The sequence below is a fragment of the Capsicum annuum genome, chromosome 9, assembly GCF_002878395.1.
Source record: "Capsicum annuum cultivar UCD-10X-F1 chromosome 9, UCD10Xv1.1, whole genome shotgun sequence".
Lineage (NCBI taxonomy): Eukaryota > Viridiplantae > Streptophyta > Magnoliopsida > Solanales > Solanaceae > Capsicum > Capsicum annuum.
Window position 1 is genome coordinate 179,560,228 of NC_061119.1, and position 72,089 is coordinate 179,632,316.

Genomic DNA, 72,089 nt, shown 5'->3' on the forward strand with positions numbered 1-72,089 from the left:
AGCTTAAAAGTGGAGAAAATTGCTCAAAACCACGAAACTCTAAACTCCAATTCTCAAAAATGGTAAAAATAGAGAAACATGGGTATTTATATACCCAGGCATTGCAATTACGGACTAGGTGTCGGATCGTGGTACCTAGCTAAAGCAGTTATCAAAATTGCGAACTAGGTGTCGCGATCGTGGCTCTTGTCCTGCATGCCCCATTGCGATTGAAGCACAATCCTTACGATCGTGAGTGAACCAGCTGATTAATGCACTAGCTGGGGACTTGGTGAAATTCCAAGTCTCTGCGGGCCTCTTAGGATTTATCAAGAATCCCATGAATACAAACAATCTATGCTACCCTATCAAATTCAATGCTCCGAACTCAATAGTGATATCAGATTTTTAAGAAAATGTCATTTTCACAAAGTTGACCCCCAAAAACCAAAATAACAACTTTTTGAACTAGGGTCAAAATGAGATTTAAAAGACATAAAACCACAAACTCGCTTAAAACACCCCAAAATGCATCGAGAATTTTTCTCATCATCCCCACACCCCAGAAACACTACAACACAACCACAAATAGGATTAAAATGGTCACATTGAAACACACATTTCACATAATTCATCAAAAAATTTAACTCATTACATCATCCACCACTAAAAATCTAGTTCGTCCTAGAACTAAAGCCAAGAGAAATACTTGAATCAGCAAAAAGCTGGGGATAAGAACTACGCATATCATACTTGACCTCCCAAGTAGCCTCATCTATATGCCTCCACTAGACCTTAACCGCAAGAATAACTCTTGAGTGCAACTGTCTAACATCCCTAGACAATATGAAGATCGGATCCTCAACAAAAGACAACCTCTCATCTAAATAAATTGACTCCAAATGAATGATATGAGACTCATCCATAACGTAATGGCAAAGCATGGAAACATGAAAATGTTGATGAATAGCTGATAAGTTTGGGGGCATAGCTAACTCGTAAGCCACATCACCAACAGTCTGAAGAATCTCTAAGCAAAAACGTCTACCATACAATGCCTTAAAATGAGCCATAGAAATACTAGAATAGTAACTATTATTATACGTAAACTCCAACAAGGTTAAATGTTCCTCCCACTATCCACCAAAACCCATCACTCAAGCATGGATAATATCCTCCAAAATATGGATAGTTCACTCTGATAGATCGTTAGTCTGGGGTGGAAATATGGTGCTAAGATCAACCTGAGTAACCAACTCAACTTGAAAAGTCTTCCAAACGTGAGATATGAACACAGAATCCTAATATGGTATGATAGACACAAGCACACCATGAGGATGCATGATTACATGAATGTAGGAATAGGCCATCCTCTCAGTGCTGAAATGGGCTTAAACTAAAATAAAATAAGCAAGCTTGGTCAATTGATCCACGATGTCCCAAACACTATCAGAACCATGAAAAGTGTGAGACAATTTGGTCACAAAGTCTATAGTGAGTCGTTTCCATTTTCATTTGGAAATGGGTACCTCTGAAGCAATCCACCATGTCTCAAATTCTCGAAATTCACCTACTACCAACATAACCAATGAGCTATAAATTCTGATAGATCCTTTCTTGTACCACCCCACCAGTAATGTTATCTCAAGTCATGATACATCTTAGTCACTCCAGGATGAATGGAATACCTAAAAAAATGACCCTCCTAAAAAATTAATCTAATTTAGTAACCCACTCGCGGTAGACAAACTCAGCCTCTAATCCTTAAAACCTCAGTTAAATCAAGTAAGGCTTCCTTAATATCACCACTCAACACCTTATCCTGAATCACCCTTAATCAAATATCATCAAACTGGTGAGCTTGAATCTTCTCTATCAAAGAAGACCTAGCCTCCACAAATTCCAAAATACACCTAGGTGTTGAAATATGAAGTTTAACTATTTGGTTAGGTAAATATTTAAAATCTAAGGACAAAGGGCTCTACTAGGTCAAAAGATGTACCAAGCTACCCATGCTAGTCACTTTTGACTCAAGGAATATGTAACCACATTAGCTTTGCTCAGATGACAAAGTATAGTTAATTCAGAATCCTTGAGAAACTCAAGCCAATGGTCTTGCCTTACATTAAGATCTCGCTGGGTGAAGAAGTAACGAAAGGTATGATTATTGATGTGGTATGGATTTATAGCACTTTAAATACTTACAATGATAAAAATATGCATGTTTTTCAGTTTGTTCCGTCAAATATAATGTGTTTTCGGTATGTTTTGTAGGAAATTCAGTTTATGATGCTAACTGGAAGAAATAGATGGAAATTAAAGTTTTCAGTTACTTAGTCAAGAATTTTAGATGTAATTGCCACTTACCGAGCATAGATGACCAAAGTAGGTGTTAAAATTTAAAGTCTAGAGGGTCAAAAGTATAAAAAAAGAAGACTCTATCACTTACTAAGGGAACCTATAGTCCATATATAGTACATATGGTACGTAGGTGACCAAAGTAAGTGATAGTGGTCCAAGTCCAGAGAGTTGCAAGAGCTATGTAGGAGGTCTGGTATTTACTTAGGACCACATATGGTTCTTATGTAGCACATACGGTCTGTAGGTGTCCTTAATAAGTGTCCACCTATCTTAATTTTCCTTTTTTGTTCAGCTTTTGATTTTTTGGATTTCCTTGCATCCTATAAATACCCTTTTGACATTTTGTAGTTTGTTTATGTCCTCTTAACACTTAGAATTTATATTTGATTCCAAGATTTGAATTTGATCTTGGGATTACTTTGTTCTAATTTAGTTTTTACTTTAGATTTTACTTGCTGATCATTATGATATTGCTTAATGAATTTCATTAGGAATTTTGTTAATCTTTTCACAAGCATGAGAAGCTAAACCCTTAGCTAGGGTTGTGGCAACCCTGGTATTTTGATGAAGTAAGAGAAGTGCTCAGTTGTTCTAAACTAGTGTTGTTTCATTTATTTTATTATATTAGTTTATAGATGTTTTAGTAGTTGCAAGTGGTAAGATCCTACCTATAATATCACTACTTACTCCAAAGAGGAGTAGTAACTAAGAAAAGATAATTACAATAGTAATTTAAAGATTTATTGTTGATCTAGTCTAATCGGTATCATTCTTGTATAACGATTATCTATCATATATAAATTGACACTCAAAAGGTAATGGTTAACTAGAATCTAGGATAAGGGTTAGTAATGCGACATCCTAAGACTCAAACGGTAAAGAATGAAATTTGTTATGTATCCACAAGATAATTGATGGCACATAACTTATCAGATTCTACATGCAAGGTATTAGGTTGTTTCAATAAGGCACGATAAGCCTATTGAGTGTAGAAGCCAGTGGGAACACAATCCTTGTGTTCGTCTCTAAATTATTAAAACCAAAGTTAAGTTCTGCTACTTGTTTGATATTGTTACTATAAACCTCATATTTTCTTTCTGTTCAACCCGTTGAGTTCATCAAGCTAGAGATATAAATTTCCATCTTCTCCATGGGTTCAACCCTGACCTAGTGGGTTTACTTTACTTGATAGTGGCCTCTTTATCCTTCAATCAAAGGTGTAGTTTAGGGGTTGATCAAAAATTTTAGTGTCATTATCGGGGAAGATGGTGTTACTGTTTATTAAAGTTTGTTGGAGTTTTTGGGTCTTTATTGTTCTGTCTTAGTTGGGTATACACTGGTGTATGACTAACACTAGGAGTCAAGAAAATCCAATTAATTCTAATGAATCTTAACCTTGAGATATTGTTACATCCTAATTGTATAATAAAGAAACCAGTACGTATGGGCAATTTAGAAGGGGTTTGAGATGATCCTAATGTTGTACCTCCCCCTACTTTAGGTGACCTACAAAACATCATCGATTGGTAGATTGAGCAGATTTTAGTAGATGCATCTTAATAGAGAACAAAGGCTGAAGAGTCCTGATTATCTCAACAAGCAGGGCTATCTAGGCCAAGACCGGTATCTGATCATTGAGCAGCATTCGATGATAATCAAGATAGATTTTGAGGTGCTCAGGCTCAAGTGATCCCAACATTCTAGTAATTTCAGTCATATGGTGATAAAGGGTATATGGGATATGTTAAGCCAACAAAAATAAGAGGTATCATTCCTCCTGCACTGCCTCCTAATATCAAATTTGATATAACCAGTGCCATGATACAACTTTTAAATTTGAAAGGTGTATTTTTGGGCTCGGCTACAGACGAAAAAATATGTATCCTGCTCATTTTGTTGGGATCTACACTTCTTATACTATTTTGTGAGTTGACCATGAGGAACTCAGATTGAGGTAGTTTCCCTTCTCATTGAATAGAGAAGCTCTTTGTGGTTAGAGGAACATCTGAGAGGATCTATTACCACTTGGAATAAGCTGTGCAAGCAATTCTTAAACCAATTCTTTCCTTTAGCCAGGATGTTGTAGCTCAAAAATGAGATATACAATTTTAGACAGCTCTATTAAGATTCAATATATGAGGCTTGGTTCTGGTTTAACAAGAAGTTGAGCATGGTACTCAATCATCATATTTAAGGGACGAGCTTACTAGAGATATTCTATAAAGACTTGAGCATCAGTTCTTGAGCCATGGCAGACTCAATCACTGGAGGAGAATTCATGAGATTACGCTAGCAAGCAGCATCTAAGGTTCTAGTCTAGATCTCTCTCACTAAATGAGGGTGTCATACTTGAGAGGATTAGAGCGATATTTCCACTTATGCCATTGGATCTTTCGACGACCATAGAGCAGTGGATGATTTGTGGCACAAGTGAATGATTTTGTGGCACAAGTATTGTGCAATTAATGACTGATATCTGGTTGCTTTCCAAATAGTTTAAAATAGTGAATTTTGAGAAGGTAAACATAGTAGGTGCATAAGGTTTAGCCTCCACAATATATGAGTTTGGTTTGGAGGATTCTATGTATCTTGATTTAGAATTGTCAGGTTTTTAAGCCAAAGGGCAAGGAAACCAAGGTCAGAACTATTATAGACATAGATAAAGAGATCACAATAAGGAGCGTGACGGTGAATAGAGATGAAAATACGACTAGAAAGAGAAGGGAGATAGGTATATTTCATTAGGCAGTTGGATATTGAATCAAAAATAGAGGCATTGTTTTCTAAACTTGTGAAGGGTCAAAAAAATCAGGAGAGTCGCCTTAAGGAAATTAAGGATAACATCTCAGGTATAAGGCAGAAGGTTGAATCATGCGAGTGTGATCAATAAATTAGCGATACAATTTTAACATATGTCTGCTACTTTAAATTAAAGGCAGTCGAGTACCCTTCCGAGAAACACAGTCTAGAATCCAAAGAATGATGGTCATTGTCTCGCTATTACTAGTTAAAGTAGTAAGTCTACAGTTGATCCATATTGCCTAATATGAATGTGATAAAGAATGTTAGTATTTTGGTTGAAGAGACACCTGTAATGGAGTTAGACAAGGCAAAAACTGTTGATATTAGTGTTGGTGAGGATAAAGGTATGGGTAGGGTCGATGATCCCATAGTGAATCAAATTCCATGACTGCCCCTACCTTTTCCTCAATGACTAAACCAGAAGAAAGAGGAAGGAATGTTTAAAAGATTTATTAAGATGCTAAAAGATATGAGTTTGAACACCCCTCTTATTGAGGAATTGGAGCAAATTCCTGGATAGGCAAGGTTCATGAAAGAATTAGTGACAAAAAAGCGAGCAGCTAGTTTTGAGGACGTTGGTGGATTGCACCATTGCATTGGTGTCACTTCTAAATCTCTGGACCAAAATATGGTGATCCTGGTGTGTTCAAGATCTCATGTACTATAGAGACATCCGAATTCACCAGAGCATTATGTGACTTGGGAGCCAAACCAATTTGATTCCACTGGTTGTATTCAAATAGTTGGGCTTAAGCCCTCTAGATATGACTACTATGCAGTTATTAATGTAGATCACATAGTAAAGAAACATGTGGGCATTACATTTGATGTGTTTGTAAAAGTTAAGAACTTTATTTTTCAGCTAATTTTGTCATTTTGAACTACAAGGTTAACTTTGAGAGGCCAATCATATTGTGAATATCATTCATGGCCACGGGTAGAGCTATGGTTGATATGGAAAAGATGGAGCGAATGTTTAGATTCAATAATGAAGATGTCACCTTCAATGTTTGATGAACTATAAAGAAGCCTACCATCATGAGGGTGGTGTCGGTTATCCATTGTATTGATGATCCTGGAGGTTCTTCCTTTGGGTACCTTGACAAATTCTTAGTAGTTAAGGTACCCGCGTCGTGCTGTGAGATTAAATCAAGCATTTTATCGAAGACAATCCATGGTCTTCTGGGTGAAGTTTAAGTAATCATCATAGGCACGTCATGCTGCAATGTTAAATCAAGTGTTGGGTGGGAGGCAACCCACTATTTTAGTGTTCACTTGTGTTTTTCTTTTTTGTAGGTAAAATAGAAAAAGGAAATGCCTAGAATCTGGTAAAATTTCTCAATTATAATCTTCCAGGTATGGGGACATTTTTACCAAATCCAGCAAAGTTATAAGTCCCACATGGGCTAGGTAAGTTATGTATTAACTAAAAAATGGAATTTTGAAGATTGTTTTTTAGGGGGAGGGGATTTCTAAACTTTTACCTACGAACATACTTATAGGTTCATAATACCAATTACAACTTTGTAAGTAGCAAAGTAAGTATTAGAATACAAAGTCCATAGAGCAGGAAATTTAGCAAAAAATTTGGGCCCACTTACGGTGGGCATATATAGACCGTATGTACCATATACAACCCGTATGTTCCTTCTGTAAGTGAGAACATTTGGGACTAATTAAAAATTTTGGGACCACCTTAGCCTATAGTAAGCCTAAACTACCCTCCCCCATCCCTATTTAAGCCCTCATAATTCATTTTTAACTTATAAAACCATAAAATTCCCTATTCTCTCTAAACATTCAAACTACCCCACTTCCCTAAACTTGAGAAAAGGCAAAAAGGTTACTTGTTCTTGGTACCAACTCGTCCAAAAGTATTGAGTACTTAAGCTATGGTTTTGCTTCATTAATTCATAATTCACTTCTGGTTCTTTAAATAAAAAGGTAATATTCTTGGCTCCTAATAGTACTATCTTGTGCTAAACATGAATTAAGAAAGTTGGTATATCAATTTTTATGAAAAATACATAGAAACCATCATTCTTTTATATAGGATCCATGAATTAGCCTAAAATCTTAGTGTGTGGCATTGTTCTCTAATTATACCTTAAGATCATGCCTTAAATGGAAGTTGAATTTGAAAAGGTAGAGGAATACCAAATGTTTTGAATGCTAGTTTGTATTAAAAAGATGATTCTAGTTAAATGTATGCATATTGGACTTGTTGGGACTGAGTATAAATTATAGGGATGCCAAAATTGCAAAAAAATTCAAAGATTTTGAATTTTGATTTTTTTTAAATTTTTGCACTCTTTCACTATCTTTTGGATGCTAACACTTTATTTTTCAAGCACATATGGTACCCCAAGGCTATTAAATAGAAGGTTTCACCTTCTAGGCGAGAGGATGACTCTTCCAAGAGTAGTATCTTGGATGAGCATACCCAGTTGACCAGACCAGAGTAGCCCCTACGAGGATGACACAGCCAGTGACTAGGGTCCAGAAGCATGCTGTAACTAACATTATTATTATGGTAAATTTGGGTGTGCCACTTGAAAAAAAATCATAGTGGGGGTAAACGGTCTGCTTTGAATCAGCCTAAGACACAGGTTAAGTCTATCCAACACATATTTAGTCCAAGGATAAAGTTGGCCTAGAGGTCACTACCACATACTTCCCAACCTATTGAGGGTGGTGATGATGATGATAGGGATGAGGAAGATGATGAGGAGGAGATAGAGTCGGGAGCAGTATCAAAGTTAGATGCACAGGAGCCCCAGTCTGAGGAGGGTTAACAGGTTGAGGATAAGTCGAGGATATAGTTTAGAAGGAGTCATCAGTTGTACCCTAGTCTAGGGAGGGTACTGATCATTCTTCAGACCAGGTACCAGATCCTAATTTAGAGGCACCATCTTAGCATGGTCAGACATTTAGTCCCATACATGTTTTAGTCGAACCTATTGATGAGGTAAACCCAAGATGGTGTGTAGATGGGCTTTGGATTCTATATTAGAGAGATAGTTTTATTATTGAGTCTAGCCAGTCCATGAGGGATAATAATGAGAAAAGATAGATTAATTTGTCTAGGTTGGTTGGAGCACCATTGTTGTGGGTTGCATTTGATAGATATCATTTAGGGTGGATGAATCAACCCCTAGGCTCCTACAGCCTGACTATGGGGTGGGAATTCTATGCATCATACCATTCCATAATATTAGTGACTATGCCAAAGTGTAGGGGTCTTTCGAGGTATATTGTGTAACCCCAACTTGAGCAAACTTATGTGAGAGGGGTTATGGTAGACATTTTAGTGATGTCCATCCACTAAGTTCTTTTTGGGCTAGATTATGTTTCTTAAGCTTTCACATTAGAGTGTGATTATAGATTGAGATTTGTATAAGATAGATACGTTATGTATAATGCTAAGCAAAAAAGAGAGCAAGAGTTGAGATGGTGAGGTGGATCGCTAGCTATATTTCACCTATGAGTGATGATACCCCTTGGATCAAGGGGCAGGGTATGATTAAAAAGGCGACACTGACTTTTGCCACAATGTTTTTATGGTTGGTTGATTGATATATATTGTATCCAACTACTGCAGAAAATGTATTGACTTGGGATGGAGCTTCACTGACTGCGAGCATGATATCCATATATGATATTGACTTTGCAGCTATTATTTGACATGAGCTTCATGAGAGAGCTTTTGGTGTACTGAGGACTTTTTCTCTCCCATGTATTGTCCAAAGGTAATATGATGAGTCTAGTGTATCTGAGGTACTAAGTGTTGATGAGAGAATAAAGGCAACAACTGTGTCACAAACTAAGATGATAAAGGATTCGGCACACCCTGACCTTCCTAAGAGACCCTGTGCACCCACTATAGTGCCTTGATAATGCTAAAATTAGACTCTTGAATGGGTGTAAGCGATCGTTGTCAATATAAAATCAAACTAGGTTGGGGTCGAATCCCACAGGGAATAAGCTGTGAACTCAAGTTATTTCATGATTTAATTCACTGGTAGTTTACTGTTTCCTTAAATGGGGTTTAAATTTTGCAGATAATTGATTATCATTTTGAATTTGATATTTGTAACCAAGATTTTATTAAATAACCAAGATTATGTGCACTAGGGCTTATGGTACATGACAGATGCTAAAATTTACTCAAGACAGTCACGGTGGTTAGGATCACAAGCTATCTTTATCGATGATATGCTCAAATTTCTCTTGACCTATTCAAGCGTCTAATCTCCTAATCCTCTCGGACTTAGAGAATCACTATGTACTGTCCAGATTTTACCTCAGGTTAATCAACCTTGTTACAGTGCTGATTATTAAACGAAGCCTTTCCTAGTCCCTATTGATAATTCACTTCCTACCATTTATGATTTCTTTCTCAAGCAAACCAAAGTATGTAAACCTACAGTTTGCAACCAACAGACGTAAATTATAATCTCAGAATTACCAAGAAATCCTAACACCTATTAAATATTGAGTATTTAACACCTTATCATGACCTAACCCTAAATCCCATGATCCAGGTTACATGTGTTTAGCCACTCATGATGCAAGAAACAAGTATGCATATTGAATTCATAAGTGAAAGGATTAACTTACAATGATTAAGAAAATCAAAATTGTACTTTGAATTGAATCATAAGGCATGCTCCAAAATATTGGCCTTAGAGAGAGAGAGAAATCATATCTTCTACCTTGTGGGATATGTCAATCGATAATAGAAAACAACCAAACAAGGCTTTAAATAGTTAAACCTAAAATAAGGAAATAAAATTAAAATTTCAGATTTTCCCTCAGAATAGATGACGACGCCCGTGATGGCCTATTAGGAGTTTGTGGCCTATCACGGACGTCGTCAGCTTCTCTACAAGTTTAGCTACAGCTGCCTAAGGTTGACGATGACGATGATGCCTTATCATCATCTTGACGGTGTGTCATGAATTTCATCACAAAACTTCCTGCAACTTTTATCTTCTGTTTAAGGTTGACGGCATCCTTGACAGCCTATACCAGGCTGACGGTGTGTCATGGATGTCGTCAGCCACCCTTTTTGCTTTATTATCTTCCAATTCCATGCTTTTTGCTTCCTTTATTTTTGGTTCCCCTTCTTCTCTACTTTTACTGCAAAATCAAAGTAAACTAATCAAAAATGACTAAATTTGCTCAAGACTTTGCAATTATTTAGAGTTAAAAGCTTTAAATGTGTTAGCATAGGCTCACACATCAACACCCTCAACTTAAACAATTCCTTGTCCTCAAGCAACCAAAATATAACCAAGAGTATATAAAGTACAAGTTGGCAGCTAACTTCTCATATCAGTTCAAAATACATTCACCATCTCCAAGGTCAGTCAAATTAAGAGCAACTGTGCCTATTATTGAAAAAACCCATGCAACTAACGAGGATCAAGATATGGCAAGAATTTTAGCAATAAAAACCCAGCACGTACCCAAATCACACTATCTGAATAAGGCAATGATTAGTAACTTACCTAGTGTGCCCTCATAACAAAGAAATCCTTTTTTCACGCATGTCAGAATTTATATACATAAACATAGGGATAAACTCAAAACTCACTCTCAAAATGAAGTTCGAACATTGCACATTAAATGCCATAGGATTTCCCTTATAGTCAGTACCCAAGTCGGCAGACAGGTTAGTTAGGATCACTATAGGGCTTTTCTAAAGCTTGTAACATAAGCTAGGGGCTGGTATGATATTCATAGATATTTCAGAGTGACTATGACTCCTTGACACTACACTAAACTCTTGGGGTTTCAACTCCTAACCTTCTTTTCTTCCTCTCTTTTATTGATCACACATGCTCAAGATGGATGCGGTCTTTTCAATTATCACATTATCTTTTTATCATTTTTTACACAACTTTCTCATTTCTTATTCCTCTTTCACCGCACCCAACTTGTTATTCTTTTCTTTTATCTTATTTTGTATCACGCACCCCAATGATAGCCACCCTCAACTTGGGTTATTTGCCTAAGTCAAGGTGCAAGTTGTCCAAGGAGGACCAGGGGAAAAACAGGTTCATTGTGATGTAAATGGGAGGGTGAGAGATGTCATAGAATAAATAGGCTAATTAGACTCAAAATAGGGATCAAGAGATATTATGCACATAGGGTAGATCTTTTGGATAAAGTGGGCTAAAATAAAAAAAAATAACCTGTGGTCCTTTCCTAACTTCTATCCTATGACCATGGAAAGACTAGCAAGGCAAGTTCTAGATTTAGCACACAACAGGAACTGAGTAAGACCTTACACATAGAACATAAGTATCTCACATATCACTACTTATCCGTTTCGTGCACTTGTTTAACACAGGTTATTCGGTTGTCATACTAATGCCATAAAAAGAAACACTGTGGTCACAGTGGAAGCAATACACACAGTACAAAATAGATTACACCAGTGGAGATTTACTCAAAAATCACAACACAAGCTAACTGCCTCAAGTATTTGTACTAATCCTAGTTATGTACAGGATATGTTACAACAACAATCTACCCAACACCCTCAAATTAAAATTCAAAAATAAAATGCACTAAGGGTGAGGGTATACCTGAAGATAGTCAAGCACGTAGATCCTGGGTCTTCGACTCTGCTACAGCATCATTTGTTGTCTTCTCCTCATTAGGAGCATCTGGCCTACTAGTGGTGGGAGCCTGGCTAGATGAAGCACCTGCATCCCTAACTCGGATGGCTGCCTCTTATTTCTCTGTATCAGCCAGGGACTCTAATCTTGCCTTCTTCAACTCCTCTTTTTTGGCCTTCTTCTTGGCTTTATTTTTCACTTTTCTTTCTTTCTCACTGTCTGGCTCTTCTATCATATCTTTGCCCTTATTTTCCCTTTTTTTCTTCTTTTTCTTTGGGGAATCTGTGGTGAGGTCAAGTATGGGAATTTCTTCTTAAGATTTAGGCAAGGCTGGACCTGTTGGCATTATAATTTGTTGTTTTTGCAGCACCCCAACATCTGCTTTTACTTTTTCCAATGCCTTCCAGAATGTAGCAAGCTTAGCACTAGTCATCTCTTTTGCCTGGGCATCGAATCTGTTCTCTAATTCTACAACCCGCCCAGGCAATGTCATAAAAGGCTTAAGTGCAGCCTTCATTCTTTTGTCCACAGCAGTAGAAAACTGTTTGGTAAAAGCATGTAGCTGTGCCTCGCACCACTTGGCTTGCTTAGCCATATTTTTATATCAATCGGCTGAAATGTACGTCCTATTATTGTTGTGGAAACTGAAGGGCTGGCTTCAGTCTTAGGCACTGAAGCTTCCTATGCTAAAGAATCCTACACTTCCATATAAGGTGCTACACCGGCATTTGAAATTGGAGGGTCTGCTGCTATCTCTGCCCCTTGTCAAGTCTAAGCCCCAGCTAAATCTCATCAAACCATATGGGGTTGTGAGTCTTTCGGGCATGAATGTCTTTATCAACTATTGCAATATTTGGCACCTCAGTAGCTCTGCACAACTCTAAAATAAGACAAGTAAAAGTATAAGCACTGTTGGCCCTCGACATCCTGATCTTCATCTCATCTGCAATGATTTCCCCAAAGTTTAAGAAAATCTATTACACCAAGCTTACTACCAAAATAGACTGGTCATTGCCCAGAATGTTGTCTCCCTTGGTGGGCATCAGCCAGAAACGCACTATACCCCACCAAAATTTTTCCTCCTGAGCCAATGAGGACTTACAGATTCTTTTATTTGGGTTTGTTACCCATGCTGATTCATCGTCAACTATAATATTGGCCAACCATGGGTTTTTTTGTCTCGATTCTTTATCTGAGCATAGAATGATGGTGAGGTGACCTAAGGAGTGAAGTTGGGGTCGTGCATGAATATTTTGATGGTTTTGGTCTATACATCAACTCTTACACCCCTTACCTGAACCGTATCAAGAAGGGGCTGGTCTGCTAGTTTGTCACCTGGTCTATATAAATTCTCTAACTGAGCTTGGTAGTTCACGTAAAACACCCAAGCCAATGCTGGGCAAAATAAAAATCCCCCTTCTGTGGTCCGTCCTAAGCCATACTCTTTGAATTTCTTCTCCACTTCAGGGTACCTATTCAACCCTTTTGTGATAATCATTTTTTCCTCCTGAATTGGCCTCTTTGGATTCCTTCTATCAGTTCTTTGAAGTCCAGCGATGTAGATGTCCTCTGCTCTAGGGATTTTCCATTTAGCACTGTTTTGCACTTCAGGTTTCTTACATTTGATAAGAGTTACCCGAGGTGGAGACTCTTCATCATTTTATTGCTCAGTGGACGGGGACCCAGAAGCTGTTTCCTCAAACTCAAATTCTTCAGACCCTTCTTGATCCTCTTCATCAGAGTCAGCATGTTCAGACTCATGATATTCAAAATCACCTTTTTTCAGATCCCTCCTGCTCAAAAGTTGTAGTTGTCTCTGTATCATCACTGTCCTCTACTTCAATCACTGAAACTAGGTACGATTTTAGTTACTTTCTAAGTTGAACTTGGTTCAAGCATATTGGGGACATTGGGTTATCATTCTTTTATCATACATCACAAGAAAATAAGAGTTAAAGTAGAGTATACCTAATGGAGCTCTTAAACTAAAGTCACGCACAAAAGGAGGTGTACAATAGGAATATTTTCATGATTTTGAAGTGCAAACCACACCCAAAGCTAAATTATTTTACTTGAAGTGTTTTGCAAGGGATGGGAACTAATTTTAACTAAGGAAAGAAATAAAGTAAGGAAAAATACTTAAAAGTAGCAGAAATTTGAAAAGGTTTCACTATTGGGCAGGGTAGGATCTGATCTAATTTAGGCCTAGATTTCAGCTTTTATAGCTTTGGGCAGATGACGTTTTGTGATGGATGGTCACAATTGTGATACCTTATCACAAACGTCGTTACCCTTAGGCAGAGAATTCCTCAAGCTTGGTCTAGCTAACAACAATCGTGATAGCTTTTCACAGTTGTGATGGCTTGTCACGGATGCCGTCATGACCTTTCAGCTGACCTTCTCATTTTTTCACCTGATCCATACTAAATCCTAATTGTAAAAAATAAAAACACTTTCTTAAATATAAAAATTTGTGTTGCCTCCCAATAGCGCCTGACTTACTATCGTGGCACGACTGGGTTATCTTGACTACTCAGACTTTGCCAAGACAACTTATTGATACCCCTTTTCTATTATCATAGAAGACATCAACAATTGAGAAGACACTCATATCTTTTTGTTGGGTCATGGGTTGATGCATTTTGAATTTTGCCTCTTTTTTACCAAGCCTAAACTTAAGCTCATTCAACTCCATGTCAACTATTACTCTTCCTGTTACTAAGAGTGGCATCCCCAAATTAATGGGTACATCGAAGTCTACATCACAACTAGTACCATAAAATCTGCAAGAAGAATAAAGTCTGATCCTTTCACCAACACATCATGCAAAATTCCAATAGGCCATTTTATCGACCTATCTGCCATTACCAATTACATGTTAGTGGGTGCCAGAGAATCTAAACCGAACTTCTTATATATAGCTAGTGGCATAAGATTCACGCTCCCAAATCACATAATTCCTTTGCAACATCCAGAGACCTAACTTTGCATGGAATAGTGAACGGTCCTGGGTTGGCCTTCTTTTGCACTAAGAATCGTGTGGAAACCGCGCTGCAATGGTGGAGATTTTCCACCTGCTCACAACTGACCTTTCTCTTCTTTGTGATGAGGTCTTACATAAACTTTGCATAGCTTGGCATTTGCTCAAGTGCATCAATAAAAGGCACATTAATTGTCAATTGCTTGAGCATTGCCATGAACTTGCCGAATTTTGCATCATCAGCCTTTTCAATCATTGAGGAAAAAGAGGTGGTGGTCTAGGGATAGTCTTTAACACCACTTCCTCTTCCTCCTCATTTTCCTTCTTTAAATCATCAATAGAACTATCCAGCTTCTCAAACTTCACTGGATTACATTCTTTGGGTTCATCAACAATTACCTCATATTCTACAGATTTTCCCACAAAATGGCCAAGTAATATCTTACCACTCTGAGTGGTGATCGACATACATAAGCCATCATTCCATGAATTCTGAATTGTATCACTAGGTAAAGTACCACTTTTTCTCTGATTCAGTGTAGCAGAAAGTTGGCTCATCTACTACTCCAATTGCTTAATAAAAGGAACATATAAACCACTTCTATCATTATTGCTTATCCAATGTCCCTGCTCCCTATCTTTATAATCAGGCTTGTCATAAAAGTTCTGACCTTGGTTCCCTTGGTTATTGCCTCAGAAACCTCCCTAGTTACTCATATAGTTTTCCTCTACATCAGCACTCATAGCAACAGTACCCTGAGATTCTACGGCCTTAACCATTTCGGTCTTACCTGACAGCAAGTGCTTGGTCAACAGGTCCATCTGTGTCTTTAAGTAGGACATATCTTGATCTCGCTCCTCATCCCTTCTGCGCTACTCAACAGTCATACCAGCAGAAACAGTCGGGCAAGCAACCACAGAATCCCTGGTGTGCCAAGCCTGACTTTGCTTGGTTATTTTATTCAGCATGTCTGAAGCATTTAGAAAAGAGAGGTCAATGAATGAACCACCTTTAGAATTTTCTACAATTGTCTTTTTCACAGAGTTAAAAGTTCTGTATAAAGTCTCCATCAAGTGCAAGTCCGTTATATTATGGTTTTGACATTGTGCCAGCTTCTTCTTCAATCTCTCCCAAGTTTTATGCAATGCTTCGGTAGGGAGCTACCTAAAATTACTGATTTCGTCCCTCAACTGTACCCTCCTAGAAGGTGGAAATAATTGTTCTAGGAATGCCTGTTTCAACTGTCTCTAGTTGGTTATAGAATTGGGCTCTAGCTTATTTAACCACATTGTTGCTCCAGACCGAGACAAAGGAAACAATCTCAACCGGATTGCATTCTGTCTTATTCCTAGATTATCAAAAGATTTGCAAATAGTGATGAAGTTCACCAAATGCATATTTGGGTCATCACCAGGTAAGACTCCAAACAACCCCTTCGGATTTAGGAGTTGGATCATGGTACTTGTTATGCTGAATTTTGCAACTGGGCCAACGGTGGAGGAATGATAGCACCCGTTGCACTAGCTCCTTCTATTCCTTCATCATTTTCATCAGCCTCGTATTGAACAGGTTGTTGACCATACCTTTCTCATACTGGATAGTTTCTATTGATATTTTGCTGCATTGGTGCAGCAATTTGCTCAGCTCGCCTTGGGTTTTAAGGATTTAAAAATTCCTCATCACCCAAGTCTTCATCATCAGGGTTCTGGTGACATACTTGTTGACCCAACTTCTGTACATTCACCTGAGCCCTGGCCAAGTGGCTAGTCTTTCTGCCTCCTGTTGTTCATCCATTCTTCCAATCAGCTGAGGTTTTGGATTTATTGGTAATAATGGTTCTCCGAAACTTCTTATTTTTGGCACAAACAACTAAGAATCTGCAATAGACAAAAACAACAAATAAACATATATCAAGGAAACTTAATTAACAACAAATTAGCATACATAAACTTTCAGTTTACAACCGTACTCCCCGGCAATGGCGCCATTTTTTATAATGCTCAAATTACACTCTTGAATGGGTGTTAGCAATCGTTTTCAATATAAAACCCAAATAAGTTGGGGTCAAATCCTATAGGAAATTAGGTGTGAACTTAAGTTGTTTATGATTTAATTCACTGGTAGTTTACTGTTTCCTGAAATGGGGTTTAAGTTTTATAGATAATTGATTGTCACTTTGAATTTGATGTTTGTAACCAAGATTTTATGAAATAACCAGGGTTATGTTCACTAGGGCTTACGGTACATAACAGATGATAAAATTTACTCAAGACTCTCACGGTGGTTAGGATCACAAGCTATCTTTATCGATGATATGCTCAAATACCTCTCGACCTATTTAAGCATCTGATTTACTAATTCTCTCAGACTTAGGGAATCGCTATGCACTATTCTAATTTTACCTTAGGTTAATCAACTTTGTTACAGTGCTGATTATTAAACGAAGCCTTTCTGAGTCCCTGTTGATAATTTGCTTTTTACTGTTTATGATTTCTTTATCAAGCAAACCAAAGTATGTACGCCTACTATTTGCAACCAATAGACGTAAATTATAATCTCAAAATTATCAAGAAATCCTAACACCTATTAAATCTTGAGTATTTAACACCTTATTATGACCTAACCTTAGATCCTATGATCCAGGTTATAGGTGTTTAGCCACTCATGATGCAAGAAACAAGTATGCAAATTGAATTCATAAGTGAAAGAATTAACTTACAATGATGAAGAAAATCAAAAGTATACTTTGAATTGAATAACTAGGCAAAGCTCTAAAATATTGGTCTTAGAAAGAGAGAGAGATAAAAATCATATCTTCTATCTTGTGGGATATGTCAATCGATAATAGAAAACCACCAAACAAGGATTTAAATAGTTAAACCTAAAATAAGAAAATAAAATTAAAGTATTAGATTTTCTCTCAGAATAGATGACGGCACCTGTGATGGCCTATCAGGAGTTTGACGGCCTATCACGGACATCGTCAGCTTCTCTGTAAGTTTAGCTTCTACTGCCTAAGGTTGATGACAATGATGATGCCTTATCATCATCTTGATGGCGTTTCATGAATGTCATCACTAAACTTCCTATAACTTCCATCTTCTGTTTAAGGTTGACGGCATCCTTGATAGCTTATCACCAGGCTGACGGCGTGTCATGGATGTTGCCAGCTACCCTTTGTTCTTTATTTGCTTTCGATTTTATGCTTTTTTCTTCCTTTATTTGTGGTTCCCCTTCTTCTCTACCTTTACTGCAAAATTAAAGTAAACTAATCAAAAACGACTAAAGTTGCTCAAGACTTTGCAATTATTTAGAGTTAAAAGCTTTAAATGTGTTAGCATAAGCTCACACATCATGCCTCCGATCCCATCTTAGGTCATATCAGTACCTTCATAGCCTATTGATACATAGAGAGGTGTCGTGGGAGTTAGTATGGAGTTTTAGATGGGGGAGCAGAGAGAGGCCCCCAATTTGGGTACTCAAGGTGAGGGGACCCCGGCTATATCTACATCAGCCCCGACTTCTACTTTGGAGATAGTGAGAGCATCTCAGTGCCCCTTAGCCTATCAATTTCAGCTGCTACTTTAGGTATGATGCTAGTTTCTCATGAGTTTTTACAGAGCTTAGTGGATAGTCAGAGCTTCACCAACACTCAATTGTATTATATTAAGGATAAGGTGGCAATATTATATAGACATATCTTGCCATGGGTTTGGACTACACAAGAGATGGCTGAGGCTAGATTAAAGCGTGCACTCCAAGCTATTATGTTAGAAATATAAGATGAGTTTCATAAATGAATAGACACTTTTGAGGGTCGAGTATCATCCCAGTTCAGCAGCACTGAGATGACTGATCTAAGAGATATTAGGGAGGAGGAGGATGCACTTAGATCAAAGGTATGCTCTCTCACTGAGAGCCACATGTTAGTTGCTTCTCTAGTTATGCCCTGTTTGTTCAACCAGCTTCTCTTCCTAGTCCTAGACACTTTGACTTATTTTCATAGGATGATGGATCGGTCCCCTAGTTGGGACCAAGAGAGGCCGAGAGGGGGACCTTGAAGATCCTAGTATTCCATTTGACCAATTCCTAAAATAGGCTAGATATGATTCACAAAAGACCATAGTGATGGATAAGTGTAGGAAAGCCAGTATAGCAGTGGGTGCATATTTTAATAGTACATTGCCACCTTTGCAAGTCCAGATACCCTTACCAAGGGACGGTCATAAAATAGATGCCTAGTGCATACTAAGTCTATCCTATTTTTCTTGATTTGTATTATTTACATGCATTGGGGATAGTGCATAGTCTTTTAGTTAAGGGTAGGGTATACCATAGCTGCCACAGGTTTTTGTTTTCATGTTTTTTTTCCTATTGGTCATGGTATGGTTGTAGAACTGGTATGTCTAGGTTAAAATTTATGTCGTGATGTGTTTTATTTCTTATTGTGTTTATTTTATGTAATTAGGAGATTTTTGAGTATTTAGGGAAGTTATCATATTTTTTGTTGATTTTCAAATAATTGATACCCTTCCAAAATTTTTGTTTTTAGAACTATATGAATACATCTTTGTGTTACCATTGTGGGTCTTTTTATGGTATTAAATTAGGTACATGATAATCATAGCTAACTTGTACATGAATCGGATACGTAGTAGCTTATGGTGTAACTCTGTGCCATTTATGAGTGAGATTCTACTTAGTTCTCTTTGTGCGTTAAATCCCAAACTTTCCCTGTTAGTCTTACCATGGTTGTCGGATATTTGGTTTGGAAAGGATCATAGACCATTTTTTATGTTAGTCCACGTTTAGCCTAAATGACCTTCCCAATGTGAAATAGTATCCTTTGATTCCAAATTTTGAGCCTTATAGCCTATTTTACTTATTAAACCTTTCACCTTCCCATTGTTATTACAATGAACCTATTTTTTCCCTATTCCTCCTTGAACATTATGCACCTCAACTCAAGCAAATCACCTAAGTTAAGGGTGGCTATCGTGGGGAGCATAATGTAAAGTGGGTATAAAGAAGGGTAAAATAAGAGAAAAGTAATAGTAGGGCTGGGGTGGTAGAAAAAAGAATATAAAAATATGAGAAAAAGAAGAAAAAAGAAATGAATAAAAGAAACCACACCCAACCTGAATGTGCATTAAAGAATAAAGGGATAAATAAGGATGGAATAAAAGAAAGTTAAAGTGTGGACCCCAAAGTTAGTGTAGTACAAAGGAGGCTTAGTCACTTGATATATCCATATGTATCATTCCAGCCCCTAAGCCTACATTACAAGTCGAATAAAGTCCTATAATGATCCTAACATGACTATCTATAAACCAAGGTAAAGAACATTAGGGAAAGCCTATAGTATTTTACACACACTGGTAGAACTTATCTTTTGAGCGTGAGTATCTCTTGGCTGTCCCCACATTGACATGCATTATTCCATATGAGTGAGAGGTACTTCTATGTTATGAGGCCACATGTTTTGTATTGCTAGCTAATTACTTGTTTGGGTAGTGTAACGTGTATATATGAATGTTTATCTATTGCTAATGTAATTTCCATACCTTGATTTCTTTGTGTCACACTATTGTGCTTCATATTTACACACAATTAATTTTTTAATTATTTATATAGGAGGGTGTAATGTGTTTGAGCTTAAAGTAATGATTGGCTTCCTTAGATAGCTTAATTCTCCTTGTTAAGCATCGTGTTTTTTGTTTTGTTTTGTTGTGTTGCCTAAGGACATGCAAACATTCTAAGTTGAGGGTGTTGATGTGCTATGGATTTATAGAACTTTTGATGCTTAAAATGATGAAAATATGCAAGTTTCTTAGGGTGTTTTGTGAGATATGATGTATTTTGGGTATGTTCTGTAGGAAATTAGGTTTTTGATGCTAGACGAAAGAAAAAGATAAAAATTGAAGTTTTAGGTTACTTACTAGGCATTTTTGGGCATAAGTGCCACTTACCTAGCGTAGGTGACAAAAGTAGGTGTCAGAACTTGAAGTTTGAAGGCTCTGAAGAGGGAAAAAAGTCTCTATCACTTACTAAAGGCACCTACGGTCCGTATGTAGTACATATGATCTATAGGTGACCAAAGTAAGTAACAGAGGTCTCAGTACAGAGAGTTGCGGGAGCTATCTAGGAGGTCTGGCACTTACTTAGGACTACATATAGTTTGTATATAGTACATACGGTCCGTAGGTAGTCTAAGTAACTAGCTACCAACCTCAATTTTCATTTTTCATTAAGGTTTTGATTTTAGGATTTCCTATTATCTTAAAAATACCCTTTTTATATTTTGTAGTTTGTTTATGCACTCTTAACACTTAGAAGCCTAAGTTTGCTTCCAAGACTATAATTTGATCTTAGGATTACTTTATTCTTAATTTTGGTTGATAATTCAGTTGTTGGCTTTGGGTTTTATCTATTTATAATTGTGATATTGTTTAATGCATTTCATTATGAAATTCGTTGATCGTTTCACAAGCATGAGCGGCTAAAACCCCTAGCTTGGGTTGTGGGAACTTTAGCATATTGATGAAGTTGGGTAAGTTCTCAATTGTTCTAAACTAGCCTCCGTGACACACCCTTATTGTGGAGGCTAAGTGGAGTGGTACACCACTATTGGAGGCTTACTGCCTCGGGGTTCCAAAATGGCCCTGAACCCCTTCCAAAAATTTTGAAACTTTTCCAAAACACCCTTTTAATAACCCTTGACATAATTCAAGTCAAAAATTGATACTACATACATGAGAGGGTAAAAAATAAATTGTTCAAATTTTGTGGGGTCTTACATTATCCCCCCTTAGGATCATTCATCCTTGAATGGGAAGTTAGGATATGCATTAGAATTCAAAGATAAATCCAAAATACGAGAAGAGAAAAATGAAACTCATACCTTAAGCTCTTTCATTTAACGCGAGGAACAAGAACGGGTACTTAGCCCTTATAACTTCCTTGGCTTCCCATGTAGCTTCTTCCACCTTTTGATTTCTCCAAAGGACCTTCACCAAAATTACATCCCTAGTTATCAGTCTACGAACTTGCTTATTCAATATCTCAATCGGGACTTTCTTATAATATAACAAATAACTAATAACAACATCCTCAACATGCACTATTAAAGAAGGGTCACCCGCACACATTTTCAGCATAAACACAAGAAAAGCAGGATCAATAGAAGCCAAACACGCTAGTAAATCTAACTCAAAAGCAATATTTTTATTTCTTCTCACAATCTGGTACAAACTAATGTAACGTGGACTGAGCTTCCCCTTATTTCCAAATCTCATGACTCATTTCATAGGAAAAAACTTCAAGAATACTCAATCACTAATCTCAAACCCCAACTCCGTCCTCCTCATATCCATATAAGACTTTTGGCAACTCTAAGCAATCTTAAGTCTTTCTTTGATCACATTCTTCTTCTCCATGGCATGGTGAACCAAGTCAGGACCAAAGAACCTAGTCTCACCCACCTCGAACCATCCAATAGGTAACCTACACCTCCTACCATAAAGATCTAGAATGATAACTATTATTATAAATGTTGCGCCCCATTTTTCTTGCAAAAAGTAGAATTCGATGTGACTACTTTTTTTGGGATTGTTTTGAGGGAATGTGTGAAGAGGCACCACCTAATGAATTAAGGTGCTTTAGGACACCGGTCTAGGCTACTACGAACCTATTTTGTTGTTTTGTCTTAGTTCACTAAAAATTCGGGTAAGGGTTTTAATTACCTCGAAAGGAAGGTGTTAGGCACCTTTCGAGGTCCATAAAGGTGGTTTCTGGCCGAATTCGTATTTTACGTGGGGATTCTACGTGGTCAAATAAATATCCCATGTTTTATTAACTTAAATGTTAACTAAGTGATAAAGTAATTAATAAGCAAACACATGTTATTTTTGTTATTTCTAATTGTTGATTATCGAAGTGATAAAAATCAATCAAACATATGAGAGAGTCGAGCAAGAAGACAGAAGCGACATGATTATAATAAAATATTTATATTAAATTAAGAGACATAAAATATTCTAAAAAATAATATTAATTGAGTTAATAAAGTAAACCCATTTCAGTTTGAATAAAGTTGTTTGAAGAAAATGTTTGTTGCTTTTATAGGAAAGATGTCATGATATTACTAATCACGCCCTTTTATCTTATAAACAATTTTAATTGGAGGTTGGTCTTAAGTTAAAATAATAATATTATACTAGTGTAAAGATAAGTAAAATTTTTGAGTTTTTAAATATATAAAACACAAAAATAAATATGTATAGAAATACATAGTCTCTGTTTTCAAAACTTTTGGTACGTGGTACTCTCGGAAACGCATCAGGTTGATTTAAAATATGAAAATTAGATCTCGCAATTCTTTTTACTTTCCCGCTAACTATAGGTTAGGAGATAGTATTTGTATAAAGAGGAGTAAAAGGCCATGTCTAGTCTAAATTATGAAAGTCAGGGACCGCACCATAGTTTTGGTAGAGAAATAAAAAGTCATTTTTGTTTCTAATATGTAGATGCTGAAGATTATTTCACTATGCTGAAATTAATAAAATGTACGGAAAGACAAATAGGAATGCTGAAAATTAATTAGATTGTGTGCTAAAAATATTATTTTAGAATGCTGAAAAATAAAAAAATTATTGTTAAAAAAATATAATTTAGAATGCTAAAATGTCATTTAGTAATATGTCAAAGCTTTGTTAAACATGCCAAAAGTAAATAAACGTGTTTTAAATTAAATGATCATATTCAAACATTAATTAAACTCCCAAAACATGATTTCTAAGTGATTAAAATAAATCCTAAATTAGATTTGCCTAAATGACAAACAAGTCAAGTAATGAATCCTAAATTTGTTTGTCTAAGTGATTCACATGGTACATAAAGCATATAAAACCCCGCTCCAAGCAGTCCTCATAATTTATTATTACACAGATGTTTATACAACACATTAGTACAGATTTTAAGCGTAATAAAAGAGAAATAAAAAGTAAATTAAGGAGAGATATCCCTAAAGGCGGCAACATTCTAGCGCAACTCGACCGCAGTACCTTCTTGAACATCACAAAGTACATAAACACAAACAAGTTGTGCGATACATGAATTCTCACATTGATTGAATAAAACAGGATACCAATCATGAGAGACAACAAAAAAAAATCCAAATAGTCACCAAGGCAATAATATGCCATCATTCAAAGAGAGCTTTAGAAATGCAGGAAAGTTAAATAAGAAAACTAACTGGTTACTTGATAGGAAAAGTAAAATCAGACAATAAAGAGAGCAGCAAGCCACAAGTGGAATATTTTCTTTTTGTTTTTATTTTTACTTTGAGAATGTATGTGATCAAGTATAAAAGAGAAATGGCAGTCTAATGTTTTCTTTTGTGTATACGAGAGTAGAGAGGAGTAGAATTTATAGAGTGTAAGTTGTGTCCTCAAAGAATGGGGGGGCGGTTGTTTTGTGAAATGGCTAGGTTAGGGTTTTGAGGTCTTAAAAGGGAAAGAAATAGATCCTTTGATCTCAGCCATTGGATCAATTTTGATCGACCACTGAGATTTATAGGTTTGAAGAATTAATCAAAATTTAAATACAATTTAAAATTGAGTCACCAAATTGGCTATAATTGTAATAAAACGGCTAAAATTGTAGTGACTTGGGTGAAAATTGAGGCTAAAAGATAAATAAATCAGAAAAAGTAATTTTAATTTGGGTTGTCATTTAAATATAGTAGGAATAGTAACAAAAATAATAAATAATAAATAATAATAATAGTATAATGAAAATAATAATAACAATAATAATGATAATAATAATAGTAATGAATAATAATAATAATAATAATAATAATAATAAATAATAAAAAAAAAAAAACTAGATAATGTATTTGCAAAATGTGGGTGTGCATAATTACGTGTAAAATAATTTAATAAAATTACATAAAATGTCGCATTTGAGTTTAAAAATTATAAAAATGATACTAAAAGATAATAAAATAATTTATGCATTTTTTTCTAAATTATGAATGTGACACGTTAGTATGTATTTAATGTAAGAATAATGTGTAAAAATATTAATAATTAAAATTAAATAATTTTGATAAAATAGCAGCCTAAAAGTAATATCGGGGGGTCAAAATTGGGTGTCAACAATAAGAAAACTCAATAAGAAGCAAATGGTCAACCCAACTACCCTTGAAGTCAATCATACGGGCTCTTAGCATATCCTTCAAAATCTGAATAGTATGCTCTACTTGTTCCCATCCATTTGAGGATGGAAAGCGGTTCTAAGATTTACCTGAGTACCCAAACCTTTTTTAAACAAATTCTAGAAGTGAAAAGAGAATTGTGTACATCGATCTGAAATAACGGACACCGTCTCTTCATGAAACTTAACTATCTCCTGAATGAATAACTTAGCATAATCCTTTCCCGGGTAGTTAGTCCTCATAGGAAATAAATGAGCAAACTTAGTATTTCTATCCATAATGACCCAAATATAATCATAATAATTGCAAAACTATGGAAGACCAACGACTAAATCCATATTATTCATCTCTTACTTCCACATGGGTAATTCTATCTCCTAGGACATGCCACCATGCCTCAAATGTTCTAACTTGACTTAATGACAAAATATATACTTAGCGATAAAATTTTTCACATATTTTTTCATATTATTCCTTTATTAGTGCTCCTTTAAGTCATGATACATCTTGATCGAACCCAGATAAACTATATATCTAGACTCATGAGCTTCGGTCAAAATTCTTTCTCATAGCCCATCAACATCAGAAACACACAACCTTTCTTGATAGCTCAATATGCCATCTCCCTCAATCTTGAAAGCCATAACCTTTTGTTAACCCACATCACCCTTAATCTATATAAGTATGGGATCCAAAACTTATTTCTCCTTGACTTCGGTACCAAGAGATAATTTGACCACTTCTTGAACAATCACTCCTCTATCCACAGAGTCTAAGAGCCAAACTCCTAAATTAGTAAACCTATGAATATCCTTCACCAACTCTATTTTCTCCTCATCAACGTGAGATACGCTCCCCATAGACAACCTTATAAGAGTATAAACAACAACATTAGCTTTATCTGGATAGTAGTGAAGGGTCATGTCATAATCCTTAAGTAGCGTGAGATACTGCCTCTACTTAAGGTTCAATTCCTTTTGTGTACTACGTACTGAAAGCTCTTATGGCCTGAATAAATATCCACATGCACCCCATACTGAAAATAGAGCCATATTTTCAAAGAAAACAAAACAGCCGCCAACTATAGGTTGTGAGTCGGGTAATTCCTCTCATGAACTTTAAGCTGCCAACCTTACAATGTTTCATAAACACACAACCCAGTACCACATGGGATGCATCATAATACACAATAAACCTATTAATACCCTCGGGCGGGGTGAAAACTGGCACAGAAGTTAACTTATCCTTCTATTTCTCAAAACTACCCTCACAAGAATTGGACCACAAAAACTTCACCTTTTTCTGAGTCAACTTTGTCAGCGAAGCAGCGATGGACGAAAAACTCTCCACAAACCTCCTATAGTAGCCTGTCCAACCAAAGAAGCTCCTAATGTCTGTTGGAGTTGTGGGTCTGGGTCATTTCTTAACTGCCTCAACTTTATGTGGATCTACCATGATCTTCTTACTAGAAATAACATGCCCAAAAAAGGCCACAGTAGTAATCCAAAATTCACATGTAGAAAATTTTGCATACAATTTCTAGTTTTTAAGAGTCTGCAAAATAATTCTGAGGTGATCGGCATCATCCTCCTCACTCTTAGAGTGCACCAAGTTGTCATTAATGAAGACTATAACAAACAAATTTAGAAAATTCCTGAACACCCGATTTATAAGATACATAAAAGCAGCCAGAGTATTAGTCAATCCAAATGGCATAACCAAGAACTCATAATTGCCATTATGAGTTCGGAAAGAAATTTTTTGAATAGCAACCTCCCAAATTTTTAGTTGGTGATAGCCCGAATAAAGATCAACCTTAGAAAAATACCTAGTACCCTGAAGTTAATCGAATAGGTCATCAATCCTAGGGACAGGGTATAATTCTTCACTTAACCTTATTCAATTGAAGATATTCTATACACATTCGAAGAGACCCATCTTTTTTTCACACGAAAAGTATAAGCGAACCCCATGGATAAGCCCTAGTATGGATGACCCTTATTAAGAAGATCCTTTAATTACTCCTTTAGTTCCTTTAGTTCAGCTAGTGGCGGATCCAGACTTTTCACCAAGTGAGTTCAATATATATTAGGAATTGGCATGAATATGGCTTCTTAAACTGGATGCTGTATAAAACAATAAAAAATGCCCTGAAAGGGCTCAAAAATGCGACAGAGAGGTTAAGAATTGAACCCACTCCTGCTAGGCTGAGCACTCCTCTGGTGCACAATGGGTTCAATATATAATATACACCTTTTAAATTTGTAAGAACTACTTATATATACGTATATATACTGTGTAATTTTTTATGAAGTAGGTTCATATGAACCCACTTGAACCTATGTGGGTCCGCCCCTAAGTTCAACCAAAGCCATCCTATAAGAAGGAATGGAAATAGGATGGGTATCCGGTAAAAGATTAATCCCAAAATCTATTTCCCTATTAGGAGAAATCCCTGGAATATCATCGGGAAAAACTTCAGGAAATTCATTAACCGCATGAATAGATTACAAAGAAGGACTCTCAAAATTAGAATCCTTAACCCAAACTAGTTGATACAGACACCCCTTGTAAATCAATTTCTGAGCTCTAAGTTAGGAAACAAATTTCCCTTTAGGTACTAAGGAACTCCCTTCCTATTTAATTACCTATTCATTAAGGAAATAGAAGCTGACCTTTCGGGTCCTATATAAACCAGAGAATCATAGCACGAATAGAGCCAATTCATTTTAAAGATTACATCAAAATCCACTATATCAAGTTCTATCAAATCCACCAATGTATCGCTATGAAATATGGACACCACACAACCCCATAGATTTTTATAGTAATAATAGAATCACCCACCGTAGTAGACATAGATAAGGGGTTGGAAATTTTTTCAAGACCAAAACCAAAGTGTACAGTCACATAAGGGGTCACATAAGATAGGGTAGAACCCAGATCAAGAAAACAATAAACATCACGAGAGAAAAGTTGTAACATACTAGTAACAACATCTGGGATGCCTTAAATTCCTAACGAGTAGCAAGTTCATAGAGATGATTTTGATCAGTATCGATACCTGAATAATGGCCTTAGGTGAAGGAGCTGAGGAAGTAGCGATCAAAACCTTATTAGCTCTAGTGGAAACTTTAGCTATTGGATAATTTCTCTATAAATGACCAGTCTGACAACAATTAAAACACAAGTTACTTCCCTCATAATAACCACAGTGAAGCTACCCATAAAATTGGCATCAACGATAAGGTGGGGCCGACTGAGCTTCACTAACCTAAAACTGAGCACCCTATGCCTTAGGATCACAGCTAGCCTAAAAATAACGATCACCAGAAGTCTTAGGATAAGGAGCACTAGCTATCGAATATGAATTTCCCTAATTCTTTTTCTTAGTCACTGTCTATCATCCCTCTCATTGTTCTGCTGACTTGCACCCTGCTCTGAATATCTAAACTTTTTATTCTACCTCTCTCCTATCTCTACCTATATCTTTTTCTCTTTCTCTACTAGCTGCATATAAACCACCGACCTGGAGATGTACAAAGCATTATTCAACATAGCAGCCTTATATTCCAACACTAAATCACGGGACAAACCAAGAGCAAACTTCATCATTCGGTACCTCATATTAGACACCAACTCTGAATCATAACGGGATAACTACTGGAACTTCAGATCATACTCCTTAACACTCATCTTACCCTGCTTTAAGTTCACAAATTCTTTGGCTTTAGCCTCCCTCAACTCCTGAGGAAAAAAATGATCAAGAAAAGTACCTGAAAACTCATCCTACACCACTAGCTCATCACCATCATGCCTCGTCATTTCCCACTCCTCATACCACTGGTAAGCCACATCCTTTAACTTACAAGCAGCAAAATCCACACCTTCTAAATTAGTAGCATGCATCACTCCAAAGATCTTCTCCATGTAATCAATAAACCCCTAAGGATCCTCCTCAACCTTTGAGCCTATAAAGTTGTGGGGTATAAACCTCATAAACTGGCCGACAAAAGTGACCTCAGATGAATTAGCAACAAAACCAACATGATCAGGTGACGAGACTGTGATGCCAATAATTGAGCAAGCATATAAATAGACTGGCGAGACTCTGCATTAGAGATATCTCCCTAGGGCATCTGAGCATAAGTATCACTAGCCCAGAAAGCCCTAGAAGGACTAGTAGGGATCGGTGGAACCCCATGTTGAGTGGTACAGTCAGAAGAAGGGACCCTACATTGGGTCTACACTCCATAAACAAGGTGATTTCCCTCTATATTTTCCTCAGGTAGGAAACATTTTCCAATAGAGTTTTTACGATCATTAGATCTTTGGAGGGGCATGATTTGAAACATAAGTAGCCAGGAGTTAGAGGATTTTCACAATACTAAACTCTATACCCTAAAGTAGAACACAAGAAAAAGAAAAATTACTAAATGCCTTGTCGCCTCCTCTTATAAGTGTGGCACACTACACACCCATAAAAAAGACTCTACTCAATACAACTTTATGGACACATAGAAACCTCGAACTGTGCTTTAATACCAAGCTTTTCATGACCTAAACCCAGGCTTGGCCGTAACGAGCAATCTCAACCCTACCATGGGTCTGAGATTGCCCCAGTCTTACTTCAAGAACACAAAAATACAAACACACAAAGCTAACCGAAATATTAATACGAAGGATAGATAAACCAAATAAATATTTTAAGAATCAAAGCAAACAACCAACCCAACACTTGTCCACAAAAGATTCTAAACCACGAATACCAAACTAAGTCTGGAAATACTCACGACTATGACAAAAGAGTGCCAAATACTAAGACAGTAAAGAAACTAATAAAATGGCCAAGACTTTTGAAAAATAAAGGCTCACCACTTCACAACAGATCCACAGACATATTACACAACCTAACACTACACAGGTGTAACCAAAAAACCCTTGGACCCTATATCATGAAATGATGTAGTGTCTAGAGATGATCAGTGGGGCGATCACTGGCATGTAAATCAAGGAAAAAGAATAAAATAATGCCATTGCCCAAACCAATCAAAAACCATATACATAACATTTATATATACATATATAGGATAACATGATAGGGATCTTTATTAAGGCATTTTCCAATATGTCATCGTCATACCAATATGATTGTAAACTAATTTAATTATGCCAAACCAATACATATAATCATTAGAATCCTAAGTTTGATTTAAAATCCAAAACCATGGCCACCAAAGGTATTCCAAAACTATTTTATTCATTTATTCTATAATGTAATGAAATGTTCCAAAGGTAAGTTAAATTATGCAAATATTCATATTTTAAATTAAGTTTTTAAGGTGGGTTGGGGTTAATGTCATTACCACATCAAAAGTCCATCAATTTGGGGAAACTTGTGTCACCCATTCTAATAAATATCATTATGCACCAATTTAGTCCAAAACAATCAATTAAATGTGAATAATCCAATTAAAACATGGGAAAAGCAATTCAAGTAATAACAATCAAACCCTCCAACTCAATTTCAAACTCATCAATTAAAACATATGAATATTGATTAAACAAATGCCACAATGTAAATTTTAAGTTAAGGAATAAGAAATATGCCAGAAATACCAAAGAATTTAAAGAGGAATCAAAGTTTGGAGCTTAAATGGTGAATTCTCTGAAAAACCCTTGAGTCTTCTTGGGTTGGAAGTTAGAGAAGAAAATAATGGAGTTTGATCCTTTAAAATTGAAGGAAAATGGTCATTTTAATGTTATAAAGCCGATTAAGAGGTTAAAGGACCAAAAGCCCCTCACCCAAGTGAAAAAAAAACTAGATAAAAAATACATAGAGGCGTGGCATGACTATTGCAGAGCTTAGCCTCCGTACCACGCCCTTATCGTAGAGTCCAAGTGACATGGTACACCACTATTATAGAGGCTTACTACCTTAAGTTCTAAAAATGGCCTTGAACCCCTTCCGATAATTCCAAATTTTTCTCAAAACATCAAGTAAAAAATTGACACTACACACATGGGAGGGTCAAAAATAAATTTGTTGAAATTTTACCAGGTTTACAATTGGCTGAGGACTGAATCAATGGGTCCAAAGCTATGCATTGGACTTGATTGTGCTGAGTTCTCCCCTGAAGTCATAATTTTTTCAAGATCTTGTTCGTCTATCAGTTCCACGTACATTTCTTGATTTTTTTGTTCCACTCTAATCCAGTCTCTTAGACAAACTAGAACATTCATGGTATTTTCTCTCCGAAAGTGTCGGTTGTCTCTAAGTTGTTGTCGTCCTTGATTAAAACTGCTCTCTAATACAACAATTGACATTAAAACAATTGATATATCTCTAGCCAATATTGAAAGTACAGAATATTATATTTCATTATTCTTTCATTAATGCAACGTGTTGATCCTTGCGCTATGATCCTCTGTAGGCTATCTAAGATAATATGTATGCTCTCCCGATAACAATTTTGTATGTTGGATGTGGCATCCTATTTCAAATGTTTAAATAAAAAATATGATTAGGAAAACTACTATATGCCTGCTTTTTAGAAGATGATGGCTCCTCAGGAAGATAAGGAGCGGAAATTAGAGTAATATGTGCCGGTAAACAATTATCAAGTAAATCAGCATAATGATTGTTTAATGCTTTGATGTAATTGTTCACATCAGATGTAATCGTAAATAAAGAAAGTTTTTCTTCAAGTTGTACATATAAAGCATTATAAATAATACAAGTGAATTCGGATATAATATTATATTTTATACATAGATTTATTATAGCACCAACTAAGTAAATAGGGAGAAACGAATAATTTTTGTTTAAAATTTATTATTTAATAATAGCATCTTCGTAACCTGATTTATTCTTATATTCATTAAGCAATAAAAAAATGTTGGCTAAATAAGATAATATTACAAATAGTAGAATAATAAGCACCAAAAAACTCAATCATAGCTAGATAAAAAGATTTTAATAATTTAACATCATCATCAATTATAGCCAAATTAGAATCATGTAACATACACTCTGAAAAAGAATCGGCAAATAGATAAAATGTCATAGTAATAGAAACTTTACAAATAAGACATGTTTTTAAAAAAATCATAAGTAGCTTGTTTGTTAATTTGAGATTTGAAATGGAGATTGCAGGGAGAGACTGGTCCAACATAGTTGATGCTTTGCAGGATCACAATACCAAAGTTAATATCAGATTAATGAGATAGATTTATCCTGGACAGGGGTGGTTTAAAGGTAACACTGATAGGGCAACCCTGGTCCTAGTTTAGTTGTGTTTTGCATTAGGAATTGTAAAGGGAATTATTGGTTGCTAAAGGTGCTAGAATTCATGACACAACAAGCTTATGGCAGAAGCTATTGTTATTAAGGAGTGTCTCAGTTATTATAAGAAAAAGGGATTAAACTAGGTCATTGTAGAGTCAGACTCATGGACCATATGTAATACCCCATACTTCTACCTAGCTTAAAATCATTCTAGAAATGTCAAAGACTTTTTTCAAAGATGAATCCACTTTTATACATATGGGAAATTTAATAAGCTTTTTATCGATATCAAATTCGCCCAAATCCGACACCCGGGTGAAGAGTTGAGCCTTTTTAGTGAGACAGTGTATTACCTGATCCATCAACTCATCATGGAGCCAACTTAAATAGCAATTGTCAATTTCCAGTGTTGCTCCACGATAGTGGCACATCGTGCCAAACTTCTAGGTTGCAAACAAAGTGGCAACGTAATAGCTCCGCATGGTGCCATCATGCAATTTCCAATTTGTCACTTTCCAAAGACACGGCGCGATAGCGCCGCGCTGCGCCAAGGGTCCTAATCGGGAAATTTTCACAGAATTTAAATACGCATCCCAGGGTTAAAAGGGTCAATTTTTCACCCCCAATATAAACCCAATAACACGTGATTCGGTCATATTTTACCCTAATTATAGTGTTTCTCTCAAGTTTCTCTCAAGAACAAGCTAGGGTTTTCAATTGGAAATTTAAATTTAAGACTCAAATTCAAGAATCTCTCCATCAATCTTCGTATAATCAAGAACTAAGGTATGCACAGTGTTCATTCATGGATTCTTTTCATTCATGAAGCCCAAGAATCAAGTTTTAAATCTTGTATTATGAATATTATATTGTGGGTTGATTATGTTCATGTGATTATGGTTGTATGATTCTTAAGTTGGAATCATTATGTGTTATTCATGAACCTATGTTATTATGTGGTCTAAAACATGTGAAACTGAGTTGAAATATGAAGTTTTATCAAATTAATTTTCTGGTCATGCCTATGCCCTAAGTCATGCATCCTAGGTGTTTGATAAAATGCCTAAGAGAATAGAAATTATGCATTTGAGCTTAATTGTGACCCATGTGATAAATCCATGCTTTACCCTATGACCAAGAATGACTTCCATGATATTGTATGCATTATGAATGGTTGAGGAAATGTCCATGAGATTAGGTTGATGAAAGTATGACACGTTTATATGTAATTCCATTCATGTACAAGACTATGATAACCATGTGCTTCATGAAATCCCCAAATTAATGTATTATGAATTGATGATATCGATCAAGTGTTCAAGAAGTGTTATGTCCTATTAGTCTCATATTATCGAGTCTTGGGGGTACTTGTACCCGATAATTTATTGTATGCCTAGAGCCAGTGTTATGTTGTCTCGATACTCTCAGTCAAGCCATGATCCATAGAACTCAATCAGTCATGTGACTCAGGAAAACTCAGTAATCCCAGTAATCTCAGTAGTTTAGTAATCTCAGTTCAGCTCAGCTAAACTATACTATCAGTATCAGTTTAGTTAATCAGTTCAGTTTCTATTCAGTTGGGAGTAGGATTCAGCATCGAGTGAACCCAAAGATGGGGACTCACCTATTATTCAATAGAGTATGTGATCCTTAGAAGCAATCCTTGAATTCTAGAACTACGTAGCCAGAGTAGGTTGAGATACATCTCTATGCGTAGGGATACTAATACATCTCATTTGATTTTTCCTTATAGGAGGGATTAATGAAAGATCTCCCTGTCAGAGAGGGTTTACTCACAGCTTATCTTTACCCGTGGCATGGTATTGACACCCTTCCAGCTGGGGTTATAGGTTGGATCCCACCAGTTTAGTTCCAGAGCATGTCGGTTAGATGATTACCTCCCATAGTCTTAGTTTCAGTCTCAGTCTCAGTAAAAGAACTTAGATAGTTCTTCAGATTCAGGACTGTCAGATACAATCAACTCAGATACATTATGGAACTCAGTCAGTTCCATCAGATTCAGGATTATCAGATATAGTCACTCATGTTATTAGTTATATCAATTATCAGAACTTATGTTATCAGTATTCAGCTTCAAGACTATCATATACGGTCAACCAGACCAGTTCTTCATAATCAGAACTATCAGAAATAGTTATTCATGCATTGGTAATATAGTATCAGTCCCTCAGTATTCAGTAATATGGTATTAGTTTCTCTCTTATTAGTGACTCAGATATCAATATCAGTAGACTCAGTAGTCAGAACTTAGTATTCAGTCCTATCACGATCTCAGTTACAGTTACATATTCATGCATGTATTCTCACATTCATATCATTCAGTCAGTTAGTATTGTTCATGCATATGAACCCTTTGCATTTAGCCTACCTCACTTGCATACCAGTATATTTAAAGTACTGACGCATTTTTGCTATGGTGTTTTACACCATAGGTTCATAAGTACGAGCTCCCGAGCATCCTTAGTAGATCTGACGTTCAGCAGCCAGACTAGAACTGAGTCCTCATCATTCGAGGATAGCATAATTATTTTATTACTTTATTATTTTAGTAGTTCGAAGTTAGTTGGGGACATATCCCATCAACTCCACAGTTTTTAGATAGTTTAGGGCCTTTCAGACTATAGCATATTTTCAAACAGTTTATCTCAGTTTTGGGTATTATTATTGATACACCCAAATTACACCTCTCTTAGGAGAGAGTAAGCAGTCGTTGTCAAATACATAACCCAACTAGGTTGGGGTCGAATCCCATAGGGAATATGGTGCTAATTAAGTTATATACAAATTAGTTGACTTTTAATCATTCGTTTTCGTAAAATAAATAGGGAGGATTTGATTCAGTTCACAAATTAATGGTTTCTGTTTAACAAGATGAAATACGTGTAGTAGTATTCAAATTCAGAGAAATAGCAAGCTAGGGTTATGTCCACCTTATAGTTTTCAATACTTTCTAACTATGGGCTTTATGAATTCATACATGCATCGTGCTTACAGAGAATTGTATTGTATTTAATAACATAATCCTAGTGTTTCTCAACCATCAAGGACTAATTCACTTTAGTTCTCTCGAATTAAAAGCGTTTACTAAAAACAATACGAAATCTCCAAGTAGTTAATCTTGTTAAGGCATTAACATATGAAATAGGGGTTGAAAATCCTATTTTCTTGTCACTACTCTCGTTTTCGAACATCAACCTTTCTTTCAAACAAGTTGTGTTTTAAGGCATATCCTCTATGTTTGCAACCATGAGAATTCAAGATAAGAAAAGAGAGTATGATGCAAACAAACTAATGCATAATGAATTCAAAACCCAAAGTGATAGATTATATGCAAGTCTTCCATAACCCTAACTAATAAACTTAGCTACTCATGGGTAAAACAGAAATCACAATAGAAATATTCATCACACCAAAAACTATAACGATCTTGGTGGAAAAGATGAATAGCATTTTTTCCTTTGTGTAAGCCGCCTCTCTCCAATCTCAAAATAATACAAAATAATGAATTATGAATAAAAATTCAGCATTAAGCCTTTTAATAATCTTTTCTCTCATAATTGCCTTCTAAGTCCTTGAACTAATTATAAATGACAAACTAGTCTTGGACAGTTTCTAGGGGCCACATTTGGTCCAGACTGCTACTCTCTCTTGTGTCATATGCCATCCACATTCCATAGTCTCGTTATGTCTTCATCTATTTAATTAATACCTGAAATCATGCTAATCACATCGATTATCTCAATTACATAGAAGTAGAGTAAAACATAAGAAACTAGGCACTTTGTTCTCTAAACTTAGCTAAAATATGGATAAGTTATGGTGCTTAGGCGTATAAATACACCCAAGATCAGTTATACCTTATTACAGACATTGTTTTATATTCAATATTAGTTCAGTTTTGAACCTTCTGGCCTTACAACTTACATTCTTCATAATTATAATTTATTATTCAGTGCTCAGTTATAGATATCAGTCATGGGTTAGCTTGTGGTTCTTCGGGGTCATGAGCACCATGTAGCGTTTCGGGTATCAGATTTAGGGCGTTACACCATGGTTCAAATTATCAATGGGATCTGGGATATTTCTTAGAGTGTGACTATGATTATCACTTTCATTGACTCGTGATGAACACATTGTGAGTGAGGGTGATGTATTCCTTGAGAGAAGGCAACACCCTCACGGATTCTTTATCTAACTTAACTTTTCATTTTGCAGGTGACTTTAAATTTAATAGTTTTTCTAAAGTTCCTGCAAGAGCCAAAAACATCATTAACCTAGACAAGATAAGGATACCATAGATAAGACAGACAATGCAACACATATGAAAACAAGTTTGGAGTCAAAAAATAGCATAAAATCGTATCAAGATTCAAGTTTACTGGTGCTAAGCCATACACAACAATTCGATAGCCTTATTCATATGGTTAGTGATGGTATTAGTCTGTTACAGTCCACTAATTAGAGACAAAATTAAGAGAATGGGAGTATCATGTATAAGCTCACAGATTTTAGTCAGTAGAAGCATGTTACTGAAAGTGAAGCAGGCGTCCCAGGGTACAACTATAAGACAAGAGATTTAGTGTGAATCAGGGGAGTAAATAGTTGTAATGATTAAAAATAACCAAAGATCTGTGCTTACCTTTATATTGGAAGCGATTTTCATGAATACCATAAACTATATCTAGTGAGAGTTAGGGTATCGATGGATTGTGGATTCAAACATAGATGAGCTCAGACTCAAGGATAAGCAGATCATTCTATTAATCAACCCTAGTTCACAAAAATTGTCATTAGATTACAAAGTTCTCTTCTTAGTCAAATTGATTTCTAACATAAAGTGATGGTATTAGCTTTGTACAAAGCTCAAACCACTGAACTGATGGAAGAAAGAGATGAGAGAAAAAGGAGGATTAACACTCAGCTGAATCAGAGCAGAAAGAGCAATCTTGAGCTAATTTCTTCTAGCATGAACGGCGTATTGATACCATATCAATGTAGGGAGATGAACAAGGCAACAATGTACTTTTCTAAATGTGATCTTAGATTTTTTGCTGTCTATAAGAGTTTAGGCCAGACCACTTTTAGGCCTGGTCATTGTGTATTTTTTTCTATTTAATAAAAAGGGCTATTAGCCTGGTTTTAATCCCCAAAAAATATAGTATCTACTTTTTCAAGCATTAATATCAGTCTAAGTTTACTTTGATGACATTTTTAAAGATTCTGCAAATCTAACTTTTCTATGATTTCCTTGAATAAATTCAACTGCAAGCCTAACTTTTTCAATACCAAGCTAAAAATATCAAGACTGTCTTTTACAATTAAATTATATATATATGAAAAACACATTTAATATGAAATATTTCAGACAACGGTGGAGGAAGTTCAACTTTTAACAGTTCAACAACAATCTTGTTGTTAGATGTATTATCAAAAGATATACATAAGAATTTATTTTCAATACCATAATACCTTGTAATTTTTGTAATAGATTCAGAAATAAATTTTTCAATGTGTCTACGGCATTTATCTCACAAAAATGCTAAAATACGTTTTTGCGTAACAAAATTATTATCTACCAAATGACAAGTAATTATAAATAATTATTTTTATTAACAACATGATCAAGATTAGAAGTTAGAGCAACTTTACATGAAAGATTTTTTAATAATGCAGATAAATAATAAATATGTTGTGCATGGAGTTTAAAAATATCGGGCCGATAAGTACTTCTAGGAATACCTTCAAACATAAGACTATAAATTGTTTGAATATAATGAATAAAAGCTTTAGAAGAAGCAAAAGATAAAAGCAAACAACCCAACTATAATTTTTGCTAATTCTTCACAATCCTTCATTTTATTATAATTCTGAACTAGTTTACTGATTTTTGAATCCCATCTAGTTTGACTTAGCCCCCCTAATAGTTCCACCATCTTCTACCACACCTAGCTTTATTTGATGATTGTCTCTTCAACGAACCCGTATCTCCTTAATTACCTCCAGTCATATGCTCATATAATTTTTGACAGAGATTGCATTGGACATTAGTAATTTCTTCCACACGAGTATAAAATTTTCATACAATACTAATTTTTTATGATATTTTACAGGGGGTCGGAGAGGAAAATTAATCGATTCAGATCGAATATTAACATTATCATCTTCGGGTGTATCATTAAAATCATTGTCATCTTTATCTTAATTAACTGGGTCTACTTCATTCTCTTCTTCTATATCATAATATTTTGAGCTTCTAAACAATTCATATCGTGAGCATATGCACCTATTTTATTCTCAAAGAGTCCGCTAATTAGTAATGGAGGAACACGAATATATCGAGTATTTGAACTATCTCTATCGAAATTGAAATGAATTTATATTTTATTACTACCACTATCACTTTCGAGACAGAAATTTCTAATGCCTTTACTGACTTTTCTTAATCTATCCATATTACAACTTAAACTAACAAATATTCAAAAAATACAAAAACATAAAAATAAATATTCAACAAATTATACACTAATTAAAAATTAAAAGTAAGAAATGCAACGGCAATATTAAATTTTTTAAGTATTCGAAAGTTGAGAAACTGTTGAAAACTTCCACTTGATATTTGTAATTCCAAAATAATAAATAAAATTGAGCACTTCATGATATAATTAGAATGATTGAGAGAGATTGAGAGAATGAGATTGTAAGTTGTGCACAAATAGTTTTTGAATTGGGTATTTATAGAAAAATTTTGAAATTGGTTTTTCTTCTAAAAAGGTGCATTTTCTGCATAATTGGTCGTTGGGCTGCCAACGGTCCATTTGACAGTGGGCTGGCATCTGATAGCTTTTATTTTTTTTCTTTAATACTGGAACGGGTTGATGCATCGGTGGGCCTGGTCCGATTTCGTAACAGGGCCGGTCCATCAGGCTTCGTTGACCAAACGGCCTAGTCCACCTACCCAGCCCCTAAGCCCGCCCTCTTATAGGTTTCAATTTTTTTGTGGACTGGTCTAATCGGGCCGAAACTGGCTTAACCCGGCCCATTTGACGGGTTATATTAACCTCGTGAATCAACAACCAAGATAAAAAATTTAACCAACGTTATTGTTTAGTTTCACATGAATGTTCAAGTTGCCTTGACCCTGGAATTCTCCTAATTATAATTTTCAATACTTATAATTTTCATTACTACTCATTGTTATTTTAGCATAATGAAACTCAAACTCTTTTTGGTTATAAATCGCACTCATTTAGGGTTGATATTAATACTTGAATTGAATTGTCTGCTAAACGTCAAGTATTCTCGAGATCGATATTTAGCTAGTAAGAGTCACTTTATTACTCGCACGATCATATATACTTGCATGTATAATTGAACGCAGTCAAAATACAATTTAATGGGAGATAGAAACGATATGTAAAGATATTTGAAATTTTATAAATTTCCCCGAAGAGATAGATGTAGTTCATATTCCTAAACTTGGAATATGATAGAACACAAGTTTAGCTAGTTTCTCCAGTTCATTATTACATCAAGCTAGTAGGATTTTTGCTTTTCCTAGCGGGATTGTAATGATGCGATATCATCTTTTTAAATATTTAAAATAATTATGAATTAATAATATAATCTGTTAGTTGGTAAATTGAAAATTCTTCACCAAAGTAACTTATAAAATGATGGAGCGATGAGTGACTAGCAGAATAGTCAACAGCCTCATTATTGCTGGACTGAGGGTCAAGAGCCACTAAGCTGGGGCAAAAATGCAGGCTCTTGGGTCAGCACCAAATAGGTGCTGCATCAATAACACAAGAAAATTCTCACCAACCCCTAAATCACTTCATTTATCAAACTCCCATTTACCAAATATTATAGTGAATCCAAAACCCATTTCCCAAATACCCAGTCCATTAACCAGACCACTTCTATGTGCAAATTCATCAAATGCAATTACTAGCCCTGATGGCGATAACACCAAGAAAAACAACTTGGGTGATTGGATTCAAAGTATTGCTGAAGCAATTTCTGTTATGTTTCTTTTATGGGTAGCTTTGGGTTGTTTGATTGGGCTGCTTAAACCTAGCTCATATAATTGGGTTAAACCTCAATGGACTGTTATGGGTATGACACTTACTATGCTTGGCATGGGAATGACTCACACTTTCGATGATCTTCGCGGTGCTTTGGCCATGCCCAAAGAGTTGTTCTGTGGTTTTGTACTTCAGTACTCGGTATGACAACATTAACTTTTTTGCATTTTTCTGAAATGACAATGGATATAGTTAGTAAATTAATTAAGTCCACGTTCATCTACAAAGAATCCAGCCAAAATAATACTCTTGTCCCAATTTATATGGTACAAATGGATTTGAAAGTTAACTAAAGGTTTTGTTTGACAAGAAATTCATAATATTGTGATTTATAGTACATTTTTATTTATAAATATATAAATTTTATTTTAAAAAAGTAAAGCTTCTATGTACGAACTAACCATCAAAGTATAAATGTTTGAATCATGAAATTTCAAAGTGTGACATATAAATTGGGACAAATGGAGTAAGAATGAATTGGGCCTATGGCAATTTGAAATGAAAATTTTCAATGATTTTTTTTTTTTTTTTGGGGTTTAAATAAGAAACTTAGAGGTGGCAGATGTAGTTAGGAAACTGAGATGGGCTCTCAATGAGAATGAACAGAAAGTGACAATGGGTAAGGCAAGGAAATATAGATGTCACATAATCCCACTGAAAGATATAGTAATTTTTACCGCACCCAAGGGTGTGGCCTAGTGCACCTAAGGATTAGCACCATGAGGTCTCAAGTTCAATTTCTAACCAACACTAGGTGATTTCTTCTCATCTATTCTAGGCTTAGTGGACATAGTTACTTGGTACCGGTTATTGGTGGGAGATGACAGGTATCCCGTGGAATTAGTCGTGGTGTGCGCAAACTGACCCGAATACCACGGTTATAAAAAAAGAAGATCTAATTCTTATCAATACTGCTTAAATTGAACAGTGAATGATTCATTTCCAGGGTATTGTTTTGATAAATAAACCTTCTGAACTTTAAACTCTAATTCTGGCAAGAACATGAGGGGTGTTTTTTTTCTCTTAATTTTTTTATAACTGAGAATCAGTTGTTAACATATTGTTCTTCGAATAATTCTACTATAAAGTAACTAATATAAATTTATTTTATCATATCATGATTGTTGGGAATTATGAATTTAGCTATTCATAATCATAAATAGATATACCTGTTCGGGTAGTTTTGATATTTCTGAGTTTTGTTCCTCCATAGCTTTTTCCATTGAAATATGTCTATTTAATTAACTGAGTAAAATATTTTTTGTGGAGTGGAGAGAAAGGTTGCTTCAACGCATGAAGGCTTGCTTTTGCAATGCCTTCTGTCTTCTTTATTTATAGAACGAAAGACAATCTTTACAATCAATCAAACTAATTTTTACACACGTTTTTTAAAACTAAAAACTAAAGAACTAAAAAGTCAACAAAAGGGGCTATAGGCCTAACCTACTAGCCTTTAACTTTTCTACAAGTTTACATCTACGTAAAAGTCTTTTAGATTAGAGTTAGAATTATTAGAATTAGATTTAGAATTAAAAAATTACCTACAAAATTATTAAACTAATTATGCGAAGACCATTTAAAAATAGAGAAGCTTTTAGAAAAATTAAAGAATCTTTAATTAGTAATTATTCAGAATATATAAGTCTAAATAAAACAAAAGAAAATCCACAAAAATTAGCCTACTTAATTACATTAATATCTAGTATTGAATCAAAACTAATAACACATTTAAAATCCAGAAGAATGAAACACATACCACCTAATTATGATAAAATTAGATTTAGATATCCACCAAGATATTATAAATATAATTTAAAATGAATAAAGTACAACAATATAAAGAATTAAAACAAATTATCTCTGAAAAACGTAAAGAAATAAAAATAAGAATAGAAAGACTACATTATATATAATATATTTGCCGGAGTTAGTAAAAATTCAATAGATACACAAAAAGATGAAATATCAAAATTGGAATCACAAATAGATAGTTTAGAATATGTATATCAACATGAACTATTCACAATAAAATGAATAAAGAGGAATTTATAATAGATGAAAAAATATATGAAAATTATGAAGGATCAAAAATAAAAATAGTATTTTCTAATCTAGGACGAAAATATAAGAAAATAGGTGAATATTTATATCTAATGTTAGAAAAAGAAGAATTAAAATTAAAAGATAAATTAACAGCAATGGTAAGAATAGAAAAAGAAAATGAAGAGATAGATAGAAAAAAGGAAATAGAAAAAATAAAACAACAAACTACGGAAGAAATACGAAAAATAGAAGAAACTAAAAATAGTAGGATTGCTGAATTAGAAAAAGAACTACAAATATTAAAAGAGTTGTATGAACAAAGACAAAAAGAAAAAGAAGAAAAAGATAGAGAACAGAAATTACTAAACGAGATAAATCAATTTAAGGAAAAATTAGAAATAAAAAATGAAGAATTAGAAATAAATAATATAGATGTTGAAGAGACAGAAACAGATAACTATGATTCTGAAGATAGTGAAACATATACAGAAATATTAACAAATACAAAAAATTTAGAAATTAATGAAGAACAAAAAGAAATTAATGAGGAAAACCTAGAAAATGCCCACACAGAAATAAATACTCTTGATAAAAAAGAAAATGAAAATATAATACCTAAAACAACAGAAATAAGAAAACCTATATATTATAAGAATAAGTTTAAAAAATATAATGAATATGATAAATGGATACCAAAATAAATAGTGAATAAAAATTATAACTTTTTAGATCTAGACTGTGTAATAGATACAGAAAAAACAATACAATTATGGATAGGATATATGACAAAACAATTATTAGATAATAATATAAATATAACAGATGCACCGAAATATATAGAAAAAACTCTAATAGGATCAGTAAAACTATGGTTTGCAAATTTAACTGAAAATAGCAAAAAAGTATTAAGAACTAATAAACCTATAGAAGGAACATCATCGACAACAACTAAACTAACACCTATAGAATTATTAAAAAAATATGAAACAGCTATAAAAGATGAATTTGGTAGTACGACAACAATCGAAGAAGAACAAAATGAAGAAAAGGATACAAATAGAAATTTAATGTTAAAATTAGCAATATGTAATGTGTGTTATATAGATGAATATACTTGCGCATTTAAAGAATATTATTACAAAGGAGCATATAGTATAGAAGAAAGTAAAGAAATAAGAAAATTATATTTTAATAAATTACCCGAGCCATTTAGTTCGAAAATAATAAAAAGTTGGGAAGAAGCAAAAATAGTAGATACGTTAGGAGCAAGAATAAAATATTTACAACAATAGTATAGAAACTTATGTGAAAAATATAGAGAAGAATTAAAAATGGAAAAAACATTAATAAGAAATTTAGAATGTTGCAAAAATAAAATAGCTCCCCAATTTGGATGTGAAGAAAGATATTATAAGAAAAGAAAGAGACATAAGAAATATAAAAAATATAAAAAATCAAAATATAAATATAAGAAACCAAGGAAAAGATATTATGTAAAAAATTATAAACATAAAAGACCATATAGAAAGAAGAAATCTATAAAAGAATGTACTTGTTATAATTGTGGAAAGTTAGGACATTTAGCTAGAGATTGTAAATTACCTAAAAATCCAAAAAATAAACAAATATCAAAAATAAGAATAGATAATACAGAATATATGCAGATAGATTATGTAGATTATGAATTAGAAAGTGAAGATAGTATATATGAAATTTCAGAAAACGAAACAAATAATGAAATAGATAGCGAAATAGATGAATCAAATGACTGAAGAAGATATAAAAATAATAACAAAGGAAGAATATTTAAATGATGAAGGAACGGAACAAAAAATAATATTTGACAGTAACATATTTGATGAAATAAAAGGAAAAGAATTAGATTTAAGTGTAGAGAAAATATTTAAAATACCAACAATAAAAAATATTTTTACTAGGAAAAAAGGATGAATATTATGTAGTATGCCAAAAAGAACATGTAATAGACTGCAGATATGCAAAAGGAAAAGCTAGTATACCACTGGTAACAAAAAGAATAATTAATAAAGAAATAAATGATATAAAAAGTAAAGGAGATCCAATAAAATATGTACACCTTGGAGGTACAGAGATATTAATAAAAGCATGTTTTAGAGAAGGAATAGATACACCAATAGAATTATATTTAGCAGATGATAGAATTATAAAACCTATAGAAAAAAGCATAATAACTGCCGTAAAAGGAAATCTAATATATCAAAAATTTAAATTTATAATAAGTGCAAATTATTCAGTAGCAGTAACAGATAGAAATATAGATAAATCACTAGTATTATATTGGAAAATATCAGGAATAGAATTAACCCCAGGAAGTAAAATATTCACAGCAAGATGTAAAAATCTATATGTATTAACAACAAAACATAAAATAACAGGAAAAAATAAGATTAACAAAATACAAATAGAAAGCCCATTCGAACAAATTATAAAAACAATAGATTATAATGATTATACCTATAAAGATATAGATACAGAAGAAAATTTAGAAATAGTAAATGATAGAATAAGTACAACAAAAAGAATAGCTAATGAAAAACCAGAATCATCAAGCTCATCAAAAAGAACAAGTTATGAAACAAATTCAATAAGTAATCTAAATCAATATTACATAACAGGAAAAATAAATGAAAAAGAATATCTAATACTTTTAAATACAGGACAAGAAGAAAATTATATAGCAAAATATCTAGTAAAAAATGAAGAAATAAAGACCGATAATGATATGTGCCCAGATCTACCAAGAAGTTTAATAAATAATAAAAATATAGCAGAAAAAAAATAATAATAGAAGTTAGAAAAATAAAAATAGAATTTGAAGTAAAGGAAGAAATGCAAAAAACAGATATAATATTAGGAATAAAATGGTTAGAACAAGTAAAACCATATAATATAGAACATACACAATTAACCTTAACATATAACAAAGAAAAGTTATTCTTAAAAAGAGCCTTAACATGAAATGAAGATATATGTATTAATGAAGATAGTAGTAGAAGGATATTACAGTAGATACTATACGCCTATGATAGATACAGGAGCAGAAGCTAATTTATGCAGATATAATTGCTTACCAGAAAGTAAATGGGATAAATTAAAAACACCAATAATAGTTAAAGGATTTAATAATGAAGGAAGCTTAATTACTTATAAAGCTAGGAATGTAAAAATACAAGTATGGGATAAGATATTAACAATAGAAGAAATTTATAATTATGAATTAACATCAAAAGATATACTTTTAGGAATGTCATTCTTAGATAAATTGTACCCACATATAATAACCAAAACAGACTGGTGGTTTACAACACCATGTAAACAAAAAGTAAGAGCAAAAAGAGTTAATAATAAAATAAGAAAGAAAACTGATTGGATAAAAGGAAGTGAAAAAATTACACAAAAGTTAGAAAATATAAAAAATACTGAAGATACAATAGAACTAGTAGTATTTTCGATAAATAAAACAGAAATAACTATATTTTCAATAAATAAAATAGAAATAATTCAGAAACAATTAGAACAATTATATAGCGAAGATCCATTAAAAGGATGGGAAAAAACATAAAACTACTATAAAAATTGAACTAATAGATAAAAATAGCATAATAACACAAAAACCATTAACATATAATTTTGACGATTTAAAAGAATTTAAAATGCATATTGATGAATTATTAGAAAAACAATATATACAAAAAAGTAATAGCAAACATAATAGTCCAGCATTTATAGTAAATAAACATAGTGAACAAAAAAGAGGAAAAAGTAGGATGGTTATTGACTATAGAAATTTAAATGCAAAAACTATAACATATAATTATCCAATACCAAATAAGATATTAAAAATAAGACAAATACAAGGATATAATTATTTTAGCAAATTTGATTGTAAATTAGGATTTTACCACCTAAAGCTAGAAGAAGAATCTAAAGAATTAACCGCATTTACGGTACCACAAGGATTTTATGAATGAAACGTGTTACCATTTGGATATAAAAATGCACCAGGTAGATATCAACATTTTATGGATAATTATTTTAAACAATTATCTAATCGTATAGTGTACATAGATGATATATTATTATATACAAAAACCAAAGAAGAACATTTAAAATTATTAGAACAGTTTACAGATTTAATAGAAAAATCGGGAATAAGTCTAAGCGAAAAGAAAGCTGAAATTATGAAAAATCAGATAGAATTTTTAGGAATACAAATAGATAAAAGTGGAGTAAAAATGCAACAACATATAGTACAAAAAATAATAAATTCGAAAGAAGAATTAGATACAAAAAAGAAATTACAATCATTTTTAGGATTAGTAAACCAAGTAAGAGAATATATTTCAAAATTAGCAGAAACTTTAAAACCACTACAGAAAAAATTAAAAAAGGATATAGAATATAACTATGATGAAAAAGATAAAAAACAAGTTCAAAAAATAAAATTACTTTGTAGAGAATTACCAAAATTACAATTTTCAGATGAAAATAGAAAATTTATATATATAGTAGAAACAGATGCTAGTGAATATAGTTACGGAGGAGTACTTAAATATCGATATGAAGCAGAAAAAATAGAACACCATTGTAGATACTACTCAGGTACGTTCAACGAGACAGAAATAAAATGGGAAATAAATAGGAAAGAATTATGTTCATTATATAAATGTTTATTAGCATTTGAGCCATATATTGTATATAACAAATTTATTGTACGAACAGATAATACACAGGTACGCTGGTGGTTAACAAAGAAAATACAAAATTCAGTTACAACAAAAGAGATTCGGAGACTAGTTTTAAATATATTAAATTTCACATTTACAATTGAAGTGATTAGTACTAACAAAAATGTTATTGCAGATTACATATCAAGACAAAGCTACACAGACTGAAATAATAGAAGAAGATACTCTAGAAAAAATACTTAACACCCTAACTACGCTTTCAATGAAAGTGGACAGTATGGGTAATGAGATAGAAAAGCTAAAGACTAATGAAGATAAACTGAAGTCTATAGCTACAAATCAGCTAACTCAGCAGTGTGCAGAGCTATGTCGATCGGAAGACATTAAAGTTCCAGAGCTAGAAGGAGACGTTGGGACACTCCATAAAACCCATAACATTTATCAATCTACTTCTGCAGGTACAAGCAAAGGAGTTAATCGACCAAGATACCAGAATATAAATATGAATAAAATATTTGAAAAACCATTTACACCAAAAACACAAAAAGACCATTTATTCATACCCCCATAAGTTAACACATACCGAGATAGCCTAAACCATGACAAAAAAGTATACAACTACACCGCCCAGAAATACATAGAAAATATATACAGAGTACAAATCTTTCTAAACCATAACCCCAGAGCTACAAACATCAAAGAACCAAATACCAACTATATAACCCAAAAATTACAAGGATATAACAAACTAATCGCACTACCCAAAACTAACCTAAGCCTAGTTAAAACCTGTTTTGACTATGGACTACTAAATACCATATATACCCAAGACGGAGAAGAGCTAACAGCTATGGAAGAATTATACAAGATATTCACCACCTACAAAAGAATAACAAAAGGAAATTTATTTTATATAAAGTGTTATACTGCACCGGCAGAGATACTATATGATGAAATAAAACCAGTTATACAAGTTGTAAAGATAGGACTAACTAGAGATATGATTATACCATAAGATATTACGCAGCAACCGGAGATACCCAGAATTGAGATACCAGATTTTTATGCAAATAAACGATTTATTGGACTAGCTACGATCATTCAAGAACTAGAAAATAATTATACTAACGGAAACCCAATATGGAGCTATTATTCGAGAGATCATCAAATGATTTACTCAAATTCAAAAGAGCTACGACAAGCAGATATGGAAGATGTAAGACAATGGATAGTGACGCTACTCAACCCAGAAAAATAATCTACCGCAAGAGCAATAAAAAAAGGATTTATTTCAGATAGACTACTAACAAGATATTGTAAAATAATTGGACACAAATACCCAGATCATCAATGTTCAAGATGCAATGGAGAAGATAATATTATTCTAGAGGTACATCTAGAATAAAAATCAAGAAGACAAAATGCCAGCTGAAAAGATAAGATAAGGAGCAATAATGGAGCAGATACGACAAAATCAATGGAGACAAGATACTGTACAAAGTCTGAATTATTGTACAAAGTCTTAACTATTGATTGAATTATTGTACAAAAAAGACTTTTACGTAGATGTAAACTTGTAGAGAAGTTAAAGGCTAGTAGGTTAGGCCTATAGCCCCTTTTGTTGACTTTTTAGTTCTTTAGTTTTTAGTTTTAAAAAACGTATGTAAAAATTAGTTTGATTGATTGTAAAGATTGTCTTTCGTTCTATAAATAAAGAAGGCAGAAGGCATTGCAAAAGCAAGCCTTCATGCATTGAAGCAACCTTTCTCTCCACTCCACAAAAAATATTTTACTTAGTTAATTAAATAGACATATTTCAATGGAAAAAGCTATGGAGGAACAAAACTCAGAAATATCAAAACTACCCGAACAGGTATATTTATTTATGATTATGAATAGCTAAATTCATAATTCCCAACAATCATGATATGATAAAATAAATTCATATTAGTTACTTTATAGTAGAATTATTCGAAGAATAATATGTTAAGAAGTTTATTAACAAAGAGGAAACGGAGAAAAATCCCTAAGGACTATGCCATTCTAAAGGTGAAACCAATGAGGCAAGAAGCCGTGGCGGGGAGTAACCAGGGTAGAGGCGCTGTTTAAGGGAAAAAGTATCCGGATTACCATGTTAATAGTGACCGAAGAACATATTATTTAAGAATAATCTAGTATATAGTAAGCTAAGATGACCATATTTTGTTATGTACATGGTTGAAGGGAATATTTTGAAAAAAATAATTTTATGAAAATGAATGATTATTTATCTGATGTGATGGTAGATAAATTCAAAATACTTATTTTGTATGCACTTAGAGATATAAAAGTAGCAGATATAAGAAAAATCATATTAGAAAAAGCTTTTGGTAAATACTACATGACTAGAGTAAATTATATACCATATCTACCTAACTACTCTTACAAATACTTACGATGATAAGTTACACAGAATTTTTAGAAAAAGATATAAGAAACATACAGTTACTAGAAAAACAGATAAAAATAAATATAGACAAATACATGGAAAATAAAGATATAAAATACATAGAATTTCTTAATAAAAATATGCAAAAACTACTAAGGCTAAAACAAACAACTACAAAATATTATAATAAAACCAATTTTAAAAGATAGATCATTTAGATTATCTTAAAGTTTTAATCTTATATATACTTAAAAACATAGAAATTATAGATATTAAGAAAATAATATTAGAAAAAGTAATAGACTACGAAATTGAAACTACAAATTGTCTAGAACAGTTATACGAAGAAATTTACCCAGAAGGATATTATTCAGATTAAAAAATGTTAGAATATATTAGACAAACTAGAGAAATCAAGAAAATCTAAATAATGAAATTAATTATAGAAACCGAATTAGAAAAATAATGGAAAACCTAAAAGAAAAATTAGTATGGATAGAAAAAACCTTAGAAAATTTAGATAAAAGTACATGTGATAGTTTATATAATTTAAAAAACTCACTACGAGAAGAACAACACAAGATAATAAATAACATTGAAAATCTAGAATTAGATATACATTATAGTGCAGATAGGATAAATTATTATACAGAAATTTGTAACTCTGCAATTACTACAGGATAAAATAGTTAATGAATATATCTTACGAAAAAAGTAAATCATTAAAAGATACTGAAACAAAATTTAAAAAATATCCACGCAAAAATAAAAATAGATTCACTAGAAACCTAATAAATCTATTTTGATCTATTAAATATCCGCACACCCCCCTTGTTGCTGGGGAGGTGGGAAGTATCCTCTGGAATTAGTCGGGTGTGCCGAGGACACCACGGTTATTAACAAAAAAATCACACAAAAGAATTATGGACCTGCCTTTTACTACGGTTTCCCAATATTCTTACCCATGATGCCCGCCAACCATATGTACTACCTTCAGCACTGAATCCAAGCCCTGTGGTTGGGGTGGGGGAAAGATGATGGCAGCTTGTTTTCTCTATTTTAGAAGTTAATTATTTATTTGTCTTCTGACTAGAACTGATTTTTGATACCATCCAACTCCGTCGTGCTTCTTAAGCAAGATGCTGAACTGATATGGATGAAGTACGGTAACATCTTGAATGCCAGTGGGTGGCTTGTGATCTCTTATGTTCATGTCGAATTTAGTTATCTTGAAACACCTTTCTTCTCTCACATTTCAAGTCAATCTATAGATAATAATAAACAAGGACATAGAGGAGTTGATGTGGCATCTCTCTATGGGCTCCATTTATATTTTTCTTTTTTTTCCTTTTTTTGGGATTTTTTTCTCTTTATTTATTTATTTATGTTATTTTAATTATGCCAAAAAATGTGTAGATTCAATTAATCAACTTTTTAATTTCCATTATAATTATCTTCATAGCTGAATGTCTTAATATGCATTCATGTATGACCTTTTGGTGTACTTTCTATCTCTTTATAAGATCAAGGCAACTTCTCAAACCTCAGAAAAATTCATCTTTTAGTTTTTTGACATTCAGTATCTACATCAGAATATTGTCATGTAGGTGAACGTTGTGTTTTATAAGACTAAATTAAAGTCAGACAAAATACACACAAAACATATGCTCATATTCACAGTCATGACTTGATGTTAACCAGCTTGCTGAATCCATTGAATTTGAGGACAAGATGAAGGAGTTGAGGAGTGTCTGCAATTCAATTATTGGCAAGATGTAACTAAGGTGATGGTGATGACATGCATGGGCGATGAGGCTCCTGCTCATTTTTTTTCTTTTTCCTAACATAATTTATTTTGATAGAAGGAATAGAAATAGAATTCTAATTAAGTACTGCCTTAGAATTTTGGTTATATTAAAAGTGTGAAGCTTACATGTGGTTTTAGTCATCGTTGTGTACCCTAATATGTTGTAAGCGATGAACTTGGCAGCCAAAGCATTATTTATATACATTATTTAAGGTAGCAGACAAATTAAGAAGTTGTCAAGAGCCAATTTCCATGTTGAACAATCTTGTGGTGTTGTTACTGAAAATTTTAAGGAGTCTTATGCTACTATATTGACTTCATGTGGCCATCTATAAGGTAAGTTTTTCTTTACGTAGGATATAGTATGAGACTTCTTATTATATACAATGTATCCTTTTCTAATAAAAGAAATATTGCAACGATAGTATTGCTATTATTGCAAGACCATCATCAACACATAACTGGACTATTTTTGGGTGTTTGGACTTTTTGTCATTAATTAAAATGCCTCACAATAGATCAAAAAACAAATTCACTTATTTCCTTCAATTATTATATCATTATTTAATTATTTTAATATTGCATTGAAGTGTACAATTATGTTACTCACTCCCAACATCTTTACTTGTCCACTATATATATATATATATATATATATATATGTATACATATATATATATATACATACATATATATATATATACATATATATATATATATATATATATTAAAAATAAAAGTACAATAATAATTGTTTAATTTAAAAAATGATAATTTACTATTTTCTATTCATTTTATCTTTGTTTATTAAATATTATTCATCATTTCTCAAGACATTATACTTAGTATATTTAAAGAGTGATACTAAAAATTTATTGCATATGAATTTGAATATTTATATTTATCATATATAAGTGTCAATATGTCATATTAAGAAATAAAATAATAAAAGGGGGTGATTGTATCGTGTTTGTATTTCCAAGATTTTTATAATGCCATCATTTTATTTTTCAGTATTTAATTTTACATAATTTGCCTAGGTTGTCATGTTTAATTTAAAATAATCTCCATTTTTTACCTGTCAAAAAAATTATATATGATATTAAACTAATAAAAGAGATGGAATAATCATGAGATATTTGATGCTTAAATTTAATTTTCTATTAGTAAAGTTGATATTCAATTAATTGGTTATTGCAACTGCGCTAAGCGCGGAGATTATTGATAACATTCTCTTTCTTGAAAATATATAATAGTCCTTCTAATCTCTCTCTCATTTTGTATAATGTTAAAATTTTTTTATTATATTTTTTTGTTAGCGGTAATTCATATACTAAAGCAATTTGTTTGTAATTTTTTTCTTTATATTTTTATATACATTTCTTTTTGACTTTCTTTTCAAGGTTTAGAATGATAACTTTGTTATTCCTTTAGTTTGATGTGAGGTTAGAATTTTTTATCTAATGTTGGCACCTTCCTATTATCATCATTCACATTTAGCTTTCTTTATTTTTTTGGTATTTCTTACTCTATTTTATTATATAATTATAACACAATAATTTACTTTAGGTATTAAAAAGTTTCCATAACTCACATCATTTCATTTTAATAGACAAAATGACCTTCTAGACCCCTGTGCTATGTCAATTTTATAAGTTGGACACTTCTACTTACATGTTTGTCATCTAGACTCTTGAACCCATTAAAAAATAATATTTTGCACCCTTTAACCGTTGATCGTGCCTATGTGGCATTGAAATGGTGACTAGGACAAGGAGAGTGTAGTCACTTGCCTGGGGGTGCTAGTGGAGTCAATTTTTGGCCAATTTTACATCAAAATAATTAAAAAATATTAAAATTAAAAAAGAAATTAAAAAAAGGATCTTTTTTTCCTCCATCTTTTTTAATTTAATTTTTTTTAAAATATAAAGATAATTTTTTTTTTAAAACCTTTCCCCACTCCACCCCAATCTGTCCCCACCCCCACCCACCCCCAACCCCATCTCACCCCAACCCCAGCCCCTTTCATAAAATAATTTTAAAAAAATAAAAAATATTAGAATTAAAAAAAAATAAAAAAGGCTCTTTTTTTTCCTCCATCTTTTTTAATTTAAAAATATTTTTGAAAATTTTAAAATAATATATATTTTAAAAAAAAAAAACCATCCCCCCCCCACCCCAACCCGTCCCCATCCCTCACCCCAGCCTCTTCCAGCACCTCCACCCCACCCCAACACCCGTCCAGCGCTTCCCCACTCCCACCCCAGCCCGTCCCCAACCCCCCACACCCCACCAGTACGTCCAGCCCTTCCCCACCCCCATCCCAGCCTATCCCCAACCTCCCACACCCTACCAGTACCATCCAACCCCTTTCTACCCCACCCTCAGCCCCCACACCCCTCCCATCCCCACCCCCAACCCCTTCCATCCCCCACAACCCACCCCAACACTCTTCCAGCCCCCCACACGTTCACTTTTTATTTTATTTTTAATTTTCCCTTTCAATTCAATTCTTTTCATTTTTTAATTAAAATTTAAATTTGAATATTTTTTATTTTTTGGGGGATTAAAATTTAAATTTAAATTGAAAGTGAGTGATAGTGAATATTGAAAAAAAATTAGTGAATTTCTCTTGAAAAAATAATTTTTTTTGTGAATTTGTTAAAAATATTCAAATTTTAAAATAAAAAATTTATTATGTTTGATATGAATTTATAGTTAAAAATTTAAATTAGTCTGAGAACAATTTTAATTATTTTGAATGGATTTGATGTTTAATTTTTGAGCAAAAATAAAAACATTATTATTCAAATTTTTCTACAATTTATAATTTTTTTATTTAATTAAATTAATTTTAATATTTAATTTGTTATGTAGCATTTTAAAATTGACTTAATTTAATGTAATATTTTTTTTATATATATTTTTTTAAATGACGTGGCAGATGACGTGGCAGACGACGTGGTAGACATAGCAGGCGTGACAGCTGACGTGGGGGGAGTGTGTTACACTCATCAAAAAAGGGTTTAAAATATTGCTTTTAGTGGGTTCGGGGGTCCAGATGACAAACATGTAAGTAGAAGTGTCCAACTTACAAAACCGACATAGTACAGGGGTCCAGAAGGTCATTTTTCCTATTAAAAAGTCTCCATAACTCATACATACCACTTAATTTTTATAATTTCTATTCTAATGGTAGTGAGTATTAAAAACCTAAAATTAAAGACAATATTAAATTTTCTAAATGTTACAATATTTTTCCCCATCCTCTTAATTATTTTTGATTAATGTGTATAAATATATATTAAAGATAAGAGATAAAAAGACAAAAGATCAATATCTCATGTAGCCAACTTTAACTACATAACACCAAAGGATGTGATGCAGCGGATGAGGCTGCTCCTCCCTTAACCAGAGGTCTTGGGTTTGAGCCCTGGGTATGAAAAAACCTTGGTAGGGAGCGCTACCCCCCGAATGGGTCCCTACCCGGCGTGGATACGGATTAGTCGGGCTCTTATGCAGGTATCAGACACTAGATGAGAAACCAAAAAAAAAAAAACTTTAACTAGATTACCTCCATAAATTCCAACCAGTCAATGTAAGTATTAGTTGTGTATCTCTATTCTCTTATAATTATCTCCTTGTTTAGAAGAAGAAGAAGAAGAAGAAGAAGAAGAAGAAGAAGAAGAAGAAGAAGAAATTTTCTCATTCAATATACGTATAATTGGACAAGAAATAAAGAAATACAAAACGAACATAAATAGAGAGGATTAAATATGAAGATGGAAAATACCTATTCTAATAAATTTTTATGCTAGATATGATATAAATATATAACAAATACGTATATGTAGTTTCTAATATTTATTTAGTGAAAATTTAAATGTCTGGTGAGGAAAGACTTTAAAGAAATAAAGGATACAATTGTAATTTAGTGTTTATTATTATCGAAACAATCAAATAAACAAACAAAGAGTAATTTTAAAAATTCTCATGCAATATATAGTATGAATTTAATATTGGGTTCAACTGGTATGAATGGAAAATAGAGAAACACAACCTTCGTGGAAAAGACATATTGTTTTGAAAAATGAGTGACTATTCGGATAGTTGTGTCTGTTCAGAAAAAGACACAATGTTTCAAATGAGTAGACATGACTCTTCTAAAGGATACATCTTTTCGGATGAACAATTGCCACCTTTTGGAAGAGGCACTTGATGGCTATATAAACCTGCATTTATCCACAAGTATAGTAATGAAAACATTTTCTGAATATACAAACTCTTCTTGTCTTCAAAACATTCTGTGTGATCAATCAATCGTTGAGTGAGTTCGAAGAGATTTCAATTGTTTGAGGTACCGCTACATTTGGTTTGTTTGGTCATTTTATCCTGGAAGAAAAATTCCAAAAGTTCGGGTACTTGAGGGTAATTATTACCTTAAGGACACTCCGTGAATTTGGAGAACTTGGCCATTTCTGTTTCATCTTAATTTCTGAAAAATAAAACACATTTCTTTGAAAGATTACTTTGATCTTGTGTTGAGGGTGTTGTTGTACTTTATAGTGTTCTTGTTTTAAACTTGAACTAGTGTTGAAGTTATTCTGTCAAATAACAGATTTCGTGTACCCGAAAACATTGAAAAAAAAATGATCCTAAGTAAATAATATTTTGAAAAAAAAAATACTTTTTTGCTTGTTTGGTGAAATTTCTTTTCACTAAAGTTCTTTTTTCCGAAATCTGTATTGCTTGATTTCTAGAGATTAAAGCTTTTAGCTTTCTACTCCGTTTGAACTTAACTAGTGATTTGAAGACATAAAATCTTCATCACAAGTTAAAGATCACTCGATTCACAATTAGAAGTCATAAAAACTTCATCGTCAAACTAGAAACAAGAGGTATTTAAAGTTGCTGCAACTATATAAGTAGTATTTTGACATACTAAAGGTTATGTCTTGTTGTGATAGGAAAATGATGACTGATAGTCAAATGCATGATGCTGGAACGACTATCGCGGCAACTAATATTGCCACGACGAGTCGTACTAATGCTCCGCAAGCTATGGCACCGACGAAGAAACCTGGAAAGTTTGTGGGTATTGACTTCAACAGATGGCAGCAGAAAATGCTCTTCTACCTCACAACTCTCTTTCTTCAAAGGTTCATGGTTGAGGAAGCTCCGGAGATGCTCGAGGAAACCTCTAAAAAAGAACGCTTCATGATTGTGGAGGCTTGGAAACACTCAGATTTCCTTTGCAGGAATTATATCTTGAGTGGTCTCCAAGATGACCTTTACAATGTGTATAGCAGAACCAAGACTGAAAAAGAGTTATGGGGAGCGCTAGAATAGAAGTACAAGATGGAGGATGCCAAAACTAAAAAGTTTTTTGTTGCAAGATTCTTGGAGTACAAAATGATAGACAACAAGTCTATTGTTTCCTAAGTGTAAGAACTGCAATTGACCATCCATGATCTCCTAATGGAAGATATGATTTTGACAAATACCGTTGTTGAACAATGTAAAAATATTCTTAGTATTTACATGAACTTTATTGTAGGTTTGATTGTGAATGAAGCATTTCAAGTAGCGACAATAATAGAGAAGCTATCACCTATGTGGAAAGACTTCAAAAACTATTTGATACACAAACGTAAGGAGATGCAAGTCAAAGATCTGATTGTATGACTACGCATTGAAGAAGATAACAAGGCTGCAGAAAGAAGGTCAAGAGGCAATTCTGCAATGAGTGGAGCAAACATTGTAGAAAATGACCAAAACAACTCTAAAAAGCGAAAGAAAGCTGGAAATAAAAGCAATAAACCTAAGAAAAAATTCAAGGAAAAATGCTTTAACTGTGGCAATATTGGCCATAAGTCTACGGATTATCGTTCCTTAAAGAAAGGAAAGAAGAAGGACCAAGCAAATTTGGATGAGTCTAAGAAAGAAATGGTTAATCTGTGTGCTATGCTTTTCGAATGCAACTTAGTGGGAAATCCTTGCGAATGGTGGATGGATTTTGGTGCCACCCGCCATGTTTGTGCTAACAAGGAGTTGTTTTCAACGTATGTGTAACGACCTAAAATTACCTCCTGGGATGTCACTCGGTGCTTAGAGCTACAAGTAGCCCCAGGCTAACCCTTGGAGCCTATCACTTCTCATAATAACTCATTCAAGAAGGAATATACAAAACACTGGTATTATCATGTCAAATGATAGCAAATACGAAGGTAATACTTGGTCCAAATGGCCATAATACTGGAAATCTCAACACAACCACACCTGATAACTAGTCTGAAAGCGTCCACTTTCTATTTCATTACCCATACTGTCCACTTTCATTAAAAGCGTAGTTAGGGTTTTGAGTATTTTTTCTAAAGCATCATCTTCTATTATATCCGTCTGTTTAGCTTTGTTTTGATATGTAATCTGCAATAATATTTTTGTTAGTATTAATTACTTCAATTGTAAATGTAAGGTTTAATATATTCAATACTAGTCTCCAAATTTCTTTCGTTGTAACTGAATGTTGTATTTTCTTTGTTAACCACCAGCGTACCTATGTATTATCTGTTCGTACAACAAATTTGTTGTATACAATATATGGCTCAAATGCTAATAAACATTTATATTATGAACATAATTCTTTTCTATTTATTTCCCATTTTATTTCTGTTTTATTAAATGTACATGAGTAGTATCTATAATGATGTTCTAATGTTTCTTCTTCATATCTGTATTCACTAGCATCAGCTTCTACTATATATATAAAATTTTTATTTTCGTCTGAGAATTGTAATTTTTGTAACTCTTTACGAAGTATTTTTATTTTCTGAACTTTTTTTTTTATCTTCTTCTTTTTAATTATATTTTATATCCTTTTTTAATTTTTTCTATAAAGGCTTTAGGTTTTCTGCTAATTTTGGTATATATTCTCTTACTTGGTTTACTAATCCTAAAAATGATTGTAATTTCTTTTTTGTATCTAATTCTTCTTTTAAATTTATTATTTTTTGTACTATATGTTGTTACATTTTTACTCCAATTTTATCTATTTGTATTCCTAAAACTCTATCTGGTTTTTCATAATTTCAGCTTTCTTTTCACTTAAACTTATTTTCGTTTTTTCTATTATATCTGTAAATTGTTCTAATAATTTTAAATGTTCTTCTTTAGTTTTTACATATAGTAGTCTATCATCTATGTATACTATACAATTAGGTAATTGTTTAAAATGACTATCCATAAAATGTTGGTATCTACCTGGTGTATTTTTATATCCAAATGGTAATACGTTCCATTCATAAAATCCTTGTGGTACCGTAAATACGGTTAATTCCTTAGAATTTTTATCTAACTTTAAGTGGTAAAATCCTGATTTACAATCAAATTTACTAAAATAACTATATCTTTGTATTTGTCTTATTTTTAGTATCTTATTTGGTATTGGATAATTATATGTCATAGTTTTTGCATTTAGGTTTCTATAATCAATAATCATTCTACTTTTTTTCTCTTTTTTGTTCACTATGTTTATTTACTATAAATGCTGGACTATTGTGTTTACTATTGCTTTTTTGTATATACTGCTTTTCTAATAATTCATTTATATGCATTTTAAATTGTCAAAATTATATGTTAATGGTTTTTGAGTTATTATACTATTTTTATCTATTAATTTAATTTTTATAGTAGTTTTATGTTTTTCCCATCCTTTTAATGGATCTTCACTATATAATTGTCTTAATTTTTTCTTTATTTATTCTACCTTATCTATTGAAAATATAGTTATTTCTTTTTTATTTATCAAAAATACAACTAGTTCTGCTGTGTCTTTTGTATTTTTTATATTTTTTAACTTTTGTATAATTTTTTCACTTCTTTCTATCCAATCAGTTTTCTTTCTTATTTTATTAATAACTCTTTTTTTCCTTACTTTTTGTTTACATAGTGTTGTTAACCACCAATCAGTTTTAGTTATTATATGTGGATATAATTAATCTAAAAATGACATTTCTAAAAGCATATCTTTTGATGTCAGTTCATAATTATATATTTCTTCTATTGTTATTATTTTATCCCATATCTGTATTTTTACATTTCTTCCTTTATTTTAAATTTTATTTTTATTTTTCTGACTCCTATTATTATTTATTTTTTTGCTGTATCTTATTTTATTAATTACAACTTTTTAGATTTAGACTGTGTAATAGACACAAATAAAATAATACAACTATGGGTAGAATACATGTCAAAACAATTAGATAATAAAATAGATACAATAAACACACCAGATTATATAGAAAATACATTAATAGGAACAGTAAAATTATGATTTTTAAACCTAGCCGAAGAAAGTAAAAAAGTATTAAGATCTGATAATAAAACAAAAGGAACATCAACAACTACTAAAATATCACCAACAAAAATATTGAAAAAATGTGAAACAGCTATAAGAGATGAATTTAGCAGTATGACAACAGAAGAAGCAGAACAAAATAAAGAAAAAAATACGAATAGAAATTTAATGTTAAAACTAGCAACATGTAATATGTGTTATATAGATGAGTATACATGCGCATTTAAAGAATATTATTATAAAGGAACATATAATATAGAAGAAAGTAAAGAAATAATAAGATTATATTTTAGTAAATTATCTGAACCATTTAGTTCAAAAATAATAAAGAGTTGGAATGAAGTAAAAATAGTAGATATCCTAGGAGCAAGAATAAAATTTTTACAATAATGGTATTGAAATCTATGTGAAAATAATAGAGAAGAAATAAAAATGGAAAAAAAATTAATAAGAAATTTAGCATGTTGCAAAGATAAAATAGCACCTCAATTTGGATGTGAAGAAAGATATTATAAGAAAAAGAAAAAGACATAAGAAATATAAGAAATACAAGAAATCAAAATATAAGTATAAGAAACCAGGAAAAAGATATTATGTAAAAAATTATAAACATAAAAGACCATATAGGAAAAAGAAATCCATAAAAGAATGTACTTGTTATAATTAATTGTGAAAAATTAGGACATTTAGCTAGAGATTGTAAAATGTCTAAAAATCCAAAAAAGAAACAAATATTAGAAATAAAGATAGAAAATGCAGAATATATGCAAATAGATTATATAGATTACGAATTAGAAAGTGAAGATAGTATATATGAAATTTCAGAAAATGAAACAGATAATGAAATAGATAGTGAATTGGATGAACCAAAGAACTGAAGAAGATATAAAAATAATAAAAAAGGAAGAATATTTAAATGAAGAAGGAACAGATCAAAAAATAATATTTGATAGTAATATATATGATGCAATAAAAGAAAAATAGTTAGACATAAGTGTAGAAAAAATATTTAAAATACCAACAATAAAAAATATAATTAGTAAAAAAAAGGAAGAATACTACGTAGTAAGCTAAAAAGAACATGTAATAGACTATAGATATGCAAAAGGTAGAGCTAGTATACCACTAGTAACAAAAAGAATAACTAATAAAGAAATAAACGATATAAAAAGTAAAGATACAATAAAATATGTACACCTTGGAGGAACAGGGATATTAATAAAAGCATGCTTTAGAGAAGGAATAGATACACCAATAAAATTATATTTAGCAGATAATAGAATTATAAAACCTATATAAAAAAGTATAATAACTGCCATAAAAAGAAATTTAATTTACCAAAAATTTAAATTTATAGTAAGTGCGAATTATTCAGTAGAAATAACAGATAAAAATATAGATGAATAATTAGTATTATATTAGAAAATATCAGGAATAGAACTAACCCCAAGAAGAAAAATATTTACAGCAAGATGTAAAAATCTATATGTATTAACAACAAAACATAAAATAACAAGAAAAAATAAAATTAATAAAATACAAATAGAAAGTCCTTTTGAACAATTTGTAAACACAATTGGTATATACTACTTCCGATAACTTTAAACAACATATGCTCTGATACCAATTATATGGGGGTGCGGATAGCTTGTGTAACTTAAATAGATCTATTATAGCTCTAATGAATCTATTTTTAGTTATGCGTGGATAATTCTTAACTTCTCTAAACATTTTTATTTTTGGTGTATTTATTTTAATTTTATTAATGTTCATATCTTCGATGGTGATTAGATGGTATTTGATTAAATGTTTTACTGTAATATTCTTTAGTTTTTTCTCTTAGTCTTTGTAATTCTTGTATATTATTTTGTAGGTATTCTAAATATTCTATAGCTTTTTTTCTAAAATATTCAATTAAATTCTCTTTCATAAGTATTTCTATTAATCTTATTTCTTCCATATCTTGTCTCCAATATTTTAAATACTCATACTCTATCATTTTATCCTAAAGTAGTTGTGATACTGCAAATTTCTTTGTAATAATTTATTCTAATTGTACTATATCTGATATTAAATTCTACGTTATCTATTTCGTTAATTATCCTGTCTTTTTCGTCTATGAATAATTCCATGTCTAAATTATATTCTAAGCTGTCTTTTAATTCTAGTTGTTTTATGGTTTTATTTATCCAAATTAATCTTTCTTTTAATTGTTCTCTTTCTTTTCTACGCTAATTTCTATAATTAATTTCTTCGTATAGTCAACTTTGTTTTTCTCCAACTCTTTGAATATATTCTAGCATTTTTAATCTATATAATATCCATCTAAATAATAACTGTCTAAATTATTTCTACCATAGAAATCTATATTTTCTAATTCATCCTCTATCCAATTAGTAGTTAGTAAGTCATCTTCATAATTAAATATTTTTTCCCATATTAGTTTATTTATGTCTTCTAACTTCAAGTCTTTTATGATATATAAAACTAGTATCTTAGTTTCATCAGATATATATCTTGTCATATTATCCATATTATGCTTAGGTTTCTACGAATAACTTGGATAACTTGTAATTGAATTCTAGTAATTAATTGCTTTATCATAGTAACTATTAGTTGTTTGTTTTAATCTTAATAATTCCTCTATATTTTCAGTAAGGAATTCGATATATTTTATATCTTTAGTTCTCATATATTCTTCTAAATTAGCTTTCATTAGTTTTTATTATTAATTATATATTTTTCATATCCATTTTCTAATATTCTAAATATACGTAATTTATCATTGTTGATGTGTAGGTTTGGTATGTAAGTATTTATAAGAATAAGTAGGTAGGTGAGGTATGTAATTTATTCTAGTCATAAAATATTTATCAAATATTTTTTCCAATATCATTTTTCTTATATCTTCAATTTCTATATCCTTAAGTACATACAAAACAAGTATTTAAATTTATCTATCATTTCGTCAGATAAATAGCAAAGGAAGAATATTTAATTGAAGAATGAACAAATCAAAAAATAATATTTGACAATAATATATTTGACAAAATAAAAGGAAAAGAGTTAGACCTAAGTGTAGAAAAAATATTTAAAATAATAATAATAAAAAATATATTTAGTAGAAAAAAGGAAGAATACTACGTAGCAAGCCAAAAAGAACATGTAATAGACTGTAGATATGCAAAAGGTAGAGCTAGTACACCACTAGTAACAAAAAGAATAATTAATAAAGAAATATATGATATAAAAAGTAAAGACCCAATAAAATATGTACACCTTGGAGGAACAGAGATATTAATAAAAACATGTTTTAGAGAAGGAATAGATACACCAATTGAATTACATTTAGCAGATGATAGAATTATAAAACCTATAGAAAAAAGTATAATAACTGCTATAAAAGAAAATTTAATATACCAAAAATTTAAATTTATAATAAGTGCAAATTATTCAGTAGCAATAAAAGATAAAAATATAGATAAATTATTAGTATTATATTGAAAAATATCAGGAACAAAACTAACCTCAAGAAGTAAAATATTTACAGCAAGATGTAAAAATTTATATTTATTAATAACAAAACATAAAATAACAGGAAAAAATAAAATTAATAAAATACAAATAGAAAGTCCTTTTGAATAATTTTTAAAAACAATTGATAATAATGATTATAGTTACAAAGACATAGATATAGAAGGAGATTTAGAAATAATAAATGATAGAATAAGCACAACAAAAAGAATAGCTCATGAAATACTAGAATCATCAAGCTCATAAAAAAGAACAAGTTATGAAACAACTTGAATAGTTTATTTAAATTAATATTATAACAGGAACAATAAATAAAAAAAATATTTAATACTCCTAAACACTGGATAAGAAGAAAATTATATAGCAAAACATCTAGTAAAAAGTGAAGAAATAAAATCTAATAGTAATATATGCCCACATCTACCAAGGAGTTTAATAAACATTAAAGATACGGCAGAAAAAGAAATAATAATAAGAGTTAGAAAAATAAAAATAGAATTTGAAATAAAAAAAAAAAAAAAAAGACATAATATTAGGAATAAAATGGTTAGAACAAGTAAAACCATACAATATAGAACACACACAATTATCTATGACATATAATAAAGAGAAATTATTCATAAAAAGAACTTTAACATGATGTGAAAATATATGTACTTGTAAAAATAATAGTAGAAGGATATTATAATAGGTATTATACACCTATAATAGATACAAGAGCAGAAACAAACTTATGTAGATACAACTGTTTACCAGAAAGTAAATGAGACAAATTAAAAACACCAATAGTAGTCAAAGGATTTAATAATGAAGGAAACTTACATATAAAGCTAAAAATGTAAAAATATAGATATGGGATAAAATAATAACAATAGAAGAAATCTATTATTATGAACTGACATCAAAAGATATGCTTTTAGGAATGCCATTTTTAGATAAATCATATCCACATATAATAACTAAAACAAATTGGTGGTTTACAGCACCATGTAAACAAAAAGTAAGGGCAAAAAGAGCTATTAATAAAATAAGAAAGAAAACTGATTGGATAGAAAGAAGTGAAAAAATTATACAAAAGTTAAACTATATAAAAAATAAAGAAGACACAGTAGAACTAGTTGTATTTTCGATAAATAAAAAAGAAATAACTATATTTTCAATAGATAAGGTAGAAATAATAAAGAAAAAATTAAGACAATTATATAGTGAAGATCCATTAAAAGGATCAGAATTGAATTAATAGATAAAAATAGCATAATAACTCAAAAACCATTAACATATAATTTTTACGATTTAAAATAATTTTAAATGCATATAGATGAATTATTAGAAAAACGTTATATACAAAAAAGCAATAGTAAACATAATAGTCCAGCATTTATAGTAAATAAACATAGTGAACAAAAAAGAGGAAAAAGTAGAATGGTTATTGACTATAGAAATCTAAATGCAAAAACTATGATATATAATTATCCAATACCAAATAAGATACTAAAAATAAAACAAATACAAGGATATAATTATTTTAGTAAATTTGATTATGAATCAGGATATTGCCACTTAAATTTATATGAAGATTCTAAGGAATTAATCGCATTTACGGTACCACAAGGATTTTGTGAATGGAACGTATTACCATTTGGATATAAAAATGTACCAGGTAGATATCAACATTTTATGGATATTTATTTGAAACAATTACCTAATTGTATAGTATACATAGATGATATACTACTATATACAAAAACTAAAGAAGAACATTTCAAATTATTAGAACAATTTACAGATATAATAGAAAAATTGAGAATAAGTTTAAGTGAAAAGAAAGCCAAAATTATGAAAAATCAGATAGAGTTTTTAGGAATACAAATAGATAAAAGTGGAGTAAAAATGCAACAACATATAGTACAAAAAATAATAAATTCAAAAGAAGAATTAGATACAAAAAAGAAATTACAATCAGTTTTAGGATTAGTAAACTAAGTAAGGAAATATATACCAAAATTAGCAGAAAACCTAAAGCCTTTACAGAAAAAATTAAAAAAGGATATAGAATATAATTGCAACGAAGAAGATAAAAAACAAGTTCAGAAAATAAAAATATTTTGTAAAGAGTTACCAAAATTACAATTCCCAGATGAAAATAAAAAATTTATATATATAGTAGAAGCAGATGCTAGCGAATATAGATATGAAGAAGAAAAATTAGAACATCATTATAGATACTACTCAGGTACGATTAATGAAACAGAAATAAAATGGAAAATAAATAGAAAAGAATTATGTTCATTATATAAATGTGTATTAGCATTTGAGCCATATATTGTATACAACAAATTTATTGCACGAACAGATAATACACAGGTATGTTGGTGGTTAATAAAGAAAATACAAAATCAGTTACAACGAAAGAAATTTGGAGACTAGTATTGAATATATTAAATTTTATATTTATAATTGAAGTAATTAATACTAACAAAAATGTTATTGCAGATTACATATCAAGACAAAGTTACACATACTGATATAATACAAGATGATGCTTTAGAAAAAATACTCAAAACCCTAACTACGCTTTCAATGAAAGTGGACAGTATGGGTAATGAAATAGAAAAGCTAAAGACTAATGAAGTTAAACTGAAGTCTAAAGCTATGAATCAGCTAACTCAGCAGTGTGCAGAGCTATATCAATCGGAAGACAATAAAATTCCAGAGCTAAAAGGAGACATTGGGACACTCCATAAAATTCATAACGTTTATCAATCTACAATTGCAGGTACAAGCAAAGGAGTTAGTGGACAAAGATACCAGAACATGAACATGAATAAGATATTTGAAAAACCATTTATACTAAAAGCACAAAAGACCCCTTGTTCATACCCCCACAAATTACTACATATCGAGATAGTTTGAACCAAGATAAAAAAATTTATAACCATATAGCCCGAGGATATATAAAAAATATTTACAAAGTACAAACTTTTCTAAACCTTAACCCTAGAGCTACTCCGGGACAACTCTTTCCAAACCAAACAACCCCTGATTAAGAGCTGACTGTAACAAGTTGCATACATTTCATGTTATGTAAGATAATTTTTAGGCTTAAAGTCATCGATAGACCCATAAGCTTATTTCCTGATTTCACTTGGATCCCTTAACTAGGACTAGTACCTATTAAACACCAGAAAATTTTTTAGAACTATGCCATCCTAAAGGTGAAACCAGTAAGGCAGAGAAGCCGTGATAGGGTAGTAACCAGAGTTTAGACGCTGTTTTGGGAAGAAGTATCCAAACGTACCATGCTAATAGTGACAGAGGAGCATAATTATCTAAGGATAAACTAGTACATAGTGATCTAAGATAACCATATTTTTTTATGTATATGATTGAAGGGAATATTTTGATTTAAGCATCATATGAAATAAAATGACTAACTACTTATCTGATGAAATGATAGGTAGGGTCAAGATACTTATTTTGTATATATTTAAGGATATAGAAATAATAGATATAAGAAAACTCATATGGGAAAAGATATTTGATTTGGAAGATTAGTTACTAAATACTGAATGGATAGAACAAGAGTTAGACAATATAAATTTTGATTGTAGATATTATTATTCAGAAAGTCCAAATAAAACGGCTAATTAAAAGATGACAAAAAGGCTAATTAAAAGATGACATGTGGCAATGGGAGCCCAAATAATTATTGAAAATGATTTTAATTTTTTTTTAAAAATAAAATAAAATTCATCTCCCTCCGTCTTGTTCTTTATCTCAGCCTATTGCTCGAGGTACTCGTCATTTTATACTTTAAATCCCTACACAGATGCAACTACTATACTAATCTTTATTCCTTTTGGTTGTACGGGCTGTATGTGTGGTGTATGAAGCCATTTTAGATGGTAAAAGAGTTGCTGTCAAAAAACCAATTTTGTCCGCATTCGAATATATTGATAAATTTCATAAAGAACTCCAATTGTTGTGGTGAATTTCCTCTCCGTGTTTTGTTGCATTAATTTGTTTCTTTCTGTGTTTTGGTGATTCTTTGACTATTTTCAATAAGTTTAGTAAGTTTATATTTCCAGACCCCACTATGTGGGAATACACTGGGTTTATTGTTGCTATTAGTGAGTTTATATTTAATTGTTGATGTTTGTTTAGAGGTAATGGAGATGAACGAAGATTTTGCCAACTACTTGGATTCGGATGTCGAAAAACTTTTTTTTTCTTTTTACAAATTAAATTAGTTGATTCAAACATATTTTTCATTTATTAAAACTAAAATAAAATAAAATAGCAACGAACAACAAAAAGTTACAGTAGTATTGAGAATAAAAAAATGGGGGTGGGGAGTGAGGGGTGAGGGTGAGGGTGAGGGTGGGGTGAAGTTTCATTTATTCATCTTTTAAGAGAAAAAAATTAATTAATCATTCAAAAAAAAATAATTCTAAGTGTAAAAATTGAAAAAAAAGAAAAAAAAACCTTTTTAAATTTAATTGACGCGCCTCAAGAGTGTGAGACGCACTTTTTTTTTTTTTGGTGATTTTAGCATTTTGTGTCTAATATGAATGACTTTTGAATAGTTTAAGTGTTCAATAGGTACAACGATAAGTTGAGGGGTACAAGTGAAATATCGAAACAAGTTTAAGCGTTTATCGATGACTTAAGCCTAGTTTTTATCTTCACCACCATGATCTTTCTCTGCGCCATTCCTCTACTTTCTAGTTTTTCTTTCTCTTCTTCACCTTAGCTCTCGAATCATCAATGTAAATCCATAGGATTTTGATTTATTCACATTAGAGCTGTACGAGTTCAATTTGATGAATCTCTTTGCATGTTGTGAGGAGTTGGAGCAATTTGTGACTCATTTGTGATTTCTACAACAATTACAAGTTATTTTTTTCTGCATTTTTTTGCAATGGCGACTACAAGAGTTTCCTTAGAAACGATAGCACCACCAATAATTGATCATCATTATCCATTGTATTTGCATCCATTGGATGCAACAGGTTCGCTAATTGTTGAAATTATGTTAACAGGATCATATAACTACACTCTATGGAGCAAAGCCATGAAGTTGGCGTTGCTAAGTAAGAATAAATTGGGATTTATTGATGGAACAGTGAAAAAGGAGGATTTTACTGGAGATTTGGCATGGTTTTGGGATCGTTGCAATGCAATTGTTGTTTCCTAGTTGATGTGCAATGTAAGGAAGAATTTGTTGTCTTTCAAATTTAGTAAAATCTATATTTTAAAACAAGAACTTCAAACACATATTCGAACTAAAGTGTGAACAGTCGAATGAATTTATAATTCAATATTTAAATTTTAAAATTTTTAACAATAAATTGAACCCAACTTATGAACAACCAAAAATGAAGTTCAAACTATTTTTTGAAAAATAACAAAACCAAATATTTAGAAAGAGATAGAGATTGAAAGGTTCAAGTCCATCAAATTCACGATTTATTGTTAAGAAAATTATTTTCCTCAAGTATCCGAGATTATGAAATATATCCTCCCAGGATAAAATGAATCTCTTTAATAGAATAGTGGTTCCTCAAATGCTAGCAAAACAGTAGAGTTTTTCAAGAAAGAGGATTGTTTTCTGTTCAAATTTCATGTATGTACTTGGAAAAAAAAAACTGGCATCTATAGCTATCAAGGTGTTGCTTCATGAAGAGAAAAAATGGTTCAGAAAGGTGCACCTCTTCATAAAGGTGCAACTCTTCAAAAAAGATGAAACTCTTCGAAAAAGTCACAACTCATTGGAAAGGTCATAACTATTCAAACTGAGAAGGTTCCTATTCAAATTGCATCCTTTCTCTTGGTACTTTTGTAGAAAAACACCTGTTCATTTTCCATTCATACCTCTTAAAAATCTAACAATACCCCACATGAATGGAGAATGACTATTTTTTCAAGAAATATACGAACAAGTGTGTGATCCACAAGAAAAGACTAATTACATCTAGATAAGTAGTTTTTTCTTTGAACTTTCTATGGTGAACTTGCATCGAATGCACTCGATCAATCAGTAGATGCGACATCTTTGAGTCGTCAAACATAAATGTACACCTAGACAATATAAGTCACGCAACTAGCCTTTTACTATTTATGGTTCTCATGGTTTTGTTCGTTTTAGCCATGAATACTTTCTATTTATGAAAGATTAGAGAATAGACCTTTACTATCATTCTCCTTAAAGTGACTCCCATGTCACCGTCACATAGATGATTCCTAAATGTTTAATCTTATAGATAAAACTATTTTATCATACATGTGTCACAATCCGAACAAGGGCTTTCCATAACGAGTATCTCAAGTCCACCGAGGACCGAAGACCACCCCCTTGCCTAGTCAACAAATCACGGTACACCTAGTAGCGGATGAATTTCAAACATATAACAAGATAGAAAGTAATAAGCTCAACCATTTAGGTATTCAACAAAACATCCCAAGTCCACAGTTATCGACAAAGACTCTAGAAAAACAATACAAATCACCAACCTAAGTTGGGACATCCCCCCGACGATAGCCAAAATGAGTCCAAAAAGAAATAGTCTATGATATACTAAACCAAAAAGTACAGGGCCTTCTAGAAGAAGGAGGCTCACCACTTCAATATAAAACCCGAACAACACTGGAATCATCTATCACCGCCCAAGAAAAGTAGAAGTGCCTTCTGACCTTGCATTGCGTGGGGTACAGTGTCCGTAGACGGTTAGCGGGTTGAGCGCTAGCATGTAACTCAGAGATAAAGGATAAAGTAATGTCAAGTCAAAACCATAGTAAAATCCATATGCACACAGTGTACATACATCTACATAATTATGTCGGGGTAGGGAACAAGGCTTAGTATGCAAGTAATACCTTAGCCTGGACTATGTAGCTCAACCGTCATATAAGGCACCCATGGGCTATATGGGTTCAACTCCCCCTGCTGAAAGGGCCCCAATGCATATTAACTACATGAACTGAAGGTATTAAGGAAGACCAAAGAATACCCTGACCCCACGTTAATCTTAGATACAAATATACCAATAGCATGAACCAAGCACACAGTCATCAAGATCAACCCTCACGTAGACAAATATGGGTTTTCAGTATAAGTCATTCGATACCCACACCATCACGGCTTAGATACATAATCCCCATTAAGCTCAATTGAATTAAGTTTCACATAACCCATTTATTAACCAAGAAATTATACATTAAGGCACACCACATGTATTATCATTATCATTTTGCTTGCAAGCTTATAATTTTTCCATTACAGTCCATTAACTTGGGGAAATTCCTCAACCCCCTTTGTTCATTAAATTAAGTTGGAGGAATGCCTCGACCTCTTTTAGTTTATCAAATCAAATTGGGGGAATGCCTCAGCCCCCTTTGTTCATTAATCAAAATATAGCCAACAAGGCCTTCCAAATCTATGTTCATTATTTAACTATTTATGCAATGCAATAGTATAGGTGAGTAAGTCAAACCAAATGGCAATTTCCATAATTCAAAGCCATTTACATAAGTGGATTGAGGGAACACAATTATTCAAAATTAATTCCAAGTTTAAAACATCAATTTGGGGGGATACATCGACCCCTATTCCAATTTCCACACCCATTGGTATAGGAACTTGACCAAACAAACTAGTTAAGCTATGATTTGTGTCCTATGACCCGTAATAACACCTTATGACTTATAAGGAGAGTGATAGTCTGGGAAGTGAGTGTAGAACTCCAAAATTCTAAGGGACTAAAATCTAGGGTGTTACATCGCCCCCCCCAAGATCATTCATCCCTGAATGATGAGGCAAGACATCCATTAACATGATTTAACACGGAGCACAACCACACTTACCTTTAACAAAGATAGAAAACAAAGATATTAAGAAAAACACATACCTTAAGCATAATTATCCAAAATGGGGAACAAGAATGGATATTTGGACTTCATGTCCTCTGCGTTTTCCCAAGTAGCTTCTTCAACCTTATGATTCCTCCAAAGGACCTTTACCAAAGCCACGTCCTTGGTTCATAACCAATGGACTTGCCAGTCCAAGATTTCCAATGGGACTCCTCATAAGATAAGAAATCCAAAATACCCACACTCTCTAAGGGAAAAATCAAGGACGGATCACCCATACACTTATTTTTTCAACATCAAAATATGAAATACCGGATGAATGGATCCCAAGCTAGAAGGTAATTCCAACTCATATGCCATATTTCCTACTCTTCTCAAAATTAAGTAAGGGCCAACATACTGGGGACTGAGATTCCCCTTCTTACCAAACCATATCACTCCCTTCATGGGAGACACCTTTAAGAATACCCAATCACTAACATCAAACTCCAACTCTCTTCGCCTCAATTCTGCATAGGACTTTTGTTAACATTGGGAGATCTTAAGTGTATCGCCAATCACCTTCACTTTATCCATAGCCTGATGAACCAAATTAGGAAAAAACAACCCAGTCTCACCAACTTTGAACCACCTAATAGGAGAACAAAATCTACTACATATAAGGCCTCGAACGTTTCCATCTATATGCTAGAATGATAACTATTATTATATGCGAACTCAATGAGAGGCAAATGATAAACCAACTACTACCAAAGTCAATCACACAAGACCTTAGCATATCTTCTAACTTCTAAATAGTCCTCTCCACTTCTCCGTCTATTTTAGGGTGGAAAGCGGTGCTAAGGTTCACCCTAGTCCCCAAACCTCGGTGGAAAGAATGCCAAAAGTTAGATGAGAACTGCGTACCATAATCAGATATAATAGAAATTGGAGCACCATGCAACTTGACGATCTCTTGAAT

At 32.5% G+C, this 72,089-nt stretch overlaps 1 protein-coding gene across 1 annotated transcript; it reads left to right on the plus strand.

The window, feature by feature from the left end:
• Window positions 1-39,936: 39,936 nt before the first annotated feature.
• On the plus strand, window positions 39,937-51,632 carry LOC107852299 (probable sodium/metabolite cotransporter BASS1, chloroplastic). Its single transcript, XM_016697363.2, has 2 exons — window positions 39,937-40,505; window positions 51,264-51,632. Exons 1-2 carry the CDS (start codon window positions 40,038-40,040, stop codon window positions 51,339-51,341), a joined length of 546 nt encoding a protein of 181 aa, XP_016552849.2. The 5' UTR covers window positions 39,937-40,037; the 3' UTR covers window positions 51,342-51,632.
• The last annotated feature ends 20,457 nt before the right edge of the window (window positions 51,633-72,089 follow it).

What these genes read in the sequence shown, in the direction of transcription:
- LOC107852299 (XM_016697363.2), top strand. Translation starts at nt 40,038, where the DNA reads ATGCAGGCTCTTGGGTCAGCACCAAATAGGTGCTGCATCAATAACACA. An exon ending in GTTTTGTACTTCAGTACTCG is followed by an intron (nt 40,506 to 51,263) that starts GTATGACAACAT and finishes GATGTTAACCAG; the next exon opens with CTTGCTGAATCCATTGAATT.